This window comes from Manis pentadactyla, chromosome 13 (genome assembly GCF_030020395.1).
Source record: "Manis pentadactyla isolate mManPen7 chromosome 13, mManPen7.hap1, whole genome shotgun sequence".
Classification (NCBI taxonomy): domain Eukaryota; kingdom Metazoa; phylum Chordata; class Mammalia; order Pholidota; family Manidae; genus Manis; species Manis pentadactyla.
In genome coordinates this window covers 46,415,712-46,487,800 of record NC_080031.1, presented here as the reverse complement: position 1 = coordinate 46,487,800, position 72,089 = coordinate 46,415,712, and the positions used below count along the sequence as shown (strand labels likewise).

General features: G+C 41.8%; 1 protein-coding gene and 1 long non-coding RNA gene across 2 annotated transcripts; one reads left to right on the top strand and one right to left on the bottom strand.

The window, feature by feature from the left end:
• Positions 1-26,102: 26,102 nt before the first annotated feature.
• LOC118926143 (olfactory receptor 2T27-like) lies at positions 26,103-27,023 on the bottom strand. Its single transcript, XM_036912692.1, has one exon. It carries the CDS (start codon positions 27,021-27,023, stop codon positions 26,103-26,105), a length of 921 nt encoding a protein of 306 aa, XP_036768587.1.
• Positions 27,024-44,310: 17,287 nt separating this feature from the next.
• On the top strand, positions 44,311-58,874 carry LOC130680169 (uncharacterized). The gene is made up of 3 exons (XR_008993225.1): positions 44,311-44,450; positions 45,286-45,391; positions 58,101-58,874. It is a non-coding gene; the product is annotated as an uncharacterized LOC130680169 (long non-coding RNA).
• Positions 58,875-72,089: the final 13,215 nt, after the last annotated feature.

Genomic DNA, 72,089 nt, shown 5'->3' with positions numbered 1-72,089 from the left:
TTCTCATTGATTTGTAGGAATTCTTTATATAGTTTATATATGAATCTTTTGTAGACTATGTACTGCAAATATTTCCTTCCCTTCTATGGGTTTCCTGTTTTTACCTTTTGAAGAATTTCAGTTTTAATGAAGTCCAATTTATTATGTTTTCCTTTATAGTTAACACTTTTGTGTCCTGATTAAGAAATACTTGCTTACCTATCATAAAAGTACTTTCCTATATATTTTTTCTAAATTCTTGTTTTATCTTTAATATTTTAATCTACAAGTCTGGAATGGATTTTTTTGTATATAGCGTTTGTTATTATATTATATATATGAGTTTTTCTCATATGGACATGCAGGAGAGTCAGAGCCATTTATTGAAAAGACACTCCCTTTACTCACTCTTCACAAATTGTTCTTATCACAAATCAAATGTCCATATAAGTATTGATCTTGGTTTGGGGCCATATATCAATAAAAGTGGGTTTGCAAAGGAATCAATCAACAGAGTGAAAAGGCAAACTACAGAATGGGAAAAAATATTTGCAGCCATATATCTAATATGAATTTGTTCCCAAAATGTATAAAAACTTAAACAACTCAATGGCAAATAATAATAATAATAACAATAGTCTAATTAAAAAATGCACCAAGACCTGAATAGATTATTTCTCAATGTAAGACATAAAAACGGCCAACAGATATATGGAAAGGTGTTTAGCATCAATAATCATCAGGGAAATACAAACCAAAGCAATATTAAGATATCATCAAACATCTGTTAGAATGGCTATTATCAAAAAGACCAAAGATAACTCTTAGCAAGGATATGGAGAAAAGGGAACCCTGGTACACTGTTGCTGGGAATGTAAAGTGGTGCAGCCATTTGGGGAACAGTATTACGGTACCTGAAAACATTAACAGATAGCTACTGTATTTCAGTTTGCTAATATTTTGTTTAGGAGTTTTATATCTATGTTCATGAGGGATATTAGTCTACAGTTGTTTGGTTTTGTTTCTTTGTAGTGCCTTTGTCTGGTTTTGGTATTAGAGTGATGCTGGCCTCATGGAATGAGTTTGGAAGTATTCTCTCCTCTTCTACTTTTTGGAATACTTTAAGGATGGCTATTAGCTCTTTAAATGTTTGGTAGAATTCAGCTGTGAAGCCATCTGGTATTGGAATTTTGTTTGCTGGGAGTTTTTTTATTACCAATTCATTTTTGTTACTGGTAATTGGTCTGTTCAGATTTTTTTCCTGCGTCAGTCTTAGAAGGTTGTGTGTTTCTAGGAATTTGTTATTTCTTCTAGGTTGTACAATTTATTGTCATATAATTTTTCATAGAATTCTCTAATAATCTTTCTATTTCTGAAATACTGTTGTGATTATTTCTTTGTCATTTTTGACTTTTGTGTCTTTTTTCTTGAAAAGTCAAGCTAGAGGTTTGTCTATTTTGTTTATTTTCACAAAGAAACAGATCTTGATTTCATTGTTTTTTTCTATTGTTTTCTTCTTCTCTGTTTATTTCTGTTCTAATCTTTATTATGTTCTTCCTTCATATAACTTTGGATTTCATTTGTTCTTCTTTTGCTAGTTTCCTTAATTGTGAGTTTAGACTGTTTGGGCTTGTTCTTGTTTCTTGAGGTAAGTCTACATTGCTAGGTACTTCTCTCTTAGAACCATTTTGTGGCAAACAACAAATTTTGGGCTGTTTTATTTTTGTTTTAATTTGCCTTCTTTTATTGCTTTATTTGTTTTGATTTGCTCATTGATCCATTGATTATTTATAAGCATGTTGTTTAGCCTCCACGTGTTTGCAGGGGGTTTTGTTTTCTTCATGTAATTTATTTCTAGTTTCACACCTTTGTGGTCTGAGAAGTTGCTTGATACAATTTCAATTTTTTTTAATTCATTAAATCTCTTTTTGTGGCCTAGTATGTGATCTAGGATAATGTTCCATGTGCACTTCAGAAAAATGTGTATCCTGCTGCTTATGGGTGGAATGTTCTGTAGATGTCTGTTAAGTCCATCTGATCTAATGTTTGTTCAGTGCCGCTGTCTCCTTATTTATTTTCTGTCTGGTTGGTCTTTCCTTTGACGTTAGAGGCATGTTAAAGTCCCCTAATATGAATCAGTTGCAGTCTATTTGCCCTATTAATTCTGTTAGTATTTGTTTGATATATGTAGGTGCTCCTGTGTTGGGTGCAAAGATATTTATAATGGCTATATCCTCTTGTTAGACTGACCCCTTTGTTATTATGTAATGTCTTCATCTTTTGTTACTTTCTTTGTTTGGAAGTCTATTTTGTCTGATATAAGTACTGCTAATACTGCTTTTTTCTCCCTGTTATTTGCATGAAATATCATTTTTCCATCCCTTCACTTTCAGTCAGTGTATGCTTTAGGTCTGAAATGAGGCTCTTGTAGGCAACATACAGATGGGTCTTATTTCTTTACCCACTCTGCCACTCCATGTCTTTTGATTGGTGCATTCAGCCCATTTACATTTAAGGTAGTTTTGATAGGTATGTACTTATTACCATTTTATCAATTGTTTTCTCATTATTTTTGTAGTTCTTTAGTTTCTTTCTCCCTCTCTTATACTCTTCTCTTGCTACTTGATTTTTTTTTAAACATTGTGATTGGATTTCTCTTTTTTAATTTTTGGTGCATCTATTATAGGCTTTAGGTTTGTGACTGACATAAAGATCAAGGATGGCTTCCTAACTATACAACAGTCTATACTAGATTGATGATTGCTCTATTTCAAACTCAATCTAAAAGTACTCCTTTTTTATTTTCCTTCATTCTCCACTTTTTATGTATTAGATGTCATAATCTACATTTTTTTCTGTATCCCTGGGCTGATTTTGTGTAGAGCTGGTTTTATTATATTTGTTTTGTTTTAATTCTTGCTTTGTAAGTAATTGATCTACTACCTTTACTGTGGGTTTTTCACTGGTGAAAACGATTTAGGCTTAGGAATATTTCCACCTACAGAAGTCCCTTTAACATATCCTGTAATGCTGGTTTAGTGGTTATAAATTCCTTCAGCCTTCATCTCATTAATTGTTTCCTCTACTTACAGCAATCTTTTATTCATTCCCTCCATTGTATATTTGATTGCAGTAACTGTAGTCCTCAGCTCTGACTGGCTCTTTTTCAGCTCCTCTACCTCCCTGTTGACGTCCTCCCTGAGAACTCCAGTACTTTTCTGCAGATCAACAAGCATATTTGTGACGTTACTTTGAAATCTTTATCAAGAAGAGTGGTGATCTCTGCTTCATTTAGCTCTTTCTTGTGTCTCATCCTGTAATTTCATTGGGATCATATTCCTCTGCTCCTCATTTTGTCAGGGTTTCTGCATTTCTTAATTTTTATTAGATGGAGCTGTGATTCCTGCTCTAGGGAGTAATGATTTTATGACTAAAGCATCCTGTGGTTCCCAGAGCTGGAGACCTTTCATTCCCCAGTGCCTGGATCTCATCTGTGGGTGGACCCCCAGTCATTGTTGGTGCTCAGTGGGCAGGGCTGCCCTCCTGCCTGCCTGCAGTCTGATTTGTCTGGCAGTTGGCCTCAGCCAGGCCCTTTGTGATCAGAGAAGTGGCTTCTGCTCAGATTGTCATGGTTGGGGCCACTCCCTGCCTGCCCTGCAGTGATGACAGGGCTGCCAGGTTAACAGCCTGTCACATAGCAAGTCACATAGCAAGACCCATGGTGACAGGGCATGCTGGCACATGGTTCCAGCAAGTCACAAACAGAAGGACATGAGGGTGCATGGTAATGGTGAGTTGTGGGTCAGCAGGGTGCATGGGCACATGGAGGTGGAAAGCTGCAGTACAGTCTCATGGTGGCAGGGAGTTGTTCAGCAGGGATGAGTCTCATGGCGTAGCAGGTTGCCCAGCAGCAGGATGGGCCACCCACTAGGAGGAAGAAGTGCTCGGAGCTGGCTCCTACAGCTATCTCTCTAATTGATCTGAGACAGGATGAAGAAAGGTTAGAAATCCTCCTCTGCCTGTCAGGCAACAAAGTCTGACAGTGCTGGGCTGAATGGACCAGAGCACAAGCAGTGCACAGGGAAGTGCCTTGGGGCTGAGTCACCAGGGAGGGGGGTGAAGTGTCTGGGGCACTTGAGTGCCAGACCTATTGGGCTGAGAGAGGGCTGGGGAAGTGTCATCCACCTGACCTTCTTCCTGAAGAGAGAGTTCTGTCCAACCCTCACCCCTCTGACACCCCCTCAACTGCTGGAAAATCTTTCAAACCACCACCTCGGCTTTGGGTCTCGGTGGGACTGGTGGAGCATGCCTGCCCTCCACACTTGCTGGAGTCTCAGCCACCCAGAGGCTCCAGCTCTCCTTGGCATCCAGCCCCACTCGTCACCAGAGCCCGAAGCAATGTGGACTGGTGTTCCCAGAGCAGATCTCCTGGGCCGGTCGTGCAGAGCTCCTGAGTGCTTATAACCTCTCTACTCTGTTCCTCTTCCTCCAGCCTCTGTGCTGTGGTGGGGAAAGGGCCTGGGTCCCACTTCATCATTTCTCTGCCACTTCACACTTCCCTGTGTGCTCTTCTCTTCTTCACTAGGAGTAGGTGGTCTGTTCTGTAGTCTTCAAGTTATTTTCAGGTTAGTTGTATTTGCTGTAGTTTCTTTTATTTTGGTTTGTGGGGAAAGAGGTTTCCACCTTGCCTTCCTACTACACCATATTTTTTCACCCTCTTTATCACCCCTTCTTTATCCCTTCATATATTGATGGACACTTTGTTTGCTTCCATACCTTTGCTATTGTAAATAATGCAGCAGTAAACATAGGGGCGCATATATCTTTTTGAATCAGAGATTTTGCTGTCCCTGGGTAAATTCTTAGAGGTGGAATTACTGGGTCATGCGATATTTTTATTTGCAGTTTTTGAGGGACTTCCATACTGCTTTCCATGTGGCTGCCAAGACAGATATTCACATGAAAAGTGTGGCAGTTCCTTTCTACATCCTTTCTAACACTCGTTATTTCTTATCTTTTGATACTGGCCATTCACACTGGTGAGTAGTGATATCTCATTGTGATTTTGATTTGTATGTCCCTGGTGATTAATAATGTGGAGCTTTTCATGTGCCTGTTGACCACCTATATTTCATCCTTGGAAAAATGTCTATTCACATCCTCTGTATTTAAACAAGTTACTTCTTTTTAATTGGAGGTGTACAAGTTCTTTTTTTTTTTATTTTTTTATTTTGGTATCATTAATCTACAATTACATGAAGAATATTATGTTTACTAGGCTCCCCCCTTCACCAAGTCCCCCCCACAGACCCTTTCACAGTCACTGTCCATCAGCATAGTAAGATGCTGTAAAATCACTACTTGTCTGCTCTGTGTTGTACAGCCCTCCCCGTGCCCCCCCACACACTATACATGATAATCATAATACCCCCTTCCTTTTTCCCCACCCTTGTCCCTCCCTTCCCACCCATCTTCCCCAGTCCCTTTCCCTTTGGTAACTATTAGTTCATTCGTGGGTTCTGTGATTCTGCTGCTGTTTCATTCCTTCAGTTTTCCTTTGTTCTTATATTCCACATACGAGTGAAATCATTTGGTACTTGTCTTTCTCTGCCTGGCTTATTTCACTGAGCATAATACCCTCTAGCTCCATCCATGTTGTTGCAAATGGTAGGATTTGTTTTCTGCTTATGGATGAATAATATTCCATTGTATGTATGTACCACATATTTTTTATCCATTCATCTACTGATGGACACTTAGGTTGATTCCATTTCTTGGCTATTGTAAATAGTGCTGCAATAAACATAGGGGTGCATATGTCTTTTTCAAACAGGGCTCCTGCATTCTTAGGGTAAATTCCTAGCAGTGGAATTCCTGGGCCAAACGGTATTTCTATTTTTAGTTTTTTGAGGAACCTCCTTACTACTTTCCACAATGGTTGAACTAATTTACATTCCCACCAGCAGTGTAGGAGGGTTCCCCTTTCTCCACATCCTCACCAACATTTGTTGTTGTTTGTCTTTTGGATGGTGGCCATCCTTACTGGTGTGAGGTGATATCTTACTGTGGTTATAATTTGTATTTCTCTGATGATTAGTGATGTGGAGCATCTTTCCATGTGCCTGTTGTTAGTATATAAGAGTCTCCATTAGATTACAAACAAGTTTATCAGCACGAACATTGCAGGATAGAAGAGAGTGGCAAGTTTTACTCAAAGTGTTGAAGGAAAAAACTTCCTAACAGGAATACTCTACCTGACAAAATTAATATTCTGAATTGAACACAAAAAAAAGGGTTTTCCACACAATACAAAATAAAAGTGGTCATTCATCACTAAGCCAGCCTTACAGGAAATGCTAAAGGGAACTTTTTTTAGATGAAAAGAAAGGAAGTTAATTAATATGAAGGTTTAAATATCACTGGTAAATCCAAAGAAAAAATTCAGATAGCCAACAGACACATGAAAAGATGCTCCACATCACTAGTCATCATAGAAATGCAAATTAAAACCACAATGAGATATCACCTCACACCAGTAAGGATCGCCACCATACAAAAGACAAACAACAACAAATGTTGGTGAGGTTGTAGAGAAAGAGGAAACCTCCTACACTGCTGGTGGGAATGTAAATGTTAAACCATTGTGGAAAGCAGTATGGAGGTTCCTCAAAAAGCTCAAAATAGAAATACCATTGGACCCAGGAATTCCACTTCTAGGAATTTACCCTAGAATGCAGCAGCCCAGTTTGAAAAAGATATATGCACCCCTATGTTTATTGCAGCACTATTTACAATAGCCAAGAAATGGAAGCAACCTAAGTGTCCATCAGTAGATGAATGGACAAAGAAGATGTGGTACATATAGACAATGGAATATTATTCAGCCATAAGAAGAAAACAAATCCTACCATTTGCAACAACATGAATGGAGCTAGAGGGTATTATGCTCAGTGAAATAAGTTAGGCAGAAAAAGACAAGTACCAAATTATTTCACTCATATGTGGAGTATAAGAACAAAGCAAAAACTGAAGGAACAAAACAGCAGCAGAATCACAGAACCCAAGAATGGACTAACAGTTACCAAAGGGAAAGGGACTGCGGAGGATGGGTGGGAAGGGAGGGATAAGGGGGAGGGGAAGGGAGCATTATGATTAGATTGTATAATGGGGGGGGTACAGGGAGAGCTATGCAACACAAAGAAGACAATTAGTGATTCTACAGCATCTTACTACACTGATGGACAATAACTGTAATGGGGTTTGTGGGGGGGACTTGGTCATGGGGGGAGTCTAGTAAACATAATGTTCCTCATGTAATTGTATATTAATGATACCAAAATAAAATAATAAAAATAAATAAGTATCACTGATAAAGGTAAATGTATAAAAATAGTAGGTTACTTACAGTATGGGAGAATATATTCATAAATGACAGATCCAATAAAAGGTTGACATCCAAAATATATAAGGAGCTCACATACCTCAACAAACAACAAGTAAATAATCCAATTAAAAAATTGGCAGAGGAGCTGAACAGAAAGTTATCCAAAGAAGAAATTCACATGGCCAACAGACACATGAAAAGATGCTCCACATCGCTAGATATCAGAGAAATGCAAATTAAATCCACAATGAGATATCACCTCACACCAGTAAGGATGGCTACCATCCAAAAGACAAACAACAATAAATGTTGGTGAGGTTGGCGAGAAAGGGGAATTCTCCTATACTGCTGGTGGGAATGTAAATTAGTTCAACCACTATGGAAAGCAGTATGGAGGTTCCTCAAAAAGCTCAAAATAGAAATACCATTGGACCCAGGAATTCCACTTCTAGGAATTTACCCTAGACTGCAGCAGCCCAGTTTGAAAAAGACAGATGCACCCCTATGTTTATTGCAGCACTATTTACAATAGCCAAGATATGGAAGCAACCTAAGCGTCCATCAGTAGATGAATGGATAAAGAAGATGTGGTACATATATACAATGGAATATTATTCAGCCATAAGAAGAAAACAAATCCTACCATTTGCAACAACATGGATGGAGCTAGAGGGTATTATGCTCAGTGAAATAAGCCAGGTGGAGAAAGACAAATACCAAATTATTTCACTCATATGTGGAGTATAAGAACAAAGAAAAACTCAAGGAACGAAACAGCAGCAGAATCACAGAACCCAAGAATGAACTAACAGTTACCAAAGGGAAATGGACTGGGTGAGTAGGAGGGAAGGAAGGGATAAGGGTGGGGAAATAGGAAGGGGGTATTATGATTAGCATGTATAATGTGGGGGAGGGGCATGGGGAGGGCTGTGAAACACAGAGAAGACAAGTAGTGATTCTACAGCATCTTACTACGCTGATGGACAGTGACTGCAATGGGGTTTGTGGAAGGGACTTGGTGAAGTGGGGAGCCTAGTAAACATAATGTTCTTCATGTAAATGTACATTAAAGATAACAACATAAAAAAAGAAATAGTAGGTTACTTATAAAGCTAGGAAAAAGTTAAAAGACAAAAGTAGTAAAAATAAATATAACTATAATAAATAATTGAGAGATGGACAAGATAACCAACTGTAAAATGTGGCATCAAAACATAACATAAGAGGACAGGGAGCCAACATGGCGGCGTGAGTAGGACAGTGGGAATCTCCTCCCAAAAACATATATACTTTTGAAAATACAACAAACACAACTAGCCCTAAAAGAGAGACCAGAAGACGCAGGACAGTGGCCAGACTGCAGCTACACCAGCAAGAACCCAGCGACTGGTGAAAGGGGTAAGATACAAGCCCCGGCCCTGCGGGACCCGAGCGCCCATCCCCCAAGCTCCCGGCGGGAGAAGAATAGGCCGAGCGGGAGGGAGACGGAGCCCAGGACTGCTGAACACCCAGCCCCAGCCAACCCCACCAGAGCACAGACAGAGTGCGTGGGCGGAGGGCCCTGGATACTGGGGGAACAGGGAGTAAGACCTCTGAGCGGGTGCCGAAGCTGATGCCCCTGTGACAAAGAAAAGCGGGAGCATTTTGAAAGTCTTAAAGGGACAGCGACTTAACAGCTTGATGGAAACAACCCAGGTCACAGTACAGCAGCTGGAAATTACAGGGAAAACCGGGTGCACTAACCCCCTGGGCAACAGCTCTGAGACCCCTCACGGAGGTAAACAGTCAAGCAGCCCCCCCATCCATTACCCCACCGGGCACTGCGAAAGCAGAGAAGCAGCCTGAGACAAATTCCGCCCACAGAAAGGGAAATTTCTCCCTTCCGGCCAGGCAAGACACAAAGACCCAGTCTAAACGCAATTACCCAACACAAGCCACTAGGGGTCGCAGTTGTCCCAGTAAAGAAAGACCAGTAGCAAGTGAAAATTTTGGCCCTCCCAGCTGACAGTCAATAGCACCTGTCAACATGAAAAGGCAAAAAAATATGATCCAGACAAGACTAACCCAGACAGCTTCGGCATCTGCTACATCTTCCCCTGAGAAAGAATCTGGGGAGATAGATTTAGCCAGTCTTCCTGAAAAAGAATTCAAAACAAAAGTCATAACCATGCTGATGGACTTGCAGAGAAATATGCAAGAACTAAGGAGGGAGAATTCAGAAATAAAACAAGCTCTGGAAGGACTTCAAAACAGAATGGATGAGATGCAAGAGACCATTAATGGACTAGAAAACAGAGAACAGGAACGCAGAGAAGCTGATGCAGAGAGAGATAAAAGGATCTCCAGGAATGAAAGAATTTTAAGAGAGCTCAGTGACCAAACGAAAAGGAACAATATAAGAATTATAGGTATTCCAGAAGAAGTAGAGAGAAAAAAGGGGATAGAAAATGTCTTTGAAGAAATAATTGCTGAAAATTTACCCAAACTAGGGGAAGTAATGGCCTCTCAGACCACAGAGGTACACAGAACTCCCATGACAAGGGATCCAAGGAGGGCAACACCAAGACACATAATAATTAAAATGGCAAAGATCAAAGACAAGGACAAAGTATTACAGGCAGCCAGAGAGAAAGAAAAGGTTACCTACAAAGGAAAACCCATCAGGCTATCATCAGACTTCTCAACAGAAACCCTACAGGCCAGAAGAGAATGGCATGATATACTTAATGCAATGAAACAGAAGGGCCTTGAACCAAGACTACTGTATCCAGCACGAATATCATTTAAATACGAAGGAGGGATTAAACAATTCCCAGACAAGCAAAAGTTGAGGGAATTTGCCTCCCACAAACCACCTCTACAGGGCATCCGACAGGGACTGCTCTAGATGGGAGCACTCCTAAAAAGAGCACACAACAAAACACCCAACATATGAAGAAGGGAGGAGGAGGAACAAGAAGGGAGAGAAATAAAGAATCATCAGACTGTGTTTATAATAGCTCAACAAGCGAGTTAAGTTAGACAGTAAGATAGTAAAGAAGCTAACCCTAAACCTTTGGTAACCACAAACTTAAAGCCTGCAATGGCAATAAATTCATACCTTTCAATAATCACCCTAAATGTAAATGGACTGAATGCACCAATCAAAAGACACAGAGTAATAGAATGGATAAAAAAGCAAGATCCATCCATATGCTGCTTACAAGAGACTCACCTCAAACCCAAAGACGCGCACAGACTTAAAGTCAAGGGATGGAAAAAGATATTTCAAGCAAACAACAGAGAGAAGAAAGCAGGTGTTGCAATTCTGGTATCAGACAAAACAGACTTCAAAATAAAGAAAGTAACAAAAGACAAAGAAGGACATTACATAATGATAAAGGGCTCAGTCCTTCAAGAGGATATAACCATTATAAATATATATGCACCCAATACAGGAGCACCAACATACCTGAAACAAATATTAATAGAACTAAAGGAGGAAATAGAATGCAATGCATTCATTCTAGGAGACTTCAACACACCACTCACTCCAAAGGACAGATCCACCAGACAGAAAATAAGTAAGGACACAGAGGCACTGAACAACACACTAGAACAGATGGACCTAATAGACATCTACAGAACTCTACATCCAAAAGCAACAGGATACACATTCTTCTCAAGTGCACATGGAACATTCTCCAGAATAGACCACATACTAGGACACAAAAAGAGCCTCAGTAAATTCCAAAAGATTGAAACCCTACCAACAAACTTTTCAGACCACAAAGGCATTAAACTAGAAATAAACTGTTCAAAGAAAGCAAAAAGGCTCACAAACACATGGAGGCTAAACAACACGCTCCTAAATAATCAATGGATCAATGACCAAATCAAAATGGAGATCCAGCAATATATGGAAACAAATGACAACAACAACACTAAGCCCCAACTTCTGTGGGACACAGCAAAAGCAGTCTTAAGAGGAAAGTATATAGCAATCCAAGCATATTTTTAAAAGGAAGAGCAATCCCAAATGAACGGTCTAATGTCACAACTATCGAAATTGGAAAAAGAAGAACAAATGAGGCCTAAGGTCAGCAGAAGGAGGGACATAATAAAGATCAGAGAAGAAATAAATAAAATTGAGAAGAATAAAACAATAGCAAAAATCAATGAAAACAAGAGCTGGTTCTTCGAGAAAATTAACAAAATAGATAAGCCTCTAGCCAGACTTATTAAGAGGAAAAGAGAGTCACACAAATCAACAGTATCAGAAACGAGAAAGGAAAAATCACGACGGACCCCGCAGAAATACAAAGAATTATTAGAGACTACTATGAAAACCTATATGCTAACAAGCTGGGAAACCTAGGAGAAATGGACAACTTCCTAGAAAAATACAACCTTCCAAGACTGACCCAGAAAGAAACAGAAAATCTAAACAGACCAATTACCAGCAATGAAATTGAAGCAGTAACCAAAAAACTACCAAAGAACAAAACCCCCGGGCCAGATGGATTTACCTCAGAATTTTATCAGACATACAGGGAAGACATAATACCCATTCTCCTTAAAGTTTTCCAAGAAATAGAAGAGGAGGGGAAACTCCCAAACTCATTCTATGAAGCTAACATCACCCTAATACCAAAACCAGGCAAAGACCCCACCAAAAAAGAAAACTACAGACCAATATCCCTGATGAACGTAGACGCAAAAATACTCAACAAAATTTTAGCAAACCGAATTCAAAAATACATCAAAACCATCGTACACCATGACCAAGTGGGATTCATCTCAGGGATGCAAGGATTGCACAACATTCAAAAGTCCATCACTATCATCCACCACATCAACAAAAAGAAAGACAAAAACCACATGATCATCTCCATAGATGCTGAAAAAGCATTTGACAAAGTTCAACATCCATTCATGATAAAAACTCTCAGCAAAATGGGAATAGAGGGCAAGTACCTCAACATAATAAAGGCCATCAATGAAAAACCCACAGCCAACATTATATTGAACAGCGAGAAGCTGAAAGCATTTCCTCTGAGATCGGGAACTAGACAGGGATGCCCACTCTCCCCACTGTTATTTAACATAGTACTGGAGGTCCTTGCCACGGCAATCAGACAAAACAAAGAAATACAAGGAATCCAGATTGGCAAAGAAGAAGTTAAACTGTCACTATTTGCAGATGACATGATACTGTACATAAAAAACCCTAAAGACTCCACCCCAGAACTACTAGAACTGATATCGGAATACAGCAAAGTTGCAGGATACAAAATCAACACACAGAAATATGTGGCTTTCCTATATACCAACAATGAACCAACAGAAAGAGAAATCAGGAAAACAACTCCATTCACAATTGCATCAAAAAAAATAAAATACCTAGGAATAAACCTAACCAAAGAAGTGAAAGACTTATACTCTGAAAACTACAAGTCACTCTTAAAAGAAATTAAAGGGGACACTAACAGATGGAAACGCATCCCATGCTCATGGCTAGGAAGAATTAATATAATCAAAATGGCCATCCTGCCCAAAGCAATATACAGATTTGATGCAATCCCTATGAAACTACCAGCAACATTCTTCAATGAACTGGAACAAATAATTCAAAAATTCATATGGAACCACCAAAGACCCCGAATAGCCAAAGCAATCCTGAGAAAGAAGAATAAAGTAGGGGGGATCTCACTCCCCAACTTCAAGCTCTATTATAAAGCCATAGTAATCAAGACAATTTGGTACTGGCACAAGAACAGAGCCACGGACCAATGGAACAGACTAGAGAATCCAGACATTAATCCAGACATATATGGTCAATTAATATTTGATAAAGGAGCCATGGACATACAATGGCGAAATGACAGTCTCTTCAACAGATGGTGCTGGCAAAACTGGACAGCTACATGTAGGAGAATGAAACTGGACCATTGTCCAACCCCATATACAGAAGTAAACTCAAAATGGATCAAAGACCTGAATGTAAGTCACGAAACCATTAAACTCTTGGAAGAAAACATAGGCAAAAACCTCTTAGACATAAACATGAGTGACCTCTTCTTGAACATATCTCCCCGAGCAAGGAAAACAACAGCAAAAATGAACAAGTGGGACTATATTAAGCTGAAAAGCTTCTGTACAGCAAAAGACACCATCAATAGAACAAAAAGGATCCCTACAGTATGGGAGAATATATTTGAAAATGACACATCCGATAAAGGCTTGACGTCCAGAATATATAAAGAGCTCACATGCCTCAACAAACAAAAAACAAATAACCCAATTAAAAAATGGGCAAAGGAACTGAACAGATGGTTCTCCAAAAAAGAAATACAGATGGCCAACAGACACATGAAAAGATGCTCCGCATCGCTAATTATCAGAGAAATGCAAATTAAAACTACAATGAGATATCACCTCACACCAGTAAGGATGGCTGCCATCCAAAAGACAAACAACAACAAATGTTGGCGAGGCTGTGAAGAAAGGGGAACCCTCCTACACTGCTGGTGGGAATGTAAACTTGTTCAACCATTGTGGAAAGCAGTATGGAGGTACATCAAAATGCTCAAAACAGACTTACCATTTGACCCAGGAATTGCACTCCTAGGAATTTACCCTAAGAATGCAGCAATCAAGTATGAGAAAGACCAATGTACCCCTATGTTTATCACAGCACTATTTACAATAGCCAAGAATTGGAAGCAACCTAAATGTCCATTGATAGATGAATGGATAAAGAAGATGTGGTACATATACACAATGGAATACTACTCAGCCATAAGAAAAGGGCAAATCCAACCATTTGCAGCAACATGGATGGAGCTGGAGGGTATTATGCTCAGTGAAACAAGCCAAGCAGAGAAAGAGAAATACCAAATGATTTCACTCATCTGTGGAATATAAGAACAAAGGAAAAACTGAAGGAACAAAACAGCAACAGAATCACAGAACTCAAGAATGGACTAACAGGTACCAAAGGGAAAGGGACTGGGGAGGATGGGTGGGTAGGGAGGGATAAGGGGGAGCAGAAAAAGAGGGGTATTAAGATTAGCATCCATAGCAGGGTGGGAGAAAGGGGAGGGCTGTACAACACAGAGAAGACAAGTAGTGATTCTACAACAGTTTGCTACGCTGATGGACAGTGACTGTAAAGGAGTATATAAGGGGGACCTGGTATAGGGGAGAGCCTAGTAAACAAAGTATTTGTCATGTAAGTGTAGATTAATGATTAAAAAAAAAAAAAAGCAGTTCCTATGTGGTGACCTCTAATGAGTTCTACACAATGATATAAAGGGCATATAAAACTGTAGGCAAAGGGTCTGTCTGAGTTTATACAGAGGATCAAAGCCTAATTTGGCTACCCCGAAAATGAACTAAGATACGATATGAAAAAGAACTTCCAACATCAGCACTCTTGGGAAGACTCATGACAGAAGATGATCAGCAAAAAAAAAAAAACTCCAACAAAGATCCACGCACTGCCACAGGTGTAGAAGCACTCATCCCACCAGTTCCTGGACTTGCCATGGGAATGATGAAGGAGATATCTAAGCTGGCCTGTGCATACAGTAAAACAAAAAATTGGACTGGATCTATACTGTTGGAACTCAACCAAGAAATAGGAGAAGTGCAAATTGTAGCACTCCAAAATCTTACAACCACAGACTATTTATTGTTAAAAGAACATATGGGATATGAACAGTCCCCAGGAATGGGTTGTTCTAGTTTATCTGAATTCTCTCAGACTGTTTAAGTTCAGTCGGACAATATCCACCATAACATAGATAAGTTTTCACAAATGCCTAAGGTGCCTAACTGGTTTTCTTGGTTTCACTGGAGATGGCTGGTAATTACAGGTATGCTTTGGTTAGGTAACTATATTCCTATTATGTTAATGTGTGTGCACAATTTAATTAGTAGTTTAAAACCTATGCATGCTGAATTTACTCTACAAGAAGATATGTCAAAGAAATAATCAATCTTCCCAGGTTTTCTTCTGCCTGCTACTTCTATAGCTTTTCTTCTTCCTACCTAATCACAACCTTTAAATAGAACTCGTGCCACATGTCGAATTTACCTAGTATCATAATTCTTCCAAGTGGTAAAGATACCTCAAGACAAATGCTGGGCATAGAAGCCACAGGGCATAAATATGCAAAGAAGTAAAAAGCTAACCTTTTCAAACAATAAGGCTTCTCTCTCACTTACCAACTTTACATTCCCCTGTATGGCCCCGGAAGATGACTGGTTAGCCAGAGACGGGTAGGATTCCTCAAGGGAGGAACAACCTAAGACAGGCACAGTCGCAGGGGGCCATCTGGTGAGAAAATGGGGAGCAGCAGAGGTGAGGCTTAGAACCTCCCCCCTCATGTTCTGAGAGAAATCTTCTGCATACATGGATGTTTATTGCCCTCGTCTAGCTCGGATTAACACATAGTCTACAGGCACACACCTGATCATCTACATTTGCTCTCTTACAACACTAAACTCTGTTTTCTACCTTTATCTCGTATCTACCTACCACTTCAGCATTTTATTAAAAATAATAAAAGAGAAATGTGGTATCCACATATAAATCAAGTTTAAAAATCAAATGAATATTCATATTTGAACTGACTGTGTATAGTTCATAATGCATGAACAAAACCAAAAGCTTCTGTGAGGACTGCCCTTGCACTGTTCACCATGTAACTTATTCACTATGTAAGAATTTGTACTCCATGTAAGAATTTGTTCGTTATGCATCAGAAGATTGGAGACTGACGAAAATTAGGCTTGGGGTGGATTAATGATTGTGCATTGAGTATTGACCCCCCTATACAGAATTTTATTGTTGTTAACAACCATTTGATCAATAAATATGAGAGATGCCCTCACACACACAAAAAAATGTATATATATATATATATATATATATATAAACACACTTCCAATTGTAAAATAAATAAGTAAGCGGGATGTAATGTATAGCATAAGGAATATAGTCAAAATATTGTAACAACTTGGTATGGTGATAGCTGGTACCTAGAATTATCATGTATATAAATGTTGAATCACTGTGTTGTACACCTGAAACTAATGTAATGTAATACTGTTGTCAACTACCCTTCAATAAAAAAAAAAAAAAAAAAAACATAACATAAGAGGATAATAAAATTCAGAGTTCTAATACACTCAAACTGAAGTTGCTATTTACTTAAAATAGAATGGTATAAATACAAGTTATATGTAAGCTTCATGATAAATCACAAAGCAAAAACTTATGGGAGATTCACAAAATATCCATAAAATAATGTAAGAATATCCCTAAAGAAAGTTGTCAAACAATAAAGAAGAGCTAGAGAAAATCAGAGGAACAACAAAACATCCAGAAAACCATCAACAAATTGCCAATAAGTACATACATCAACAGTTACCTTATATGTGAATAGAGTAAATTTTAAAATCAAAAGATATAAAATGGCTGAATGGATTCAAATAACAATAATGCCCTTCTGTATGCTTCCTACAAAAGATTCAATTCCAGGGTAAAGAAGATGGCAAGGCAAGGTGGAAACCTCCTCCCACACACACCAAGGAAGAAAGTACAGCAAATACAACTAACACTGATAATGCAGACTTACACTGATACCGTAGCCAGACAAGGACACCACAAGAAACCAAAGTTGTGCACCAATAAATTTCATGCAAAAGTCATTAACAAAATACTAGTGAGCCACATTCAACAGCACATGAAAAGGATCATGCACCATTATCAAGTGGGATTTATACATGGATGCAAATTTCATTCAAAATATGCAAATTAATGTGATACATCACATTATCAGAATGAAGGATAAACACCATATGATTATCTCAACAGATACTGAAAATATATTTGATGAAATTTAACATCCTTTCATGATAGACACTCAACAAATTAGGTGTAAAAGGAATGTACATCAACATAATAAAAGCCCTAAATAAGAAGCCCATAGCTAGCATCATAATTGATGGCAAAAAAAAAAAAGCTTTTCCTCTAAGATAAGAAACAAGTATACGCATTCTCACCACTTCTATTACACATAAATGGAGAATCCCAGAGACAGCAATTAGCAAGAAAGATAAGGAAAATATATCTAAATAGGAAAGGATAAAATAAAATTGTCTTTGCTGATGATAAGGTCTCAGATACACAAAATTTTAAGGATTCCTCCAAAAAGCTTTTAAGCTAATAAACAAAATCAGCATAGCTGCAGGATACAAAATCAACATACAAAATCATTTGTGTTTCTATACCTTAACAGTGAACAACATGGTAGAGAATTTTTTTTAATTCATAAAGCATCAAAATCAGTATTTAGGAATAAATTAAACCAAGGGGGTGATAGTACACCATAAAATAAGGTATTAATTAAGTTAAAAAATGAAAAAATATACCACATTCTGGTTTAGAAGAATTAATATTGTTAAAAAATGTCCATACTACCCAAAACAATCTACCAATCCTGCCCAATCCCTATCCAAATCCAGTGGCATTTTTCACAGAAATAGAACAAGCAATTCTTAAACTCATATGGTACCACAGAAGAGCCCAAATAGCCAAAGCCATCTTGAGAAAAAATAATAAAGCTGGGCAATATCGCCTGCTGATATCAATGGAACAAAATGAAGAGCCCAGCAATAAACCAAAGCATATATACCCTCTGATATTCACCAGGGCCACCAAAGCCATACAATAGGAATAGATGGTCTCTTCATTATCAGTGTTTGAATATTGGATATTCACATGTAAAAGAGTGAAACTGGACCCCTATCTTATACCACTCACAAAAGTTAACTTGAATTAGTTGGAGGATTTAAATGTAAGACCTAATACTATAAAATTTCTAAAAAGATACTTCGGGAAAAAGTTCCTTGACATTGGTCTTGGCCGTTATTTTTCGGATATGACACCAAAAGCACAGACACCAACAACGTGTGGGGTAAATGGAGCTTCCTGACCGGGATTCCCACCCCGCCTTGATAATACCCATTCTACGTAAATGTAAGAACCTGTTGCACATCAGTGTGATCTGGGCGCCAATCAAAGGATTGCCAGGCTGGGGCAAGAGGTGGAGAGCAGCAGCCATTCTATCCTCCCCTCTGCTCCTGCTACGTAATTAGTCAGGTGCCCACCTGTCACCAGGGACCCGCCCACAGAGTTCCTCCCAGGGCAAGGAGTGGGGGGAACTGAAGCATGCCACACGGCCAGAGACTGGGGCTCGGGAGCAGAGTCCAGCAAGAGGGGCAGTGTGTGCCAGGAGAGAGGGCTGAGCACACAGGGTCTGGAGCCAGAGAGATTGAACCATGGGAATTAAAAACCCCTTAGCCCCCAACCTCTCACCCTTGTTTTCCTTTGGTCTCGCCAGATTCATAGAGGACTTGCCCAGAGCAGGGAACCTCTTCTTCCTGGAGCCATAAACAAAAATAAACAAGGGAATGACATCAAACAAAAACCTTCTGCTTATCAAAGGAAACCATCAAAAAATAAAAAGCCATCTTCTAAAATGGGAGAAAATATTTGCAAAGTATGTATCTGACCAGGGCTTAATATAAAACATACAGGAATTCATAAAATTCAACAGCAAACAATCCAACATAAATATGGGCAAAGGACCTGAATAGACATTTTCCAAAGAATATCTACCCAGAACATACATGAAAAGGTGCTCCATGTCAGTGATCACGGGGGAAACAGAACAAACCCACACGAGATACCATCTCAAATTCTGGGGATGGCTATTATCAAAAAGACAAGAGGTAAGAAGAACGTGGAGAAAAGGGATCCTTTGCACACTGCTGGTGGGAGTGCATTTTGGTACAGCTGTATGGAAAACAGTATGGTGGTTCCTAGATATAAACAAATAAATAAATACCAGCAATCAAATTTCTTGGTAATAAAATTTGGAGGAAATGGGGTCATTATCTCAAAGAGACATCTGAACTCCCACATTTATTGCAGTATTATTCACAATAGAGAAACTGTAGAAATAATCTAAGTGTCAATCAGTGGAGGAATTGACACACATAAAGAAGATTTCACACATATACATAATATATATTATTATTTAGACATAAAACAAATAGAAATACTGCTATTTGCAATTCACAACGAAATGGATGAAACTATAGGATATACTAAGGAAAAATAGCTGGAAAGGAAAAGACAAATACTGTATGATCTCACTTATATGCAGAATCTAAAACAAGCTAATTCATAAAAACAGAGAATAAAGTGGTATATGCCAGGGACTGGATAACAGGGAAAATGAGGAGATGGCCAGAGTACAAAAAATTAATGGGAATATTTGAAATCTTGATCTAAGTGATGGTTGCGTGAGTGTATGCACATATCAACAATTCATCAAATATCACTAAAACAACCTCTTGTTTTTATCTCCTAAGAGCTAGAAAAATTTAGAATATCAGTGCTTTTGACAGCTCTGAACTAAATACAAATCAGGCTTTTGTCCATACTTTGACATTTGTAAGCAGGACAATGAAAATTTAAGAAAGAATGAAATGGTTCACTCGTAAAATATACTAGCAAAAGTTAAAATGTCTGAGACTTGAGTTGTAGACAAGAGTATGGGGAAATGCTAATTCCTATGTTGCAAATAAAAGTAGAAATTGGTAAAGCATGTTAGAGAGAAATTTGACAATAAGTAGATTTTGTGAAAGAGTGAGACACTGACTTTAAAGCACACTGAAGTTTTCTCCTATGAGAGGGAAACCAACCCACAGATTTTCACGAAGCAAAAGCAGTATGAGTTTATTAAAAAATAATAATCTAAATGTAGCAATGGAGTGAGGGAAAAACAAAATTATCATTAAGCTTTTTTTCAAGGGTTTGAGGCTTTTAGCAAAGGGAAGCATTAATCTAACCAGAAATGTTAGAAATTTATAAAATATGTTAAAGATTTATGATTTGGACAAAGTAAATATTAGTAAAAACTTAAATGGAGAAGCTTTTCCAGAGCCTTCACATTTACCTTGATGTTGTTTCTAAATATATGATGTTTACTGATAAGGCAAAATAGTTATCATCAAGCATCACAGGCAAAACTTCTGCATCAACAGGTTTTCAACTTGAACAGATGCCACTGCAGCCACTGTCAGGAGAAGGACTTGGGCGCCATCCAGAGGCTATATGTAGAATGCCAAGGCTCGTCGTGCGAGCGAGTGACAGCGTTGCAACAACTGGTATATAGTCGGTTGCATTTGATTAAGCACTTCTGGATTCACCAAATCAAAATGGTCAACTGTTGTTATGAAATCAGTTGTGGTAAAAACAAACGAAGGATGTTGGTTTTGAATAGTCAGCTGAGAGACATTATTCTTCGTTTCCAAGTGATCTTAAGAATGGACTTCAATCTTCATGGAGTTTTTTGGGCATTGTATAATTTTCCCCATTGAGTCATTACTTCTTTTCTATTTGTAATTGATATGTCTGAAGAAGTCAAGAATCCATTTACTTCCATGGTACACCTATACCACAAATAATCTCAAAGGCATCTCTGTCAAAGTTGACACTATCACTACATAAACTATGGCCTTTTGGACAAACTTTGGATGTATTTAACCACCCACATACTATTTAGTTATACACATAGAATGAATTCACATTCATTCATTCATTCATTCAAAAAATACACATAGATTCTTTACAAAGATACACAAACAACAGAGTATTCAGAAATCATGACATATCTTGTTAATAATTCATTTTCTCTTCATTATTCTTTAAATGTCAGTCTTCAAAATTAAAAGTCTAAGGAGCCATGCAGCATTTGGACAGCTATTAATCATGAGATTCACCTTCATCAAGAAAAGAAAACTAAGGTACTTGTATTTAGAGTTAGAGCATATTGACAATTATTTGGAAAACAGAATCAATGGAATTTTAAAGGTGATAATGTGTCCAGATAATAACTTGTGGGTATTAAATAGAAAGTCTTCTAGCCCAGGTAGAGGGATCCTGGGAAGATGACAAAACAAGAGACTATTGTAATGACCTTCTCCCGCATACACACCAAAGAAGCAACTACATCTAATGAAACTAAATCTGAAAAGGACCTAAAGACTGGTAGAACAGACCTCCCCCACCTTACAAATAAGATCACAATGAGGAAGGTAAAGGGACAGAGCATAATCAACTGGGATCTAAGGCCTTTGCCTACCCCAAAGGAGACAGTGATGAAAGGAGAGGGGCAGAAATAAAATCCAGGACCCCGACCCACATAGCCTTGGGGATCATCTCCAGGAACATGAGACCTCACAGCATTTGGCTTTGAAAATCAGTGGAAATAAATGCAAGGGAGAAGCAGAGGGCTGTTGAGAGACGGTCTGGAGGACCAGTGAGCTCTGTTGTTCAGTCTGAGATGAAACACAGAAGCAGCAGCTTGAAAGGATGTTTATTAATTTTAGAAAGTGTATAGAGGAGTGGGGTTCTGAGGGGAGGGAGCTCTCTGGTGGAGAGCAGGAAGCTGCAGACAGCACGCACAGGAGGCACCCCTGGGGCACCTGGTTCTGGTGAGCCATGTGCTTTGGGATGCCACAGGATGCCTACTACATAAAGCCACGACTTCCAAGGCCAGTAGAGATACTTGAGCTACCTAATACATCGAAACAAACACAGAGAGCAAGACAAAATTAAGAGGCAGAGGAATATGTTCCAAACAAAGTAACAAGATAAACAAAACACCAGAACAAGTGTTAAATGAAACAGAAGTAAGTAATCGACCTGATAAAGAATTCATAGTTGTAATAAAGGTGCTCATTAAGCTGGGGAGAAGCACAGTAAACCACAGGGAGGACTTAAACAACAAGCAGAAGAAAACAGTAACTGAAAGAAAAAATACAATAGAGGGAATGAATAGCAGAAAAGATGGGGAAGAATAGGTCAGCAGTCTGGAAGACAGAGTGTCTTGCCAATGAGTTTCAGCCCAGGGCAAGTTCACTATGGATTCAATGCGACCAAAGAAATTGACAGCAAAACATTCTTGGGGTGAAAGGGTTATACCCAACTTTATTTCCAGGTGGCAGGTCACTCACTAAAATCCCGTTCACTCAGAGTGAGTCTGCATGCAGCAAGCCTGCCTCTGCCTCTGGGCCCCTCTGTCTGCACAGCCATCCTCTGGGCCTCTCTGCACAGTCGTCCCACACAGCCGTCCTCTGGGCCTCTGTCCTCGGCGCTGCCACCACTCCAACCTCTGTTCTGCTCTCCTGCAGCCTTGCAGCCATGCCACCGTGTCGCGCGCAGAGCACTGGGCGGAGCTCTTTTTATAGAGTCAGCAGCCATGTATTGCCAATAGGTGTGTAGTGAGCTAGTCAACCAGGGCCAGGTGAGAATCCCAGCCACAAGAACTCTCATTTTATCCACACAGAGTAGTGAAAAGTGACCAAGCTAAGCAACAGAAAGGAAGAAAACTTTTAAATGAAAAGATGCTAAGATCTTTGTGACAACATCAAACTAAGTTTTTACATAATATGGATCCAAGAAGTGGAATAGAGAGAGAAGGAGCAGAAAGCCTATTAAATAAATAATAGCTGGAAACTTCCCCAACTTCAGAAAGAAACAGATACCCAAGAGGTAGAAGTACACAGAGTTGCCAAGAACATGAATACAAGGTAGTCCACTCCAAGACAGAACCTAACTAAAATGGCAGATTAAAGATAAAATAGAGAATCTTAAAAGCAGCAAAGGAAAGGCAGGCAGTGTCCAACAAAGGGAAAAAGTAGTAAAATCAATTATACAAAAATTAGTCAAGGTAAACATAAAATAAAAAGATGTGTATATGATATTATACACATAAAATGTCAGGGAATAATAATCAAAAAGTAGTGCTCTTAAAATGTGTTCAAACTTACAATCAACCTAATATAGACCGTCATGTCTATGGGAGGCTGTATAAGAACATTATGGTAACCACAAACCAAAAGCCTACAATAAAGAAATGAATCCAAATGTAACACTAACAAAAGTCATCAAATCACAAGGGAAGTGAGCAAGAGAAAAAAGAACAGAGAACTACAAAAACAACCAGAAAACAAGTAATGAAATGTCAATATGGCATAACTATCAGTAATTACTTGATTGCAAATTGACAAGATGCCCCAACTAAGACAGGGTGGCTGAAAGCATAAAGAGACAAGATCCATCTATATGCTGCCTACCAGAGATGAAAAAAGATAATTCATGCAAATAATAGGGAGTAAAAGGCAAGACTAGCAGTACTTATACCAGGAAAATTAGACTTCAAAACAAAGAAAATGAAAGAAGACAAAGAAGGACATTCCATAATGATAACGGAATCAGTCCATCAAGAGGATATAATTGTAAATATGTATGCACCCAACGTAGCACATAAATATATAATCAAATTATTTTATTCAGAACTAAAGGGAGAAATTGAGAACAACATAATAATAGTAGGAGGATTTAATACTCCACTTACATGAAATACTAGATTGTTCAGACAGAAAATCAGTAAGGAAACAGTGGAATTGAATGACACATTAGACCAAATGGACTTAACAGATGTATACAGAACATTCCACACACAAAAAAGCAGAATACACATTCTTCTCAAGTGCACATGGAATGTTCTCCAGGATAGTCCACATATTTGGACACAAAACAAATTTCATTAAATTTAAGAAAACTGAAATAGTATCTATCAAGCATCTTTCTGAACCGCAATGGAATGAAACTAGAAATGGATTGCAAGAAAAGAAACTGGCAAAAAAAATTACATGATGTAAACCACATGATGCTAAATAATCAATGGATCAAAAAGGAAATCAAGAAAATTAATGGAGACAAAAGAAAACAAAAACAACAGAAACAACTTCAGAGTGCGCTGCGCCGTGCTCCCTGCCAACCGCTCTCCCACCCCATCACCCCAGCAGTGCTTCCGTCACCGCAGGGCGGGCAGAGGGGGGCCCCGCCCACAAGATGCCAGCAAAGTGCCGCCACCTGTGGGGGACACAGCCCGACCACTGCGGGCAGACGGGCAGAAAGGCAGCCCCGCCCACAGCCCGCGGGCAGCCTTGGGGCTCAGCCACAGGAGAAGCAGGCACGGGTGAGCAGGGGCTTGAGCTTCTGGGCACCGCGGGACGCCTTCTTCCTATAGCTGTTACTCTGTAGTCCAGGAAGCATAGCAGATCCGTTTCACACAAAGGAAGAAATACAGAAATGCTGACAAAATAAGAAGGCAGAGGAATACAACCCAAACAAAACGTCAGAAAGAGGGCAAAAGGAAATGGAGATCACCAATTTTCTTGACAAAGATTTCAAAGTAAACTTCATAGTATCTGTCTAATACTTTTATAACCAGCTGTGAAATTTTACTCACCTCCATCGATCACATCAGCCTTATTCATGGCTGTCTCCGCTCTTTTCCCTTCTATGGTGAACCTTATGACTCCTTTACATGCACTGTTAACCCCAAAATACTTACATTCACTGTTAACCCTCAATTTTATCTCTGTATATCCATAGTGCCCTACTTGCATCTTCGTGAAGACGACTTTCAGTCTCTAAGAACTTGAACTATCCCGTGAGGATTCACACTTAGCTCGAAGTGTGGGTATTGGTCTCCGCCAGAGGGCGCGGTCTGCACAGTCGGCGGGTGGGCGAGGCTCTCACGGCCCTATGGCTGCCCTCTGCCCCCTGAGTCCCACCCGCCTGCACCAGAGGAGAGGTCTGAACCGCAGCTGGGGAACTAGATGGCCACCCCTCAGCCACCCACAGCAGACGTATTATTACTCCAGAGAGTGTTTACTGCAGGAGGAAGAGCCGTCTTGCCCTGTACATGAGCTGAGGATTTGCCGACCCGAGAATGAAGGAAAAGTTTATTTCTACCCAAGGCAGGAAGGGAGCATAGAACCAACATGCTGAGATTGCAGAGCGAGAGGGACAACACGTGTCATCACTGCCTCCTACAGGACACCCTCTTTTACATGCCCCCGCGTGGCCTTTCCCAAGAAGTTGGTGCTTCCAGTGATGGAAATTAACAAGACCTAAATAACCCATGACACTGAACTGAGCTGAGCTTCAGACAGAGAAGTGCCTAACTCAGGTGTCTTAGTCCATCAGGCTGCCATGAGAGACTACTGCAGACTAGGTAGCTCATAAACATAAATTCATTTCTCACAGTTCTGGGGCACAGGCAGTCCAAGCTCAGGAGCTGGTAGTCTCAGGGTCGGGCGAGGATGCCTCCTGGTTCACAGCCGGCAGCCTGTTGCTTGCCCTCGTGTGCACAGAGGGACAGGGAGCACCCTGAGGTCTCTTTTATGGAGGTACTGTTCCATTAGTGAGGGCTCCACCATGGCCTAATCATCAGTAAAAGGCCCCCATCTCCTAACAACACCTCAAGGGGGGGTAAAATCTGAACATATGAACTTGGGGAGGGCACATACATTTAATCCCCAACAACAGGTGTAAAGAAAATCGAAACTCTATCCATGATTACCAACGGATTTCAAAACAGTAGTTACGTTTAGCCACTTGGAAACAACTGATGGGAAACTAATTAAGTAAAAAGTTCTGAAGCGTTTTTATTGAGTGTTATATTACAAGGTGAATCTGACCATACGATTTTCCTACAGGATGGAACAAAGTGCGTCATGCTGGAAAATGCGAGTGTGGGTGCTGCTGGGGTCTTCGCCTCTTGACCAGTTTCATAGTTGTTTCCCACTCTATTTCTGTGTTTTATTTAGAGACTGAATGTTTCCCCAGGAGCACATCCTTGTTTCTCAAGCTGTAGATGAGGGGATTTAGCATGGGTGTGAGGACAGTGCAAAATACAGACACAGCCTGCTGCTGCTCAGGGGTGTAGGAGGAGCCAGGTGTCATGTACATATAAACACATGGTCCTAGATAAAGACTCACCACTGTAATATGGGAGGAGCAGGTGGCCAAGGCTTTGTTCCTGCCTTGGGGGGATTTCATACGAAGGACAGTAAGGAAAATGAGGGTGTAGGAAGCCATGATAAGTCCAAAGGGGATGATTATAAATGCAATACCCATGACAAAGACCACTAGGTCATAGGTGGAAGTGTCTTTGCATGAGATCTTCATGATCCCTGGCATCTCACAATAGAAATGGTGGATTTCTCTGGAGCCACAGATTGGCAGACCCATGGTATAGGATGTGTGAGCCATGGAAGCAAAAACACCCCCAATCCAGGACACCATGGCCATTTGCAGACACACTCTGTGGCTCATGATGACTGCATACCTCAAGGGGTTACAGACAGCCACATAACGGTCATAGGCCATGAGCATCAAGAAAATGTATTCAGCACCTCCTAGAGTAAAGAAGAAAAATATCTGAGTTCCACAAGCTAGACGTGTGATGCTCTTCCTTCCAGAGAAAAAGTTGATTGCCATCTTTGGAACACTGCTGCTGATAAGGGCCAGGTCTACAAGAGAAAGCTGGCTGAGTAGAAAGTACATTGGGATGTGGAGTCTTAAGTCCATCCACATCAGGAGGAGCAGGACTAAATTCCCAGTGACTGCAGTCAGATAGATCAGGATGATAGTGGAGACAAGGACACTGACATACTTCATATTGGGGAAGAGTCCCAGGAGAATAAAATCTGTTGTCAATGTTTCATTTCCTCCCTCCATGGCTGTGACTGAACTGGTTGAACTAAAGAAAGTAAAGAAAGCTAAAGTTAAATGAGATGTCACAAGGCTTTGTCAAATGTTTTTATTGATCAGTTATTGCTTCATTAATGTGACATAACAATTCCCCAAATCTCAGTGATGTATGACAATAAACACTTATTCTTCTTACTCCCAGGGCTGTGGGGAAGCCGAGCATTTTTCTCAGGGCTGCAAGTCAGGTAAGGGTGGAATCCATGTATCTGTAAGATCTGAGGCTACCTGGGGCTGCTCTTCCCGTGGAGCATGCAGAAGCAAAAGGGGAGCAAGCAGAGCTATGCACCTCCTCTTAAGGCCGGAGCTCAGAATCGCCCTATCAGCTTCAGCTACATCCAGGTGACTAAAGCACATCATATATGAAGCCCAATATCAATATGATCTGAAAGTAAGCCCACCCACCTGAACCATAAAAAGGCTGGGGACTGAAGGAGGAACTGAAAGTAGCTAAAATGTAAATTACACTGTGACAAATTCAGGAGCACCTGTATTTTTTGGGATTAATGGTTTTGTTTCATTTTACAATAGCCAAAATTTGGCAACAACCTAAATGACTATTAATAGATGAACAGATAGAAGACATATATGCAATGGAATATTACTCAGGCATAAAAAATAATGAAATCTTGCCATCTGTGACAACATGGATGGACCCAGAGAGTTTTATGTTCAGTGAAATAAGTCAAAGAAAGACAAGCACCATATGATTGCACTTATATGTAGAATTTTTTTAAAAAGACAAATGAACAAACAAACAAAACTTAAATAGACTCCTTAACACAGAACATAGAATGTTGGTTAGCATAGGGGAAAAGAACAGGGGGATAAGTGAAAGGGGGAAAAATTAGAATGTTTGATATCTTGATCTGGGCGATGGTTACATGAGTGTACACACATGTCAATACTCAAGCTTTGCATTAAGATGTGTGCATTGTATTGTATATACCTCAAAAAATTAAAAATAATTCAAAAATGAAACTAAAATGACCTATGACCATGCCTCTTAAAACTTCTACCACCAACCTCCTCCATTCATGCCAAGTTTTCAGATATTTTATGATTTGACTTCTTTATCTTGTATTTAATGTAATCTGTTAAATTCTAGTAATGGAATCTATGGGCTTTCTGTGACAACAAATTTCACGATGGCCAGTGACTGGAGGTCATGTGTAGCCACTGAACACATCCGTGGCTAGACACATTAGGTAAACACATGTATTCTTTGTACATATGGACTATTGTCTTTAGATCAGGTTATGTATATCCAATGGAAGGAGCCATAAATGAGTGTAAAATAGAGTGCAGTTGAGTGACTCCATGATCTTTGCATAGGAATGGAAACTAGGAGAACATTTTATTTAGCGAGACGAGTGGCCAAAGAGTTAATGGAAATTCTGAGTTGTGTACTCTTTTTGAGATATTCATAGAAACCAAATGATGACTCACATCTAGAAAAACTCATTAACATTAAATTCGCTTCCACAAGATGTGAAAAAGAAATTATATTGTGCCTGTATCCAAGTGGGACAATATTCCCCTGTCCCCATCCTCCATATTATAGTCATAGAAATAGGGGATTGTATATTCTAAGCAGTTTGAGGTACACGATACAGAATGAAGCCTGGATTATAACTGTCTTCATGAGCATATGACTATTACTCAGATGATACCAAGCCATTTAGAAAACACACCAACTCTCAAACATGAAGGGCCAGAAAATGCAGTTTAGATATTGGGTAACTTCAGTGGTTTATATATATGAAAGAGTGGCACAAGTCTCTTCAATTATCACTGAAATAAGAATAGTGAAAATTCTTCTCTGTGAACAAATTTGAAACCTCAAGCAATTTGCAAAGATATTTTCTTCAAAGTAAGGGTGAATAACATTCCATAGTAATTCCTTCAAGCACAATATCTTTTCAGACACTAAAGCAAACAAGAAGAAAACTGAAAACAAGTGGGACTACATCAAAATATAATGCTTCTATACAGCAAAGGACAGCATTAGCAGAACAAAAAGGCATCCAAAGCATGGGAGAATTTATTCATAAGTGACTTATTGGATAGAGAGCTAATATCCAAAATATATAAAGAACTTATATGCCTCAACACCAAAAAAGCAAATAATGAGATTAAAAAATGGGCAGAGGACCTGAATATATATTTTTCCAAGAAGAAATACAGATGACCAACAGGCACATGAAGAGATGCTCCATATGACTCATAATCAGGGAAATGCAAATCAAAACCACAATGAGATATCACCTCACACAAGTCAGAATGGCCACTGCCCAAAAGACAAGAAATAACAAGTGCTGGTAAGGATGTGGAGAAATGGGAACCCTCCTACACTGTTGGTGGGAATGTAATTGGTGCATTCACTTTGGAAAGCAGTATGGAAGTTGCTCAATAAAATAAAAATAGAAATATGACCCAGGAACTCCACATCTAAGAGTTTATCTGAAGAAAACAAATCTCTGATTCAAAGACATATGCTCCCCTATGTTTATTACCACATTATTTACAATAGCCAAGATATGGAAGCAACCAAAGTGTCTGTCAGTAGATGAATGTATAAAGAAGAGGCAGTACATATTCACAGTGGAATATTAATTCAGCCATAAAATAGAAAGAAATCCTGCCATTTGTGACAACATGGCATATTGCATGTGACAACATGACAAAAGGAGCATATTACACTAAATGAAATAAGCCAAGCAAGGAAAGACAAATACCATATGATTTCAGTTATTTGTGAAATCTAAAAACAAAATGAACAAGATAGCAACAGATTCATAGACACTGAGTGGTTACCATGGGGGAGGGGGAGGGGATAGAGAGGCACAAAATCTCCATCAATCAAGTTGGTCATGGGGATGGAAATGCAGCATGGAGAATATAGCCAATTGTTCTGTAACATCTTTCCATGTCGACAGACAGTAACTACACCAATGGGAGTAAGGATTCAATAATGTATATAACAATTGAATCACTATGTTGTATTCTTGAAACCAATATAAGTTTGCATATCAACTATAGTTCAATAAAAGTAAATAAATAAATGAAGACATACAGATGGCCAAAAGGTACATGGAAAGATGCTCCACATTGCTGATCATCAGGGAAATGCAAATCAAAACCACATGAGGTATCACCTCGCACCAGTCAGAATGGCCACCATACAAAAGACAAGAAATAAAAAACACTGGTGAGTTCATGGAGAAAAGGGAACCCTCCTACACTGTTGATGGGAATATGAATTGGTCCAACCACTGTGGAAAACAATGGAGAGGTTTCTCAAAAAACTAAAAAGAGAAATACCACACAACCAACCCAGCAATTCTACTTCTGGAAATTTACCCAAAGAAATAAAAATCACTAATTTGAATCACTAATATGCACACCTATGTTAATTGCAACATTATTTACAATTCCAAAGATATGGAAGCAACCCAAATGCCCATCAATAGATGAGTAAAGATGTGGCACATATACACAATGGAATATCACTCAACCATAAAAAATAAGGAAATCTTGCTATTTGCAACAACATGGATGAACTTAGAGGGCATTACGTTCAGTGAAATAAGCCAGGCAGAGAAAGACAAATATCATATGACTTCACTTATATGTGGAATCTACAAAACAAATAAACAAATAGACCCATAAATCTGGACAGCTGACTGTTGGTTACCATAGGAAGGAGAGTAGGGGGATGGTGAGATAGGTGAAGCAGACAAAGAGGCACAAATTGCAAACAGTTATTTTACTGGATATAGGATGGAAGTGCAACATAGAAAGCATGACCAATAATACTGTAACATCTTGGTGTGGTAATGGGGAGCTACGCTTACCTCAGCAACCATTTAGTAATGAACACAATCCCTGAGTCACTGTGCTGCACAGCTGGAACCAATATGATATTGTGTATCAACTTTATCCCAATAAAAAATGTTAAAAAATGAAATGCTATTTCCATCTTCATAAACTCATATAACATAATAAAAAAAAAGAAAACACTGAGTTCTCTAATCACAAGTACTATTTCGAATTCAAATAATTCAAAAATTCAAGCTCACAGGAGATCCAAGTTCCAAATTTGCATACTTATATGCTGATATGCCAGAACATTATAAAATGTAATTTAACCAACTTCAGGAAGTTCTTTACTCTCCCATTCACTGCAGCCTCCATGCCTACTGCTCCCTGCTGGCCATGCTACTTTGTTTTTCTTTATTCTGTCTGGTCCGCGGAGATATGCGGATTTGACTAACGTACACGCCACTTTGACACACTCAGACGAGGAAGCACCGTGTGAGGTTGGTGGGCCTGGGTCCGATCTGGTCCGCAGGGTCCCTGTCACGGGGATTCGGAGCCCTTCCGGCCCAGCGTCCCCATGCCCCCCAGACGCCCGTTGTAGTCACGAGCCCTCTGCACCGACGTGAGACCAGCGGGACATCCGCCTTTCGGCCTCCCCCCACGCCTGGAACGGCGAGGTGGGGGTGCGTGGCGCTGGCCTCCAGCCCTCCCCCTCCTCTCACGGGGCCCGCACGGAGCCCTCCGGCCGGCGGGCGACCCCGGGTGCCTACCGCCCGTCCCCGCCCAGGGCTGCTCCCCGGAGAGCCCCGCTCTGGCTCTGCCCTCTGGCCTCCGGAGCCTAGGCGGGACGCCGCCCCCTGTAGAGAGCGACGCCGCGAGGCCGTGGCCTGAAAGCCGGGTCCTCTTCCAAAGCACACCAAGACCCTTGAGGTGTCTCCCACAGGGGACGTTTTTGAAAGAAACTTTAAATAGAACTCATTTTCACCTTAAATACTGACTGGCATACTCACAGGTGGGCGGGAAGCCCAGGAGAACAGGGCAGAGTCCTGGCCACGTGAGCGGAGCCCCCGCGTGGGCCACTGCGGGTCCCGGGCACCCGTGCGCAGCCGCTCCCATCCCCGCTCCCCCGCCCCAGCCTGACGGAGGTGGGACCAATTTACCCACAGCTCTATCTCGGTGCTGACGCAGTGACTGAGACACTGGGTTGTCCCGCATGGTGACAAGAAGAAGAGAGAAGCGGGGGCAGAGGGAACAAAAGATGGGCGAGGAAGCCCCCTAGGACTGCCCCTTGCGCGAACCCGTCTTAGGCGCCCACATGTAGACACGCCGTCTTAGGCGCCCACATGTAGACACGACAGCTGCAGGCCGTCCCTCTTGAGTCCGGTTAAATGCAGAAGGACACCCGTGGGGAAAACTACTCTTGACTTTTTCAGGATGTCACCATAAAATGGTCTTGAATGAGCCAGGATCAAGAGATGCTGGGGTGTCGGAGGAGGTCTGTTACCCGCTCTTCCTTGGAGGCTGATTTTCATTTGACTTGAATGATTAGGTTTGATTCTGCCTGGTTCTCTTACTGAACAAGATACTACCAGAATTATACCATTTTTTACCAAAACTGCAAGGTCAAAAAGTAAGTAATTTTTAAATTTCATATAAATTTTTGGACAGGAAACAAAAGTCAACTTACAGGACAGGTAGTGAGAATGGAAATAGTGATATTTAACACTACTTAAATCCTAAAAGGAGGTCACTCTGTAAATACCCTCCACTTACTAATCACTCTCCTAAGCTGCGTGCTAGGTGTTATTTTGCAGAGGGGAGCTCAGAGGAGCCTCATGTACCTCAGGATCAAACAGGTAACAAGCACAGAGCCCTGACTGGGACAGGAACTTCCAGAGTCCGTGTGCCATGTCTTGTGGACAACCACTACAGGCACAATGTCCCCTCCTGTCCCTTCCAGTCGGGCTTCCCATCCCCTTCAGCTTCTACCGCACCCAGGGCCCCCCACCCAAAACCCAGCTTCCCTCTCTCGCCTTAACTGAGAACCAACAGGAACTCGGTGCTGGGGAAGACGCTGGAGGAGGCAGGTGGAGTGAGAACGGAATGACAGGGCCCAGCGGCCTTTCCTTCAGCCCCAGAGCCTGTCCCTCCCTAGGCCCGGCCTCCAGCCCCAAAGCACCTCCTCACTGCCTCCATCCAGACCCGGTGATCCTATTCAGATTGTATGTCTGGGATCTCCTAATTACAGATTTCCAGGTCTGAGGAAATGAAACCCTCCTAAACTGCTAAGGGGGTACAATTAACCCTTTTAAGGACTGACCTGGACATGAGCTTCACTTCACGCTGGGCAAGCACTGGACTACTGTCCCAGCAAAACCTCCCGTTCATAAACCTGCTTATGCCCAGTCAGTGTGGTCTTCAGAATGTGATAACCAGCCCTATTTTATTTTTTATTGTTTTGAAAAATCTGCCCCGATGGTTGTCATGATACTCATGGAGAGAAAACACGGCCCAGCCAATGGATTCCACACCGCAGTGGGGCTGTGACTCTCCAGGAAATGAAGCATCAGGCATGGGGACACCCAATGAGATTGATGCCTGCAGTCACAGAGCTGCTCTGGGGGCTCCCGTGGCACTTGTCCATTGGGAGCTCTGCCCCCAGACACTAATTAATTCTGTTTACTGTTAGCTGCTTGAGTTTGTCCCAGCTTCCAGAGAAATCATCTAAACAAGTGGGAGGGACTTTAGAGAACAGTAACCAAGCCCCTTAGTGCTGCACCCAAGGAGACAGGTCAGGAACAAGCCAGCAAAGGATCCACAGAAATTCTCAGTATTACATCTGCTACTTTTCTTATATCTAAAATTATCCCAAAATCAAAAACTTATTTTTAAAAGATTCACCAGAATAAAATATTAAAAATGTATCATGCCTATGTATTTTTAATAGAAAAACTTTGGAAAGATACATATAGATTTGTTGCCTCTGAGAAGAGAGGTGAAAATAGGTATGATAGTTAAGTAGGGCTCTCACATGTTAGTCTTTATAATTGTGTGTCTTAAAATGTTTTTCCATTGACACTATATTAATATTTACTTATTGGAAACCACAAAAAAAGAAGTTACTGAAAAACCAAGGTGACCAGGCTGCATGGTGGCACAGCTGTCCTAGGAACATTGCCTTTTGAACCTACAAGAGAGAAACAGCCCTTCCAGATGCTGCTGCCGTGAGGAAGGGAAACTTCCCATCTTCACATAAATTCAGAAACGGCTTGGTGGGTCAGAAAATCAACCCCCAGAAAATGGACCCCAAAAGAGGCCAAAATATGGGGCGTCTTCATTAACTAAGGACAATAAAGTTCTACATGAATGGTCTTGTTTTGAGCAAAACCCAGTGCAACAGGGGCGAACGAGCTGACTGATGGGTGTCTAGAGATTCGCCGTCTCTGTGGTCCTGCTGGCCTTAGGGGCCCTGTGGGGGCACTTAGTGTTGAAATGAACACTTCTAATTGTCTCTATGATCTCAGAAATACTGCCTGCAGGTGGAGAACAAAACCCTTGAGGTTCCCAGCAGTCTGTCTCCTTCAGGAAATGGCTTGGAGCATCTCCACTTGTAGAAAATATCAAGAACCATTTAACAGACACATTAAACTTTTCTGAAGAACCAAATTTATGAATTTAAATATGTGTATCTGCTTATAGTTAAAAACAACCAATGAGGAAGTAATATGGGGTGTCCACAAGATGACAGATGAGGATGCTCCAAGCCTTCATACTCTCATGGAAACTCTAAATAAACATTAGCACCAAAGTAGCTTTGTGGGAATTTGGGGAGCCAGTTAAGTAGCTGTAACAACTAATCAAATGCCTAATCAAGAAACATCACATTCAAAATGGTAGGAAATTTTATAGTGCTTTTGCTCACCCTCACCCCATTCTACCCAGGTGTGGCACAACCTAGTCAGGAAGGAGCCACTGATTCCCAGTTCCTCTTTTTGGATAGAAGGAAAAGAATGGGACTTGATTGCAATTTCCTCACCTGTTTGAAGGCTGCCTAAGGGACTGATTCCTGTTTTGTCTGACTAGGAAAGCTGACAGGTGGGAGGGCATAGTTCAGAGGTCAGGTTGCAGGGGACTGCAGACATCTGGGGCAAGACATTATGGACAGAGTATACAAATTACTTATTATGACACCTAAGGTCATATATAAGCAATTTGTGACATCAATAATATAAAGTGACCTCAAGACAAATGCTGGGCATAGAAGCCACAGGGCATAAATATGCAAAGAAGTAAAAAGCTAACTTTTTCAAACAATAAGGCTTCTCTCTCACTTACCAACTTCACATTTCCCTGTATGGCCCCGGAAGATGACTGGTTAGCCAGAGACGGGTAAGATTCCTCAAGGGAGGAACAACCTAAGACAGGCACAGTCGCAGGGGGGCCATCAGGTGAGAAATTGGGGATCAACAGAGGTGAGGCTTAGAACCTCACCCCCCCGTTCTGAGAGAAATCTTCTGCATACGTGGATGTTTTATTGCCCTGGTCTAGCTTGGATTAACACATAGTCTACAGGCACACACCTGATCATCTACATTTGCTCTCTTACAACACTAAACTATGTTTTCTACCTTTATCTTGTATCTACCTACCACTTCAGCATTTTATTAAAAATAATAATAATAAAGAGAGAAATGTGGTATCCACATATAAATCAAGTATAAAAACCAAATGAGTATTCATATTTGAACTGACTGTTTATAGTTCATAATGCATGAGCAAAACCGAAAGTTTCTGTGATGACTGCCCTTGTACTGTTCACTATGTAACTTATTCATTATGTAAGAATTTGTTCTACATGTAAAAACTTGTTTGTTATGCCTCAGAAGATTGGAGACTGACAAAAATTAGGCTTGGGGTGGAATAATGATTGTGCATTGAGCATTGACTCCCCTATACAGAATTTTATTGTCGTTAACAACCATTTGATCAATAAATATGAGAGATGCCCTCACAAAAAAAAAAAAAAAAAAAAAGGACAGACTTCCAATGGTAAAATAAATTAGTAACCGGGATGTAATGTATAGCATAAGGAATATAGTCAAGATATTGTAACAGCCTGGTAGGGTGATAGCTGGAACCTAGAATTATGTATATAAATGTTCTACCACTGTGTTGTACACTTGAAACTCATGTAATGTAATACTGTGTGTCAACTACCCTTCAATAAAAAATAATTATTAAAAAAATAATAATAATAATAATATAAAGTGATGGAGAGAGTTTAAAGGGGCAGGCATCTTCTATGCAACTAAAGTTATCAATTCATAATAGTATATAATAATGCTAGGGTATGATATGTAGTTCCCACCAAAACTACATACAATATCCACCAAATACCTATATAATACACCAAATATCTATATAAACCACCAAATATCTATATAATACACAAAAAAAGAGAAGGAAATTAAGACATGTCACTATTGAAAATCAACTAAAACAAAGGAAGATAGTAAGGGAGGAAACAAGGACCATAAAAAGGAGCTATAAGACACATGGAAGGCAAGCCACAGAACGGCAACAGTAAGGCCTTCTGTGTAATTAATTTCATTGAAAGTAAATATATTAAAATCCATAATTAAAAGAAGTAGACAGAGTATATCTTTTTTAAACTATTCCAACTACCTGCTGCCTACAAAACACTCTAGATCTGAGGACAGGCATAAATTGAAAAGATAGAAAAAGATAGTCTATGCAAAGTCTAACGGAAAGTGAGCAAGTATGGCTCTACTAATATCAGACAAAATAGACTTTAAGTCAAGATCTGTTAAGAGACAAAGAAGGCATTATATTTGATTTAAAAGATCAATTCACCAAGAAGAAATAACTATTCTGAACATATGTGCTCCAAATATCAGAGCTCTGAAATATATGAACCAAAAATTGACAATTTGAAGGGAGAGTAGACAGTTCTACAACAATAGTTGGAAACTTTAATACCCTACTTTCAAAAAGGAGAGAACAATTAGACAAATTTAAAAAGGAATAGACGACATGACCAACATCATGGACCAATTGCACCTACTGACATATACAGAAAAATACCAGAGAACACATTTTTTTCAAATGCACAAGGAACATCTTCCAAAATGGAACATCTATTAGGCCACAAACTAAGTCCAAATAAAGTTAAAAGATTGAAGTCATAGAGATTGCCATTTCTAATCAAACATAATGAAACTAGAAATCAATAGCAAATGGAAAACAAAAATCCACAAATGTGTGGAAATTAAACAACCCACTCTTAAGCAACAAATAGGATAAGGAAGAAATCACAAGGAAAATTAGAAAATACCCTGAGATAAATAAAAATTAAAACACAAAATACCAAACTATGGAAGGCAGGGAATTTTATAGCTGTAAACACTTACATTTAAAAAGAAGACAAATCTTAAATCAGCAATGTAAATAGACAGCTTAAGGAACTAGAGAAGAAAGAACAAATTAAGCCCAAACCTATCAGAAGGAAGGAACAATAAAGGCTAAAGCCTACATAAACAAAACAGAGAACAGAAGAACAATAGAGAAAAATCAGTGAATCCAAGATACGGCTCTTTGCACAGTTCAACAATTGACAAACCTTTAGCTAAACTGACTAAGAGAAAAAAAGATTAAAATAAAATCATAAATAAAAGAGGAGAGAGGATATTGTCACTAATTTTACAAAAATTAAAAAGATTATGACTATTAATGAGCAATTATACACCAACAAATTGGATAACTTGATGAAAGGGACAAATAATAGAGTCACAAATACCAATACTGAATCATGAAGAAACTGAAGATCTGAACAGACCTGTAACTAGTAAGATTCAATCAGTAATCAAAACACTCCCAACAACAAATTTTAAAAGACCCAAGATCAGATGTCTTCGTTGGTGAATTCTAACAATTTTAAAGAAATAACACCAATCTTTCTCACACTTGCAGAAAAACTGAAGAGGATGGAATACTTCTAAACTCATTGCATCAAGCCAGCACTAAACTGATATCAAAACCCAACAAACACACTATAAAAAGAAAACTACAGCTAATATCTTTGATGACTACTGATGGAAAAATCCTCAACAAAAATCTAGTAAACAGAATTTAGCAACACACAAACAGAACTGTACACCATCCCCAACTGAGAGTTATTCCTGCACTGCAAGGATGGTTCAACATACAAAATAAATCAATGTATACATCACACTAACAGAACAAGGGAGACACTAACATGGTGATATCATCAATGCAGAAAACACATTTGACGAAATCCAAAACTCTTTCATAATAAAAGCATGTAAAAGCTAGAAATAGGTGAGGAGGCCCAAGATGACAGTGTAGAAAAAGCCCAAACCCACCTCCTCCCATGTACACACCAAATTTACATCAAAATACACAGAAATTCTTCCTGAAGAAGAACTGAGAACTGCATGAACAACTTCTGCACAGAAAAGAGTAGAGAGACAACATAAAAAATGGCAGGAGAAATAGAAACATGATAATGGTGGTAGCTTTGACCCTAATGCAGCAACCTGAAATATGAAGGGATATCGCTGAGGACTCCATAAACAGATTTTCCTGACCTGGGGTTTAAAGGTCAGCTAGACAATGAGTGAGTGACACTGATTTACTAAACTAGAGCACCAGCAGACTGTGGGGGAGGTACTGGAACTCTCTGTGGGAACAAAAGTGCTTACCAGCCCCACTGTTTATGCAACCCCTACATTGATAATATAAAAGGAAGCAGGGTGCAGGCACGTGACTCAGTAAGCCCTGGGCCCCCAAAAACATCAGTGCTACATGTCCACCAAGGCAGCCTCCCTGTCCATGCCCAAATAAGCCTGCCCACAATCCCCAGTCCCACTGAGGCAGCCCCAGCAGAGCATACCCTGGCACACCTGCAGCTAACACCCTCCTAAGGTCCAACAATCCCACCAAGGCAGCATCAGTGTAGTGCATGCAAGGACACTGTTGGCCTGTGCCCACTTGGAGTCTGGCTCTGGTGTCTGCGGCTCACACTGGGACCACCAGACTAATACCCAGAAAGTCCGGGACGCCTGGCCCATACCCATCCAAGCTCCAGCCAGCAAAAGCCACCAGGCACATGCATTCTAACCAGGGAATGCTCCTATACAAAGCCACTCCTTTGGATAGGAAACCCTCTCACTTCATTCATAGGAAAAAATTTCAGAAAGTAATAAAGATAGAGAGACAGCAGAGGAACTTGCTCCAAATGAAAGAGCAACAAAAACCTTCAGAAAAAGAACTAAAAGGCAAGAAGTTTATCAATTTGCCAGATAGATAGCTCAAAGGTATGGCTATAAACATATAAAGAAGAGGGAATAGACTAAGAGAGGATTTCAGCAATGAGATAAAAATATGAAAAAAATTAGAGTTGAAGAATACAACAAAGTGAAAAATACATTAGAGGGAAACAACAGGAGATTAGAGGATCAGTGATTGGAAAGAGAGAGTAATGAAAAGAAGTGCAAAGGAAAAAAGGAAAAAAAAAAACTAAAAAATGAAGATAGGCTGAAGGACCTTTGGAACAACATCAGATCATACTAACACTCACATTGTAGGAGTCCCAAGAGAGGAGAGAGGGAAAGGGGTGGAAAATTTGTTTGAAGATATAATATCTGAAAACTTCATCAAGTAGTGTAGGGTTAGGTAAGGATCCTGGCCATGGGAACTCCCATTTTCCCAACAACATATAAGAGAAACCACAAAAGGCTATCAGCTAATTTTTCATCAAGAACTTTACAGGTCAGGAGGGGGTGAGATGATACATTCAAAGTCCTGAAAGGAGATAGGTGGTGGAAAAGATGCCAGATTAGGAAGGTGAGGTGAAACCTCCTCCCACATACACCCCAAGGAGGCAACTACAGAAAATACAGCTAACTCTGAAAAAGGCCTGCAGACTGCAGAACAGGCCATCTACACCTGGGGAAGAAGACCACACAGAGAAGGGTAACATGGCAGAACCCTGACTAGGACCCAAGCCCTTCACCAATCATAGCCCACAAGTGGAAGGGAGCAGAATGGGGCAGGGAGGAGGATAAGCAATCAAGAACCATGCTCACCTTGTTGTGCAGATATGCTCTCGGAACAGCAGTCCACATTACATTACATTTGGCTTTGGTGACTAATGGGGCTGGACACCACGGACAGTCAGAGCCTCTGGGAAACTGAGCCTCCAGTTACTTGTGGAGGACAGGAGGCACCCTCCCTCAGTCCTCCTGAGACCCAGCACAGAAGCAGCAGTTTGAAAGATCTACAAGCAGTGGGAAGTGTGCCAGAGGGGTGCGGGTTGGAGCGAGCTTTGTCTGGAGGAGAGAGAGCAGGTAGATGATACTCCACCCAGCATCCCAAATGACTGGGCTCCCACAGGAGCCAGCTACAAAACTGCATCTCCTTTGCTGGTGGCTCAGACCTTGGCATGCCTCCCTGCCCATCTTCCAGCCACCACCACCCCACCTGCTCACTGCAGCAGTGGTCAGACTACTGCCTAGCAGACAGAGGGAGGCTTTCCCAGCTTTCCAGGCCCTCTCTCAGGCCAGCTGGTGAGGTGTTTGTGGGAGCCAGCTGCAAATGCTCCATCTCCCTTGCCAGTAGTTCATCCCCACAATGGCATTCCCCTGCATTCCTGCCACACCCACACTGTGGGCCCAGAGTTCACCACCATTGCAGCAGACAGCGGGAGGCCTTCCCCACAATAGTCCCAGCAGAAGCTCTGCATAATACAAACAGGGTCCTCAGAGGTGAGCTGCCAGCCTCACCAGAGATCAACCATGGCCAGCAGACAAGCACAAAGGTGGCCCTGTCCACAGCCAACCAACTACTCCATTGCAAGGAGAACCAGGCTCTGCTGAGCAGGGTCCTGAGCTTCTGGGCACCACAGGATGCCTGCTTCCTGTAGCTGTTACTCTACAGGCCAGGAAGCATAGCAGATCCATCTAATACAAATGAAGAAACACAGAAATGCTGACTAAATGAGGAGGCAGAGGAATGTGGTACAAACAAAACTACAGGATAAGACACCGGAAAAGGGCTGAATGAAATGGAGATCACCAATCTTTTTGATAAAGATTTTGAAGTAACCATCCTAAAGATGCTCACTGACGCTGTGAATGTACTTCATTCCATTAAATTGTACACATAAAAATGGTTAAAAGGGTAAAATTCATCATAATTTTTAAAAACTTTTAAAAACCTGAGAGCTTTTGTGATAATTTGATGGAGGCAGGTCTGTAATCTATACATCTGAAATCTACAAACTTATCTGGGATACTTTAAATCTCTTTTTTCAATTCTGAATGATAAGCTCGTTCGGTAGAGGATTCCTGGTTCTTCCCTTCCAATACATTCAATGTTTCATACCACTCCCTTCTGGCCTGTAACGCTTCTTCTGAGGAATCTGCTGAGAGCTTGATGGAGTTTTCCTTACAGGTAACTGTCTGCCTTTCTCTTGCACTGTTAAGATTCGCTTTTTATCTTTCATCTTTGCCACTTAATTATTGCATGCCTTTGGTGCTGTCTTCCTGGGGTTCCTTTTGTTAGGGGCTTTCTGTACTTCTAGGACCTGGATGCCTATTTCTGTCTCCAGGTTGGGGAAGTTTTCAGCTATTGTTTCTCCAAAGAGACTTTCCACTCTTTTGTCTCTCTCTTCTCTTTCTGGTACCCCTATTATGCGAACATTGTTTCATTTTGAGTTGTCACACAGCTCTTTATCGTATTTGCATTTTTAGAAATTCTTTTTTCTCTCTGTCATGAGACTCGTTGTTTTCCTGTTCTCTAATTTCCATCTCACTGATTCTCTGTTTCCAGCCTTCTACCCTTCATTCCCTCCATTGTATTTTTCATTTCAGTTACTGTATTCTTCAGCTCTTAATGGCTCTTTTTCAATTTTTTTTTCTCAAAGATCTCACTGAGATCATCAATTCTCTTCCCCAGGTCAGTGAGCATCTTTAGGATGGTTATTTCAAAATCTCTACCCATGAAGCAACACCTTGTGATTCTTGCTTCCCCCAGCCCCTGACGATCACCATTTTGCTGTCCGTATCCATAAATTTGACTGTTGTAGATAGTTCACAAAAGTGGAATCATACAATATTTGTCCTTTTGTGTCTGGCTTATGTCACTTAACATAGGGTTTTCAACATTTCTCCATGTTCTATTATGTATCAGAATTTCATTTTTTAAGGATATAAAATTTCCCACTGTATGTATTTTTAATCATATAGGGTTAAATAAAATATAATTATTTGTGCGGTGGTGGGAGCTGTCCTGTGCATTGTTTAGTATGTCTTGCTGCATCCCTAACCTCTACTCACTAGATGCCAGCAGTATCTCCTGTTGTGACAAACAGAAATGTCTCCATACATTGCCAAGTGTCCTTTGGGGCATAAAATCATCCCCAGCTGAAAATCACTCAGCTAGCACATACTGTCTCAATGGTGGCAATATCACCAGGAAGAAGGTAATTTTTAAATGTACAAGGTTTTTTTAAACTGGAGGGGTTCATTTGTTTTTGGAGGAGGAGAATCTTAGAATTTACAATGGTGTATGGTCCTCCAAAGGACCAAAGCATATAAACAGGATATCAGTGGCTCTAAAATTTTGTTAAGGGAGGAGGGAATTTGGAAGAAAGCAGGTCTAAAAAGGCTCCCCAGAGGAACCATAATGAAAAAGGTTGAGAGCAATGGGCTAGGATGGGCCACAGTGGAAACAGGGCTAAGAATGCTGGAGCGACCAGATGTAGGTGTCAGGGTGTGAGCAAGGCAGAGGCCAGTCGGGTACAGTTGTCAAGGAGTTAGGAGTTCCGGAATCTTACTGTGTGGGAGTGGAGGTCATTCAAGGGCAGAGAGGACCTCAATTCGATAGCACCAGGGTCTGGGCTATTTAAGTTTACATTAAGATTAAATGAAATTAAAACTCAGTTTCGCCTTCTAACTAGCCACATTCCAAGTGTGCAACTGCCTCAAGAGCCAAGTGGACTACTTGTATTTGTTTCCTAAGGTTGCCCTAATGGAAATGCATTCTATCACGGTTCCAGAGGCCAGAAGCCTAAAATCAGAGGGTGGCAGGGCCATCCAGCCTCCAGAGGCTCTGGTGGGGACGCCGCTCCCCATGTCTCCTAGCCGCCAGTGGTTATCAGTGTTCCAGGCTGGTGGCCGCCTCACTCCCACCTCTGCCCACGTGGTCTCAAGCCCCACCCCCTTCTCTGTATCTTCTGTGTCTGCCTCAAAACTCCGTCTGTCTCTTTCTTATAGAAATACACAAGATTGCATTTAGAGCCCACTGTGACAATACAGCAAAAATTCTTAAGATTTTTAAGTTAATTGCACCTTTTGCCAAATAAAGATATTTTACATGTTCTGGTGATTACGATGTGAATCTAACTTTGAGGCTGCCATTCCACTCCCTCAAGTGCTCTGTTAGCACAGATAGAACACGTTTTTATTATTAAATACAATTCTTTTGACAATGCTGTAGAAGGTTATGAGCCAAAGGACAAAATGAATAGTCAGAAGTGACCTAGGAGCTGGTGAACCTGTCACAAAGAATGAAGGCAGCACATGCAAATGTCAAGGTAGGTGTTTTCTTCCTATTTTTGTTGTTTTACTGTTTTATTTTATATATTACTAACATAAAAGTTCCGTCATATTCATCTTTGAGTGTTCAATACGGTAGTGTTAACTACATGTACACCATTGTGCACAGACCCCTAGAAGCTTTCACTTTCAGACTGAAGCTCTATACCCGCTGGACACCACACCTTTCTCGCACCCCCAGTCATGCCATTTTCTGTCTCTATGAACTTCAGACACTCAGGGAAGTGGGGTCACACAGCCTGTCTCTGGGAACGCCGCGCCTCGCTGCCCGGAGGGTGCGAATAGGACTGTGCACACGTGCGCCACGCTTCACGGACCCGCTCTCCCCTCAGAGACGTCAGCCCACGGCCAGCGAGGGAGGCAGGGCAGGACCCTTCGCTCCGGCCCGAACAGATGCAGCCCTGTCCGGGCTTCCGTGCGGAGGCGGCCCCAGCGCAAGGGAAAACGCTGAGGGGCCAGGACCACGCTCAGGGTGGGCGGGGCGCCAGCAGGGGCTGGCTGCCCAGGGGCCTTCTCCACGCATGCCGGGGCAGGGAGCAAGGAGAAGAGCCATAGGACTGCCCCAGCATGGACGGGGTCGCCTTGGACACCAGCGGCAGGGCCACAGCGGCCCCTCCCAGGCCACTCCCCCACAGCTCTCCCATCACGTGAGCCCCCAGGCCCCAGCTCCTCATTGGCCAGGTGCCCAAGGGGTGGGAACCGCAGAGAAGGGACCAATGGGAGCGTCCGACGGAAGCACAACCCCTCCCCCACGCATGCACAGTGTCCAGCGGCCAGCCCCCGAGAGCTGCGTGCAGGTCCCAGCCCAGCGCAGGTTTCCGGTTTCCGGGCACCTGCAGCCACACCCGGCACCCCGGACCAGGCACCCCTGCCGGGGTGGAACCGACAGGCTGGAAGCCACCCCAGGCCTTTGAAGGTAGGTGCGTCTCCCAATCAGCACGTGCGGCTGCCCACCGGGCGCTGAGGGCGGGAAGGCTGCAAGGGTGGGCGGTGCGGGTTGGGCGTGGGCGGGAGCCCGTTCCGGTCCCGGCCAACCGAGCCTCTTGCCTGGAGAAAGCCAGGCGCGGCCATGCGAGTGCCGGCCGCCAGCCGCCTCATGTGGGCCTGCAGCCTGGCCCTCGCATCCTTCCTCTCAGATGAGCACCGGGGCCTGCCCTTCCTGCCTTCCCGCCTCCCCACACCACCTTCCCGCCTCCTACCTCCCACCTCCCCGCCTCCCCGCCTCTCACCTCCCCACCTTCCTGCCTCCCGCCTCTTGCCTCCCTGCCCCCTGCTGGTTCCTACCCTCCTGCCTGGGTTGCCCCCGTTGTAAGAATATAGTAATTTATGCTCCATTTGCCCCATGGTCCCAAGCACAGAAGCCGGTGAGAATTATGCCTGGGCTTGCCTGGGGCTTGCTGGGTTTACCCTGCCTTATCTCTAAACATCCTGACCCTCCCCCAAAGCAGCAGGCTGAGTGGATCCACAATAAAAGTCACCACGCTGCTGCCCTCTCTCTCTCTCTCTGTGTCTCTGCTGCTCTCTGTCGCTGCCTCTCTGTCCTTCTGCTCTCCCTGCTTCCTCTCCCTCTCTCTCTCTCTCCCCACCCCCCCCCCCCCCGGGGCAGCCACTCTCTCCTTCAGATAATAAAGTCTCTTGCGTGGGCCCGTGTCTCCTGAGTCATTCTGGTTAAGGAGGGTCACGGCAAGATACCCTTTCATAGGTGCTGTGACTCAGATGAGGTTCTCCCATTGACTTTGCTCTTCCTCCAGGAACCTGAGCTGCTTTGAGAACCCTCACTGCCCGATCCTCCTCCACGGGCTCCCCGTCCACTTCCCTGGTTGCTCATCTTCTCGCCCAACACCATCCTTCGATTTGGTGAGTCTCCCCTTCATTGTCGACTTAAATGTCCCTTTAGAACCTGGGAAGTGACCGTTGAGTGTCCGGCACCCCCAAGGGCTCCTCTGAGACAGGGGCACCCCCAACCGCGACTTTCAGAGTCACGGTTGATCCCCATAGTCGACCCTTCTATGCCTCGCCGTGGTGAGAATCCTCATCCACTGAGGCCCAGTCTCCCTTTTTCTACGTATCTACTCAACTCAAAAACTCCTGGTACCAGGTACCAAGCCTCCCCGGCGTTTTCACCTCCAACCCCACAGTTAGAGGTGGTGACGACCCCCTAACTGTGCCTGGTCTTCTCCGCGACCTTCTCAATCGCTGAGGGATGCCTCAGTGACTTCTGAACGGTCTCATTCTCACCATGGGATCTGGCCCCTCCATTCCTGCAGATTCACTGCTAGGGTGCTTACTCAATAATCTAAAGCCCCTCAACCTCACTCCAGACCTCAAACCTGTTCGCTACTGTAATGAAATCTGGCCACAATATCCCTTAGACAATCAGTCTAAATGGCCTCCAAATGGCTCTTTAGATCCTAAAATTCTCCACAACTTATACAACTTCTGTGAGCATACAGGCAAATAGAAAGAGATCCCATATAGCCAGGCTTTCTCCTACCTCCGAACCAATCTCTCTCTCTGTCTCCCCTGCAATCCTAAACAACTACTACTTGCCTTAAAGTCCACACCCCTAAGCTTTTTTCACGTTCCCAAACATTCTCAACTGCCTATAAAACTCCTAGACAATGCACCACCACGGGCTCTCTTGTCCCCTCCTGGCTCACGCCAGGAGCTCTGTCTGTCCTCTCACTGTATCATTACATCTCAATCTGTATGTTTGTGTCTAAATGTGTAAATGAAAAATATTTTCCTACCTCTGGATGGTATTAATAAAAATTAATTTAAAGACAAGCGCTTGTAAAAATTGGGCATTCTAAAACTTCCAAAAAATTTAATAGAAGATATTAAGCATTAATGTTAATTTAAGTTGAACTGAATAGACATGTCGTTATGGTTATCAGCTGCCTAAGTTTATCTGAAGTCATTTAAGTTGATGCTATCTGTTAAATCTTTCAAAGAAAAATGCTTAAAGTGAAGTGTAGCTTTGTCTAATGTGAGTAACTATTTAAGCAAGTGCCTTAAAACTTTTAACAGCGTCCCAGAATCAAATTCAAAAAGGTGCTTTTTACTTCTAGTTCACTCTGATATTTTCCAGAGGGCCCCTGGAACATGTCAAAGGAATTTTTTCTCATTGGAGAAAGTATTTGGCTAATTTGGCTTATTTACCTGCTTAATTACCTAGAAGGCACTGTCACAGGGAATGATGCTAAACTTTGTTACTGAATGTTTTGTGTTACAGAAATATCCAAATTTCCTTATGACAACTGTCTTACAGTAAGCTCTCCTTCAGATCTTTAACCATTGCCATTTGTAAGTCTTTTGTCATCTATAGTCACTGTTTTATTACTCCTGAACTAGTAAAATAGATTTCAGCAGAACAGGTATTAGTTACATAAGATTAAGTAAACTAAGGAAGATGATTTTGTAGCTTTTTGTTTCAAATGTTGATAAAGTGTTTCAGGCTTTTTCTCTTAAGCTGACAACAGTTTAGTAAATGACTGCCTTTATAAGCAGAATTGAAACTTTCATCTTTCTCTCTACCTTGTAGAACCTGAAGAATCAAAAGTTAGCATAAGCACAGCCATCTTAAAGGCTCAAACACCATTTTCTAACCTAGAAGGAGAAAAATTACTAGAACTTTGAAAAACAAGTTAGTCAGCCAGTGTTAATTGTAGTGACCTTTAGTTAGCTAACCTCAATCAGTTAAGCTTATCTTGCTAGAACCACCCTAAACATTCCGAAAGTGATTTTATCTAACCAGACCCCCAGGATGTGGCGTCAGCCGAAAATTTATGTGTCTATGGAAAAACACTGTATTGTGACTGTAGAAAATACTGCCCCTTTGAAAATGCTATAAAAACTTCTGGCTTTGTGTGTTCGGGGTCCATGTTGAGACCCGCTGCGTCGGGCTAACGCATGGACCCCAGCTAGCTGGCCTCTGAATAAATTCCTCTTGTTTGTTGCATCAAGAGACGCCTTCTGTGAGTGATTTAGGGCAGCGTCCTCCTCTGGGAGAATCCAACAACCTGATCCCTCCAGAATTTAAAAACTCTCAGTGACTATTTTTATATTTCATGGCAGTGTGTTTATTTGCACAAGTTCAATAAGAATCTGTTTTCCTTATAAGAGGACCAATTAAAAACACTGGTTATATTGCCATGGCTTTGACTGGAACGTCATACCTGAGAGACACGTGTGTAAACTCAGATATGAACAGACAGCTTTAAGGAACTAAGATTGACTTTATAAAGCCAACAAAGCCCCTTAGAAGAACTGGCCTAGTACCTTGCTTACAGGGTTCCCAGCAGCCTTACCAGGTGAGTAAGGAAGGTCACTTCCTGGCAGGTGCAGGAACCTCAGAGAAGAGAGGAATTCACCCAAATCTATAGGTACTGCAGGCACAAGCTGATGGCAAGTCTGGCTTGGCTTTCTGGCCTCAAGAAGCCCTTAAAAGTTCAATCTGAAATTCCTTGCAAAAAGTTCCAGCAAAGCACATTTAAAAGATCCCATGTAATCAATTATTGTTCTTGCTGCACTTATACAAACAATCAAGCCAACTGTTAATTATTTTCTTAATCTGGATACTTCTAATAAAAATGAGGGTGATTTTAGAGAAAAGTATTGCTTCAATAATGCAGTCTTATCTATACTAAATCCTAATACTAGTCATTGAGATTTTTTTTTTTTTTGGCTGTCATTATTTTTTTTTTTTAATAATTATTTTTTATTGAAGGGTAGTTGACGCACAGTATTACATTACATTAGTTTCAAGTGTACAACACAGTAGTAGAACATTTATATACATAATTCGAGGTTCCAGCTATCACCCTACCAAGCTGTTATAATATCTTGACTATATTCCTTATGCTATACATTACATCCTGGTTACTTATTTATTTTACCATTGGAAGTCTGTCCTTTTTTTTTTTTTTTTTTTTTGGTGAGGGCATCTCTCATATTTATTGATCAAATGGTTGTTAACGACAATAAAATTCTGTATAGGGGAGTCAATGCTCAATGCACAATCATTAATCCACCCCAAGCCTAATTTTCTTCAGTCTCCAATCTTCTGAGGCATAACAAACAATTTCTTACATGGAGAACAAATTCTTAAATAATGAATAAGTTACATAGTGAACAGTACAAGGGCAGTCATCACAGAAGCTTTCGGTTTTGCTCATGCATTATGAACTCTAAACAGTCAGTTCAAATATGAATACTCATTTGGTTTTTATACTTGATTTATATGTGGATACCACATTTCTCTCTTTATTATTATTATTTTTAATAAAATGCTGAAGTGGTAGGTAGATACAAGATAAAGGTAGAAAACATAGTTTAGTGTTGTAAGAGAGCAAATGTAGATGATCAGGTGTGTGCCTGTAGACTATGTGTTAATCCAAGCTAGACCAGGGCAATAAAACATCCACGTATGCAGAAGATTTCTCTCAGAACAGGGGGGGTGAGGTTCTAAGCCTCACCTCTGTTGATCCCCAATTTCTCACCTGATGGCCCCCCTGCGACTGTGCCTGTCTTAGGTTGTTCCTCCCTTGAGGAATCTTACCCGTCTCTGGCTAACCAGTCATCTTCCGGGGCCATACAGGGAAATGTGAAGTTGGTAAGTGAGAGGGAAGCCTTATTGTTTGAAAAGGTTAGCTTTTTACTTCTTTGCATATTTATGCCCTGTGGCTTCTATGCCCAGCATTTGTCTTGAGGTATCTTTACCACTTGGAAGAATCATGATACTCGGTAAATTTGATACGAGGCACGAATTCTATTTAAGGGTTGTAATTAGGAAGGAAGAAGAAAAGCTATAGAAGTAGCAGGCGGAAGAGAACATGGGAAGATTGATTATTTCTTTGGCATATCTTCTTGTAGAGTACTTCAGCATGAATAGGTTTTAAGCTACTACTTAAATTGCGCACACACATTAACATAATAGGAGTATAGTTACATAACCAAAGCATATCTGTAATTACCAGCCATCTCCAGTGAAACCAAGTAAACCAGTTAGGCACCTTAGGCATTTGTGAAAACTTATCTATGACATGGTGGATATTGTCCAACTGAACTTGAACAGTCTGAGAGAAATCAGACAAATTAAAACAGCCCATTCCTGGGGACTGTTCACATGCCATATGTTCTTTTAACAGTAAATAGTCTGTAGTTGTAAGACTTTAGAGCGCTACAATTTGCACTTCCCCAAATTCTTGGTTGAGTTCCAACAGTATAGATCCAGTCAAATTTGTTGTTTTACTGTATGCACAGGCCAGCTTAGATATCTCCTTCCTCATTCCCATGGCAAGTCCAGGAACTGGTGGGATGAGTGCATCTACAGCTGTAGCAGTGCGTGGATCTTTGTTGGGGTTTTTTGATGATCATCTTCTGGCATGAGTCTTCCAGAGAGTGCTGATGTTGGAAGTTCTTTTTCATATCGTATCTTAGTTCATTTTCGGGGTAGCCCAATTAGGCTTTGATCCTCTGTATAAACACAAACAGACCCTTTGCCTACACTTTTATATGCCCTTTATACCCTTGTGTAGAACTCGTTGGAGGTTACCACACAGGAACTGCCCTTTTTTTTTTTTTCTTTGTTTTTGGTATCACTAATCTACACTTACATGACAAATATTATGTTTACTAGGCTCTCCCCTATACCAGGTCTCCCCTATAAACCCCTTTACAGTCACTGTCCATCAGCATAGCAAAATGTTGTAGAATCACTACTTGCCTTCTCTCTGTTGTACAGCCCTCCCTTTTCTCCTACCCCCCCATGCATGTTAATCTTAATACCTCCCTACTTCTCCCCCCCTTATCCCTCCCTACCCACCCATCCTCCCCAGTCCCTTTCCCTTTGGTACCTATTAGTCCATTCTTGAGTTCTGTGATTCTGCTGCTGTTTTGTTCCTTCAGTTTTTCCTTTGTTCTTATATTCCACAGATAAGTGAAATCATTTGGTATTTCTCTTTCTCTGCTTGGCTTGTTTCACTGAGCATAATGCCCTCCAGCTCCATCCATGTTGCTGCAAATGATTGGATTTGCCCTTTTCTTATGGCTGAGTAGTATTCCATTGTGTATATGTACCACATCTTCTTTATCCATTCATCTATTGATGGACATTTAGGTTGCTTCCAATTCTTGGCTATTGTAAATAGTGCTGCAATAAACATAGGGGTGCATCTGTCTTTCCCAAACTTGATTGCTGCGTTCTTAGGGTAAATTCCTAGGAGTGGAATTCCTGGGTCAAATGGTAAGTCTGTTTTGAGCATTTTGATGTACCTCCATACTGCTTTCCACAATGGTTGAACTAACTTAAATTCCCACCAGCAGTGTAGGAGGGTTCCCCTTTCTCCACAGCCTCGCCAACATTTGTTGTTGTTTGTCTTTTGGATGGCAGCCATCCTTACTGGTGTGAGGTGATACCTCATTGTAGTTTTAATTTGCATTTCTCTGATAATTAGCGATGTGGAGCATCTTTTCATGTGTCTGTTGGCCATCTGTATTTCTTTTTTGGAGAACTGTCTGTTCAGTTCCTCTGCCCATTTTTTAATTGGGTTATTTGTTTTTTGTTTGTTGAGGCGTGTGAGCTCCTTATATATTCTGGACGTCAAGCCTTTTATCAGATGTGTCATTTTCAAATATATTCTCCCATACTGTAGGGATCCTTCTTGTTCTATTGATGGTGTCTTTTGCTGTACAGAAGCTTTTCAGCTTAATATAGTCCCACTTACTCATTTTTGCTGTTGTTTTCCTTGCCCGGGGAGATATGTTCAAGAAGAGGTCACTCATGTTTATGTCTAAGAGGTTTTTGCCTATGTTTTCTTCCAAGAGTTTAATGGTTTCATGGCTTACATTCAGGTCTTTGATCCATTTTGAGTTTACTTTTGTATATGGGGTTAGACAATGGTCCAGTTTCATTCTCCTACATGTAGCTGTCCAATTTTCCCAGCACCACCTGTTGAAGAGACTGTCATTTCGCCATTGTATGTCCATGGCTCCTTTATCAAATATTAATTGACCATATATGTCTGGGTTAATGTCTGGATTCTCTAGTCTGTTCCATTGGTCTGTGGCTCTGCTCTTGTGCCAGTACCAAATTGTCTTGATTACTATGGCTTTATAGTAGAGCTTGAAGTTGGGGAGTGATATCCCCCCTACTTTATTCTTCTTTCTCAGGATTGCTTTGGCTATTCGGGGTCTTTTGTGTTTCCAAATGAATTTTTGAATTATTTGTTCCAGTTCATTGAAGAATGTTGCTGGTAGTTTCATAGGGATTGCATCAAATCTGTATATTGCTTTGGGCAGGATGGCCATTTTGACGATATTAATTCTTCCTAGCCACGAGCATGGGATGAGTTTCCATCTGTTAGTGTCCCCTTTAATTTCTCTTAAGAGTGACTTGTAGTTTTCAGAGTATAAGTCTTTCACTTCTTTGGTTAGGTTTATTCCTAGGTATTTTATTTTTTTTGATGCAATTGTGAATGGAGTTGTTTTCCTGATTTCTCTTTCTGTTGGTTCATTGTTAGTATACAGGAAAGCCACAGATTTCTGTGTGTTGATTTTGTATCCTGCAACTTTGCTGTATTCCGATATCAGTTCTAGTAGTTTTGGGGTGGAGTCTTTAGGGTTTTTTATGTACAGTATCATGTCATCTACAAATAGTGACAGTTTAACTTCTTCTTTACCAATCTGGATTCCTTGTATTTCTTTATTTTGTCTGATTGCCGTGGCTAGGACCTCCAGTACTATGTTAAATAACAGTGGAGAGAGTGGGCATCCCTGTCTAGTTCCCGATCTCAGAGGAAATGCTTTCAGCTTCTCGCTGTTCAATATAATGTTGGCTGTGGGTTTATCATAGATGGCCTTTATTATGTTGAGGTACTTGCCCTCTATTCCCATTTTGCTGAGAGTTTTTAACATGAATGGATGTTGAACTTTGTCAAATGCTTTGTCAGCATCTATGGAGATGATCATGTGGTTTTTGTCTTTCTTTTTGTTGATGTGGTGGATGATGTTGATGGACTTTCGAATGTTGTACCATCCTTGCATCCCTGGGATGAATCCCACTTGGTCATGGTGTATGATCCTTTTGATGTATTTTTGAATTCGGTTTGCTAATATTTTGTTGAGTATTTTTGCATCTACGTTCATCAGGGATATTGGTCTGTAGTTTTCTTTTTTGGTGGGGTCCTTGCCTGGTTTTGGTATTAGGGTGATGTTAGCTTCATAGAATCAGTTTGGGAGTATCCCCTCCTCCTCTATTTTTTGGAAAACTCTAAGGAGAATGGGTATTATGTCTTCCCTGTATGTCTGATAAAATTCCGAGGTAAATCCATCTGGCCCGGGGGTTTTGTTCTTTGGTAGTTTTTTGATTACCGCTTCAATTTCGTTGCTTGTAATTGGTCTGTTTAGATTTTCTGTTTCTTCCTGGGTCAATCTTGGAAGGTTATATTTTCCTAGGAAGTTGTCCATTTCTCCTAGGTTTCCCAGCTTGTTAGCATATAGGTTTTCATAGTATTCTCCAATAATTCTTTGCATTTCCGTGGGGTCCGTCGTGATTTTTCCTTTCTCGTTTCTGATACTGTTGATTTGTGTTGACTCTCTTTTCTTCTTAATAAGTCTGGCTAGAGGCTTATCTATTTTGTTTATTTTCTCGAAGAACCAGCTCTTGTTTTCATTGATTTTTGCTATTGTTTTATTCTTCTCAATTTTATTTATTTCTTCTCTGATCTTTATTATGTCCCTCCTTCTGCTGACCTTAGGCCTCATCTGTTCTTCTTTTTCCAATTTCGATAATTATGACATTAGACCATTCATTTGGGATTGCTCTTCCTTTTTTAAATATGCTTGGATTGCTATATACTTTCCTCTTAAGACTGCTTTTGCTGCGTCCCACAGAAGTTGGGGCTTAGTGTTGTTGTTGTCATTTGTTTCCATATATTGCTGGATCTCCATTTTGATTTGGTCATTGATCCATTGATTATTTAGGAGCGTGTTGTTAAGCCTCCATGTGTTTGTGAGCCTCTTTGCTTTCTTTGTACAGTTTATTTCTAGTTTTATGCCTTTGTGGTCTGAAAAGTTGGTTGGTAGGATTTCAATCTTTTGGAATTTTCTGAGGCTCTTTTTGTGGCCTAGTATGTGGTCTATTCTGGAGAATGTTCCATGTGCACTTGAGAAGAATGTGTATCCCGCTGCTTTTGGATGTAGAGTTCTATAGATGTCTATTAGGTCCATCTGCTCTACTGTGTTGTTCAGTGCTTCCGTGTCCTTACTTATTTTCTGCCCAGTGGATCTCTCCTTTGGGGTGAGTGGTGTGTTGAAGTCTCCTAGAATGAATGCATTGCAGTCTATATCCCCCTTTAGTTCTGTTAGTATTTGTTTCACATATGCTGATGCTCCTGTGTTGGGTGCATATATATTTAGCATGGTTATATCCTCTTGTTTGACTGAGCCCTTTATCATTATGTAGTGTCCTTCTTTATCTCTTGTTACTTTCTTTGTTTTGAAGTCTATTTTGTCTGATATTAGTACTGCAACCCCTGCTTTCTTCTCACTGTTGTTTGCTTGAAGTATGTTTTTCCATCCCTTGACTTTTAGTCTGTACATGTCTTTGGGTTTGAGGTGAGTTTCTTGTAAGCAGCATATAGATGGGTCTTGCTTTTTTATCCATTCTATTACTCTGTGTCTTTTGATTGGTGCATTCAACCCATTAACATTTAGGGTGACTATTGAAAGATATGTACTTATTGCCATTGCAGGCTTTAAATTCGTGGTTACCAAAGGTTCAAGGTTAGCCTCTTTAGTATCTTACTGCCTAACTTAGCTCGCTTATTGAGCTGTTATATACACTGTCTGGAGATTCTTTTCTTCTCTCCCTTCTTGTTCCTCCTCCTCGATTCTTCATATGTTGGGTGTTTTGTGCTGTGCTCTTTCTAGGAGTGCTCCCATCTAGAGCAGTCCCTGTAAGATGTTCTGTAGAGGTGGTTTGTGGAAAGCAAATTCCCTCAGCTTTTGTTTGTCTGGGAATTGTTTAATCCCACTGTCATATTTGAATGATAGTCATGCTGGATACAGTATCCTTGGTTCAAGGCCCTTCTGTTTCATTGTATTAAATATATCATGCCATTCTCTTCTGGCCTGTAGGGTTTCTGTTGAGAAATCTGACGTTAGCCTGATGGGTTTCCCTTTTTAGGTGACCTTTTTCTCTCTAGCTGCCTTTAACACTCTTTCCTTGTCCTTAATCTTTGCCATTTTAATTATTATGTGTCTTGGTGTTGCCCTTCTTGGATCCTTTCTGTTGGGGGTTCTGTGTATTTCCGTGGTCTGTTCGATTACTTCCTCCCCCAGTGTGGGGAAGTTTTCAGCAATTATTTCTTCTAAGATACTTTCCATCTCTTTTCCTCTCTCTTCTTCTTCTGGGACCCCTATAATACGGATATTGTTCCTTTTGGATTGGTCACACAGTTCTCTTAATATTGTTTCATTCCTGGAGATCCTTTTGTCTCTCTCTATGTCAGCTTCTATGCGTTCCTGTTCTCTGATTTCAATTCCATCAATGGCCTCTTGCATTCTATCCATTCTGCTTATAAACCCTTCCAGAGTTTGTTTCATTTCTGCGATCTCCTTTCTGGCATCTGTGATCTCCTTCCGGACTTCATCCCATCTCTCTTGCGTATTTCTCTGCATCTCTGTCAGCATGTTTATGATTCTTATTTTGAATTCTTTGTCAGGAAGACTGGTTAGGTCTGTCTCCTTCTCTGGTGTTGTCTCTGTGATCTTTGTCTGCCTGTAGCTTTGCCTTTTCATGGTGATAGGAATAGTCTGCAGAACTGGGACGAGTGACGGCTGGAAGGACTTCCTTTCTTGTTGGTTTGTGGCCCTCCTCTCCTGGGAGAACAGCGACCTCTAGTGGCTTGTGCTGGGCAGCTGCGCGCAGACAGGGCTTCTGCTTCCTGCCCGGCTGCTATGGAGTTAATCTCCGCTGTTGCTGTGGGCGTGGCCTGGCTCGGGCAGCTACTCCAAAATGGTGGAGTCGCATTGGAGCAGGAGCTGCTGGGAGGCTATTTATCTCCGTAAGGGGCCTCCCTGCTCCCTGCAGCCCAGGGGTTAGGGTGCCCAGAGATCCCGGATTCCCTACCTCTGGATTAAGTGACCCGCCCTGCCCCTTTAAGACTTCCAAAAAGCACCCGCCAAAACAAAACAACGACCACCAAAGAAAAAAAAAGAGAAAAAAAAATTTTTTTTAATATAAAAAAAAAAAAGGTGGTCGTTCGTTTTTCTTTATTCTCCGGTGCCAGCCTCAGGCCTCTGCTCACCGGTCTTGCTGCCCTGTTTCCCTAGTATTGGGGTCCCTATCCCTTTAAGACTTCCAAAAAGCGCTCGCCAAAACAAAACAGCAAAAAAGCAAAAAAAAAAAAATGGTCGCGCACTTTTCTTATGTCCTCTGTCGCCCAGCCTCCAGTGCCTGCTCACTGTTCTTGCTGCCCTGTTTTCCTAGTATCGAGCGCCCTGCACTCTGGCCCGGATGGCTGGGCTGGGTGCTCGGCAGTCCTGGGCTCCGTCTCCCTCCCGCTCTGCCTGCTCTTCTCCCGCCGGGAGCTGGGGGGAGGGGCGCTCGGCTCCCGCGGGGCCGGGGCTTGTATCTTACCCCCTTCGTGAGGCGCTGGGTTCTCTCAGGTGCGGATGTGGTCTGGATATTGTCCTGTGTCCTCTGGTCTTTATTCTAGGAAGGGTTGTCTTTGTTATATTTTCATAGGTATATGTTGTTTTGGGAGGAGATTTCCGCTGCTCTACTCACGCCGCCATCTTTCGCCCCTCTAGTCATTGAGATTTAAACTCAATCCAGACTTCTAGTTTCCCCATGATACCTGGCTATGATTCTCAATTAGACTCTTCATATTTCTAGTTCTCACATTCAGCCATGCATTCTTAATCTCAAGTTTGTCCTTCCAGAATGGAAAATCCAACTTCAGATGTTGCTACTTAACCGAATAACAATTTGTTCTATCTTGCCTAGAAGCCACAAAACTGCAAATAAGTAATATAAATAAAATCCAGAATAGAAACACCAGCCTTCCGAGGCCCTCTCAACTGACCAGTGATGGAGACCTAGCTGCACCCTTTACTGCGCCCCCTCTCAGCATGAAGCAGCCAGAGCGGTTGTCGCCCCCTTTCCCTAACAGCAGCTAGGGTCTCCATCTGTAGAGGGGGAATGAGACAGAGACCATAAGCTTAGGCAGAATAAGGTGAGAGCCTCTGGAGAAAGCAAGGCAGGATACTTGCAGTCAGAGCAATGTAACTACATGCTAGGAAATCCCCACCCCTACTAAAACTGTTGAACATTCTTCAGTGAGATCAGCTAATGTTCCCCAGATAAAGAAGAGTAGAACATGTTTTATTATGCTAATCATTTGTAATCGTGTGTAAGATTCACTTTAGCATACTAAAAAGCCCAGGCCTATGTGCTGTCTTTCCTTCTTCACATCTGAGGAGGTAATTTTGCAAACTGAGCAACTAACTTAGCAAGCGGACCCAGCTGTAGACAGCATGGTAAAAGGCAGGATTCTTTAGCAAATAGACCTCAGCCCACCTTGGGAGCTGGGCAGGCAGCCTTTTGATATGCTCGCAGACGAAGATGCCGGTATCCCAGAGAGAAATCAAGGCAGGAAATTCCTTATGTTAAGTTAATTTTTAATATTCAGAGAACACTTAACAAGTCCTTCCCAAGGCTTTAGGGATAGTCCCCACCTTTTTGGACAGGCTCTAGCACAAGACCCCAAATCCCTTACTCTCGAGCTCCACCCTCCTTCAATATGTAGATGATCTCCTCCCGTGCAGTCCCTCCCTACAAACCTCTCAACAGGATATTATTTTCCTTTTAAACTTTCTCTCAGAACACAGCTATCAGGTCTCACCCTCCAAAGTTCAGCTGTCTGCCACTCAGGTCACATACCTGGGAGTTCAGCTCTCCCCGCGCTACAAGGCCATTACCATAGACAGGAAAAAACTTTTCCAAACCATCCCCATTCCAAACACCAAGCAACACCATCCCTAACTCCCAAATGGCAAGGACCATACACAGTAATCCTTTCCATGCCAACTGCAGTTAAACTCCAGGGTCTTCCCCATTGGATACACAACTCCCACCTTAAGCTGTTTCTCTCCCCTTATTCCCCTCCCACCAAATCTCCCATGGGTTCCTACTCCTCCACCCTGATGGGACCTCTTACTCTCTGCATTTTGTGCTGCTCATCTCCACTTCCACTCATCACTGAAGAAGTTTCTGCCAGCACAGAGTCCTAAGACCTCCCTTAGAACCACCATGCTTCATGCCTCAGGATTGTTAACCCTGGTCTCAACACTTACTCTCTCACCAGACCTATCTTCCCAACACCAGCCCCTTCTTCTCTTTCAGACTGTCCAAAAGATTACACCATCAAAGATTCCCTTTGCCCTACAGGTTGCTTTGCTGCCTACACATAGGTCCCCATCAATGCTATAATTCAGCCATCCTATGTAAACATAGCAATCAGCCCATATACAAAAAATTTCTAACCAAACCTTTAACCAGCTTATATTACAGGATTACCAACCTTTCTCCAAAGACGATCATCCTTACTGAACCTGGAACACGCCATCGCCACTGCAGACCAAGGATTCATCTGAGGACCACCCCCATCAATACAAAAATAAACTTCATCACCCCTAATCAGCAGGAAGCAGTTCTGAAGACTAACCTTCACCCCTTCCCAAATCCTCTACCACTTATAAAACAGAAAAGGGACGAATGTAAGAATACAGTAATTTATCCTCCATTTGCCCCATGGTCCCAAGCACAGAAGCCAGTGCGAATTATGCCTGGGCTTGCCTGGGGCTTGCTGGGCTTACCCCGCCTTATCGCTAAACATCCCGACCCTCCCCGAAGGCAACAGGCCAAGCGGATCCACAATAAAAGGCACCACGCTGCTGCCCTCTCTCTCTCTGTCTGTCTGTCTTTCTGTTGCGCTCTCTCTGCCTCTCTCTGTCTCTGTGTGTCTGTCTTGCTGCTCTCTCTGTCTCTGTCCCTCTGTCTGTCTCTCTGCTGCCCTCTCTTTGTCTTTGTCTCTCTGTCCCCCTGCTCTCTCTCCCTCTCTCTGCTCTCTCTCTCCCTCTCTCTCTCTGTCTCTCTCTGCCTCTCTCTCGGTCTCTCTGCTGCTGTCTCTCTCTTTGTCTCTGTTTCTCTGTCCCCCTGCTCTCCCTGCCCTCACGCCCTCTCTCTCTCTCTCTCACTCTCTCCTCTCTCACTCTCCCCACCCCCTCTGGGGCAGCCTCTCTCTCCTTCAGATAATAAAGTCTCTTGCGTGGGCCCGTGTCTCCTGAGTCATTCTGGATAAGGAGGGTCGCGGTGAGATACCCTTTCACCCGTGCCCCCACTCCCCTGGGCTCCCTCATCCTGCACCCTGTGGCCCATGAGGGATGCATCCCTCCCAGGGGCGGGACTCGGCCCAGCCCACTGGGCGCCTGCAAACGTGCTCCACCTGCAGAGACCCCTGTCTACCACCGTGCTGGGAAGATGCCCCTGAGCACCCCTCCACTTGGCCCCCTTACCGCTTGGCTGCAGCAGACATCTGGGCCCACAGCGGCAATGGGGGACACTGGCCTGCCTCTTACCCTGTGAGGCTTACGGGAGATGATGAAGGTATGGGGCTCAGCAAGCTGTCATTCAAGGGTAACCATGTGTATGTGTGTTTCTCCAGAGAGCATGTCATACCCAAGGCAGGAAGGCAGAGAGAAAATTTCACTCCTGAACGTGAATCATGGGCCTTTGTCCAAACACTTCTGCATCTCCCTGATTGCCCTGCAGGGTCTGGGGTCCTGTGTGAGCAGCCTCTAACTACCCTGGTGGTTCCCCAGAGACACAGTATTCTGGATCTGGTGATGGGCAGGGGTCCTTCAGTGATGGCCACACACACTTTTTTTTTTTTGCCATTGTTTATTGAAGTATCATTGATATACAATATCATATTGGTTTCAGGTGTACAACATAGTGATTCAACAATTATGTACATTACAAATTGCTCAGTATGATCAGGGTAACATCTGTAACATGTTGACAGATAACTGCACCACTGGGGGTGAGGATTTAATAACATAGGTAACTCTTGAACCACTGTGTTATGCACTTGAAATGAATAAAAGGTTGTATATCAATGATACTTCAATAAAATACATCATTATCACCAAATATATTCTGATATTATCAATTACATTCCCTATGCTGTACTTGTCATCCAGGTAACTTTTTTGTATAATTGGAAGTTTTTCTCTCTATCTCTACCTATTTTGCACTTCCCCCGCCCCCCTTTCACATGGCAACTACCAGTTATTTTCCATGTTTATGAGTCTGTACTTTTTTGTTTGTTCATTTATTTTGTATTTTAAGTTGCATATAATAGTGAAATCATTTGGTATATGTCTTGGATTTATTCACTTAGTGTAATATCATCTAGGTCCATCTGTGTTGCTGCAAATAGCAAAATTCATCCTTTTTTATAGCTAATATTCCATTGTACACATGTAGCACTTTTTCTTTAATCCATTCATCTATCAATGGACAGCAGTCTACCAGGGCGCCGTAGATCAGTCAGGCTGAGAAGTCAGACTTGTTAATCAAGGTGATACGTCTGGGGGAGGTCCCAGTGAGTGTGGCCAGAAGCATGCCATCAGGGCCAGGAGTGCGGATCTGAGGAACGTCTGGACACCAAATAGGGGATTAAGGGGCACAGTCTGGGGGATTCCCAGTAAGCACTTGGAGCCGTGCTGACAGGCGAAGTGGGCGTGGAAGTGCTGTGGGCTCAGGAATTCCAGGTGTGCACAGCCCTGGGGCCAGGTCACCCTGATGGGCACTGTCAGGTGCAGGCAGGGGTGGTGTTATCTGCCTTGAGGGGTGTCTAGAGCTGGTGTGGCCTCCAGACCCTGCTTTCACCTGTGCTGTCAGTACAGGGGGGCGTAAGCCATGGAGATCCCTGGCACCTTCCATCCCAGAGAAAGTTCCAGCAGTTCCCTCACCGTGCGGAAACCAGCTTCCTTCACCCAAAGGCTAATTGTCCTTTGAACCGTGGTTTTTCTGTTCCCCAGAGCAGGCCCCTCAGTGATGCCCCCCCCGACTGCAGGTCTATATTGGGGTGGGGGCCTCTGTGGCTGTCCTTGTCTCTCCTGCAGTATCCTGTGTGGTCACTCTGTGCTCAGTGCTTCCTCACAGAATGTGCTGTGTGTCCGTGTAGATCTGGGTGCATGTGGAAGAAGGTGGCCCTTTCTATACTGTCATCTTGGACCTCTCTCTCCCCCATTTGGTCACTTTTAAATTTCTCTGGGTGTTGCCAGGACATTCTGAGGTGACCTCCCAAGCTGGCCTCCTCTATCATCAGGATAGTCCACTAATCAGTGGCCAAGTGCTTTACCTGCTCATACTCACCCTCTTCCCCCATCTTACTCCCTCAGCCTCTCATTTCCCCATCTTTTTATATGAACAGGAAAGGCCAACTTAAAATAGACTGTACAACACCTACTTCCTCTTTTTCCCCCTGCTCCATGGTGTGGTCCAGCCATCCCAATAAAAAGTTATCACTCATCAAGAATTCATTAGAAGTCACCTTAGGGTCATTGATAAAATGAGAAAGGTCACCATAATTTTACATGAAATTCCAGGTCTGTCGTAATTTCTTTCTTCCTCTTCTGCTTTCCACACCTAATAAAAGAAACCACTCATTTTATTTGTTGTTAGGACAGGCCTTAGGTAAAATGTAGAGGTTGATTCGAGTTCTCAGCCTCCCAAGTTCTTTACTCCTTCCCCAGCTCCTGTCTTCCCAGCCCTCCTACCGTTCCCCCTCCAGGGCTCAAAGCCACCTTCGCTGGGTTTTCCCTTCAAAGTTCATTTTCAAGAAGAAGAGAAAATAGTCATTCCTCACCCTGTGAGGAACAGTGCTATTAACCTGGCCCAGGTGCTCTGCATTTTAATAGAAACCAGAGCTCAAAACTTTAAAAAGCCTTTTCTGCCTTAGCAGACATAAGAGTTTGTGAGATGTGTGTGTGGGTAAGAGATGTGGACGTCTGTCTTCTGTGAAGGACACACACTCTAACTGACCTCCCAGCTCTAACTGACCTCTTGCTGCCCTGAGCGCCAACTCAGAGGGCTGGCGAGGAGGTGACAGCCCCACGTGTTCCTCAGAAACGCCCTGCTTCGCTCTGCTGGTCAGAGCTTGCTTTGTGGTTGTGACTTGTAGTGAAATTTGCTTGAATATTCCCTATAATAAGTTTTTTTTTCCCAGTTTTACTGAATACAATTGACATATATCACAGTATAAATTTGAGGTATACAGTATAATGGTTTGACTTATATGTATTGTGAAATGATTATTGCAGTTACTTAGTACCCATCATCTCATATAGATACAATAAAAAGAGCAAAAAAATTTTTTCCTTGTGGTAAGAACTCTTAGGATTTACTGTCTTGACAACTTTTATATGTCATACAGCAATGTGAACCCTAGTCATCATGCATATTACATCCCCAGTTCTTATTTATCTTCTAACTGGAATTTTATAACTTTTGACTGCCTTCCTCCAGTTCCCCCTCCCACCACCCCTGGTAGCCACAAATCTGATATTTTTTACTGTTTCTTTTTTAAGTTTTCACATATGTGGGAGATCATACAGTATTTATCTTGTCGTAGTAGTAGAAATGTTTCCCTTCTTCCTTTTATATTTTGGCTAGTCTAATAATTAAATTGACAGGAGAAAAGCAAAGATTTGGTAACATGGACACGTGTAAAATTCGGAAAACCTGAGTAATTCTGAAGTGGCCACAGCTATCACCTTAAGTACCATCTTTAGCCAAAACAAAGGAGGAGGATGGGGGTGAGGAGTCAGTTAAGGAAGGTCATCTGCAATAGCACAGTAAACAGTGGGAAGGTGTTATACAGACTGAAGTTGTTGAGTTTCTAGAGATGCAGAGTCACACCTCTTCACTAACAGTTCACTGAGCATGAAGGACTCAAGGTCCATCCATGTCACAAATGGCAGGATTCCCTCATTTCCATGGCTGATAATATCCCACTGTGGCTATCATATAACTTCTTTATCAATTCGTCCATCAATGGACACTTAGGTTGTTTCCAAATCTTGGCTATTGTAAAGAATGCTGCTGTGAACATGGTGGTATAGAGTTGTAGGTATCTTTTTGAATTTGTGGTTTTACTTCCTTTGGATACATTCCCAGAGGGGGATTGCTGAATCATATCATGGTTCTATTCTTAATTGATGGTCCTTCATACTGCTTTCCACAGCAGCCATCCCAATTTGCAATCCCACCAGCAGTGAGCAAGGACCCCCTTTTCCCCACATCCATGTCAGCATTTGTTAACTTTTTTTTTTTTTTGGCCATTTTAACAGGTGTGAGGTGATATCTCATTGTGGTTTTGATTTGCATTTCCCTGATGACTAGAGATGTGGAGCATCTTTTCATGTGCCTGTTGGCCATTTGTATATCTTCTTTGGAATAAGTCTATTCAGGTTTTTTGCCCATTTTAATTAGATTATTTGTGGGAGTTTTTTGCAGTCTTTTTCTCAGTGACAAAAGTACATTTTAAAATCTATCTTTTCCTATCCTTTCTTATGTCTGTTTACTTATATTTACTTATTTAAAGGTATATAGCTTTTTCAATAAATGTGTCCATGGTGTAAAATGCAAAAATATAGAGCAGAGAGTATGTATTTATCCTCTTCTCCTACTTAGGCCCCCAGATCAGCTCCTTAGGGGCAACCACAATTATCCCTTTCTTAAGTATCTTTCCAGAAATAGCCTGTGTATTTCCAAACATATTCAAATGTATCTTTTTCTTCCTGTGGCATCATTTTATACCTGGTGTTGTACATCTTGCCTTTTTCCCTTAAAGTACATCTTAGAGAGATTTTTGTATCAGTGCATGTGTACCTGCATATTCTATATACATGTGCTTCATGGATATGCCAGATTCTGTCATTTCCAACCATTTATTATCACAAAGAATGCTGCAGTGAATGACCAAGTATAAGAAGAATTGTACACATAGGAAAATAAGTGAGAATTGCTGGATCAAAGAGATTGTACAGTCTAATTTTTTATTCTGTATTACATTGCCCTCTAAGGAAGTTATACTACTTTATGCACCAGAAATAGATGAGAATGCCTGTTGCCCACACTCCTACCCACACACTTAAGCTTTAATTTTCACCCATCTTGCCATGAAAGCCAAGGGTAATTTAAAAAACAAATAAACACAAAAAAGAGTTCCAACTACTAATGTTAAGAGACTTTCCCATTCATAATTTCTTAGCAATATGTCTCATATCCTCTTCTCTCTTTCCAAACTCTTTCCCACTTTGCTTGAAGCTACTCTGTCCAATGTGTCTATTTAAATTTCATTAAAATTTAAAAATCAAAAGTTGAGTTTCTGAGTTGCACCACCTTCATTCAAAGTCTCAGTAGGGAGGGGCACATGGCCAGTGGCCACGTGTCCTGGGTGGCATAGATCCAGATATTTTGCTTATCACAGTACATTCTACTGGACAGCACCTCTCTGGAATTCTTGTTTGTGTTAGTTTGTTTGTTTTTTTAATTACCCTTGGCTTTCTGTCCTGTGGTCTGCTGAATGAGACTTGAGCAGGCAGCCAGGTCAGCCATTTGTCTGAGGAACTCCAACCATCGCTGAACTCCACTGACTCCTCTTCTCATATCAGCATACGGCTCTGAGTCCTCAAAAACCAACCCCCTCATGCCTAGGGCAGGGGTCCTGCTGTCCTCAGATTTGCAGGGCCCATGGCAATATGGCTCAACATTTAAGCTAAAAAAGGTTAAAATAGGTTCCTCCTCTTACCTGGGTACACTTTCAGAATGACTGCAGAGGCCTAGGATTGTCACACACTCAGAGTTCTGTGCCTCCGAATGCCCCGTCCTGGTCCTTAGCCCGCCTCCCCAACCTGCCCCACCTGCCTCTTCACTGTGAAGGCAAGCATGAGCGTGGACACGGACGTGCCAGGCCTCAGGTCCAAGCTGCCACTTCTGCCCCCTCTCCTTGGTCTGTGTGAGCAAGAAATTGTAGGATTCCTGGCATCCAGGAAAGATGGGGGAACAGCATACAGGCTCTAAGTGGCGTGTCCTCTTGGTGTCACAAACTATTCACCCTGGGAGGGTTGGCAGAGCCAGAGGAGGGTGAAGAGGAGGAAGGCAAACAGTTTTAACCACCTTGTAGTAGCCTGAGAAAAATTATGCAGATAGATACCATGACCTTTGCTCCCATCTTCCCCTCTCCCTTTCTGCAGGTTTCCACCTCTTCATTACAGTTCCCTCCGCTCTCTGCCCCAGGTCATCTCACTGGGGCAGCTGAATCCAGTCTTGTCCCCAGCAGCTGGTGGTAGTGGGGACGTTTGGAGAAAGAAGGTGTCCATGGACTTCGATTCACTGAGACATAATGCAACCGGAGCCACGTCCCAGTCCTTGTCCACTGGAACCCCTTCTTTGAGAGTCCTGTGCTCTTTTATCTGTAAGACTGAATTATTCTGTGCAAGTAGATCTCTTTCAAGCCTTCTTTCAAAATGGGCCCCCTCAGGAGGGAGCAAAGATGGCAGCGTGAGTAGAGCTGCGGAAATCTCCTCCCAAAACCACATACATCTATGAAAATATAACAAAGACAACTCTTCCTAGAATAAAGACCAGAGGACACAGGACAACATCCAGACCACATCCACACCTGCAAGAACCCAGTGCCTCGCGAAGGGGGTAAGATACAAGCCCCGGCCCTGCGGGACCCGAGCGCCCCTCCCCCCAGCTCCCAGCGGGAGAAGAGTAGGCAGAGTGGGAGGGAGACGGAGCCCAGGACTGCTGAACACCCAGCCCCAGCCATCCAGGCCAGACTGCAGACACAGTGCGTGCGCGGGGCCCTGGATACTAGGGAAGTAGGGCAGCAAGAACAGTGAGCGGGTAGCGGAGGCCTGGTGCCGGAGGACATAAGAAAGCGAGCTGCCATTTTTTTTTTTTTTCTGTTTTGTTTTGCCGAGCGCTTTTTGGAAGTCTTAAAGGGATAGGAACCGCAATACTAGGGAAACAGGGCAGCAAGACTGGTGAGCAGATGGCTGAGGCTGGCACCAGAGAATAAAGAAAAACAAGCGGCCATTATTTATTTATTTATTTATTTATTTAATTTTTTAAATTTAATTTTATTTTTTTCTGTTCATTTTGTTTTGGCGGGTGCTTTTTGGAAGTCTTTAAGGGGCAGGGTGGAAAACTTAACCCAGAGGTAGGGAATCCGGTGATCTCTGGGCACCCTAATCCCCTGGGCTGCAGGGAGCACGGAGGCCCCTTACAGAGATAAATAGCCTCCCGGCTGCTCCCCCTCGAACGCGAGGAGCAGCCCGAGCCAGGCCACGCCCACAGCAACAGCGGAGATAAACTCCATAGCAGCCGGGCAGGAAGCAGAAGCCCTGTCTGCGCGCAGCTACCCAGCACAACCCACTAGAGGTCGCTGTTCTTCCAGGAGAAGAGGGCCACAAACCAGCAAGAAGGGAAGTTCTTCCAGCCGTCACTTGTCCCAGCTCTGCAAACTATTCCTATCACCATGAAAAGGCAAAACTACAGGCAGACAAAGATCACAGAGACAACACCAGAGAAGGAGACAGACCTAACCAGTCTTCCTGATAAAGAATTCAAAATAAAAATCATAAACATGCTGACAGAGCTGCAGAGAAATACGCAAGAGATATGGGATGAAGTCCGGAGGGAGATCACAGATGCCAGAAAGGAGATTACAGAAATGAAAAAAACTCTGGGAGGGTTTATAAGCAGAATGGATAGGATGCAAGAGGCCATTGATGGAATTGAAACCAGAGAACAGGAACGCATAGAAGCTGACATAGAGAGAGATAAAAGAATCTCCAGGAATGAAACAATATTAAGAGAACTGTGTGACCAATCCAAAAGGAACAATATCCATATTATAGAGGTACCAGAAGAAGAAGAGAGAGGAAAATGGATGGAAAGTATCTTGGAAGAAATAATTGCTGAAAACTTCCCCAAACTGTGGGAGGAAATAATCGAACAGACCATGGAAATACACAGAACCCCCAACAGAAAGGATCCAAGGAGGTCAACACCAAGACACATAATAATTAAAATGGCAAAGATCAAGGACAAGGAAAGAGTTTTAAAGGCAGCTAGAGAGAAAAAGGTTACCTATAAAGGAAAACCCATCAGGCTAACATCAGACTGCTCAACAGAAACCCTAAAGGCCATAAGAGAATGGCATGATATATTTAATGCAATGAAACAGAAGGGCCTTGAACCAAGGATACTGTATCCAGCACGACTATCATTTAAATATGATGTGTAGGGGCCGGCCTACGGCCGAGGCTGAGTCCCACTATGGCTGAACACCGCCCTTCCACTGTAGCTGACCAATGCCCTAAGATGGTGCCCGCTTCCTGGGTACCACCCTTCCTGGTTTGGTGGCATTAGCATAAGGAAGTTGCTCCTATAGGCTTGCCCCATGCTTCCGCGCTCGTGCTCAACTCATGCAGAAGGCATGCTAACAATCATCTTAAAGGTCACGCATGATCTTAATCACCATAGGCCAGCTTCCTTTATATAAGGCATAAGCAGGAAAGAGAAGCACTCTCACTCGCTCTCGCTCTCGCTCTCTCTCTCCTCTCATTCTTCCTCTCACTCGCTCCCTCCGGCTGTTGCTTCTTCTCACTCACCTTCTCCCGACCTTCTGAGCAACAATAAAGAACTGAAGTGAACCAGGTCTGTGTACGTATCGCTATCGTCACCGCCACAAGGAGCGAACGAGATAATGATGGTGGGATTAAACAATTCCCAGACAAGCAAAAGCTGAGGGAATTTGCTTCCCACAAACAAACTCTACAGGTCATCTTACAGGGACTGCTCTAGATGGGAGCACTCCTAGAAAGAGCACAGAACAAAACACCCAACATATGAAGAATCGAGGAGGAGGAACAAGAAGGGAGAGAAGAAAAGAATCTCCAGACAGTGTATATAACAGCTCAATAAGCAAGCTAAGTTAGGCAGTAAGATACTAAAGAGGCTAACATTGAACCTTTGGTAACCACGAATTTAAAGCCTGCAATGGCAATAAGTACATATCTTTCAATAGTCACCCTAAATGTATATGGAATGAATGCACCAATCAAAAGACACAGAGTAATAGAATGGATAAAAAAGCAAGACCCATCTATATGCTGCTTACAAGAAACTCAACTCAAACCCAAAGACATGTACAGACTAAAAGTCAAGGGATGGAAAAACATTTCAAGCAAATAACAGCAAGAAGAAAGCAGGGGTTGCAGTACTAATATCAGACAAAATAGACTTCAAAACAAAGAAAGTAACAAGAGATAAAGAAGGACACTACATAATGATAAAGGGCTCAGTCAAACAAGAGGATATAACCATTCTAAATATATATGCACCCAACACAGGAGCACCAGCATATGTGAAACAAATACTAACAGAACGAAAGGGGGAAATAGACTGCAATGCATTCATTCTAGGAGACTTCAACACACCACTCACCCCAAAGGATAGATCCACTGGGCAGAAAATAAGTAAGGACACGGAAGCACTGAACAACACAGTAGAGCAGATGGACCTAATAGACATCTATAGAACTCTACATCCAAAAGCAACAGGATACACATTCTTCTCAAGTGCACATGGAACATTCTCCAGAATAGACCACATACTAGTCCACAAAAAGAGCCTCAGTAAATTCCAAAAGACTGAAATCCTAACAAACAACTTTTCAGACCACAAAGGCATAAAACTAGAAATAAACTGTACAAAGAAAGCAAAAAGGCTCACAAACACATGGAGGCTTAACAACACACTCCTAAATAATCAATAGATCAATGAACAAATGAAAATGGAGATCCAGCAATATATGGAAACAAATGACAACAACAACACTAAGCCCCAACTTCTGTGGGACACAGAAAAAGCAGTCTTAAGAGGAAAGTATATAGCAATCCAAGCATATTTAAAAAAGGAAGAAGAATCTCAAATGAATGGTCTAATGTCACAATTATCAAAATTGGAAAAAGAAGAACAAATGAGGCCTAAGGTCAGCAGAAGGAGGGACATAATAAAGATCAGAGAAGAAATAAATAAAATTGAGAAGAATAAAACAATAGCAAAAATCAATGAAACCAAGAGCTGGTTCTTCGAGAAAATAAACAAAATAGATAAGCCTCCAGCCAGACTTATTACGAGGAAAAGAGAGTCAACACAAATCAACAGTATCAGAAACGAGAAAGGAAAAATCATGACGGACCCCACAGAAATACAAAGAATTATTAGAGAATACTATGAAAACCTATATGCTAACAAGCTGGGAAACCTAGGAGAAATGGACAACTTCCTAGAAAAATACAACCTTCCAAGACTGGCCCAGAAAGAAACAGAAAATCTAAACAGACCAATTACCAGCAACGAAATTGAAGTGGTAATCAAAAAACTACCAAAGAACAAAACCCCCGGGCCAGATGGATTTACCTCGGAATTTTATCAGACATACAGGGAAGACATAATACCCATTCTCCATAAAGTTTTCCAAAAAATAGAGGAGAAGGGGATACTCCAATACTCATTCTATGAAGCTAACATCACCCTAATACCAAAACCAGGCAAAGACCCCACCAAAAAAGAAAACTACAGACCAATATCCCTGATGAACATAGATGCAAAAAATACTCAACAAAATATTAGCAAACAGAATTCAAAAATACATCAAAAGGATCATACACCATGACCAAGAGGGATTCATCCCAGGGATGCAAGGATGGTACAACATTTGAAAGTCCATCAACATCATCCACCACATCAATAAAAAGAAAGACAAAAACCACATGATCATCTCCATAGATGCTGAAAAAGCATTTGACAAAGTTCAACATCCATTCATGATAAAAACTCTCAGCAAAATGGGAATAGAGGGCAAGTACCTCAACATAATAAAGGCCATCTATGATAAACCCACAGCCAACATTATATTGAACAGCGAGAAGCTGAAAGCATTTCCTCTGAGATCGGGTACTAGACAGGGATGCCCACTCTCCCCACTGTTATTTAACATAGTACAGGAGGTCCTAGCCTTGGCAATCAGACAAAACAAAAAAATACAAGGAATCCAGATTGGTAAAGAAGAAGTTAAACTGTCACTATTTTCAGATGACATGATATTGTACATAAAAAAACCCTAAAGTCTCCACCGCAAAACTACCAGAACTGATACCGGAATACAGCAAAGTTGCAGGATACAAAATCAACACACAGAAATATGTGGCTTTCCTATATACGAACAATGAACCAACAGAAAGAGAAATCAGGAAAACAATTCCATTCACAATTGCATCAAAAAAAAATACCTAGGAATAAACCTAACCAAAGAAGTGAAAGACTTATATTCTGAAAACTACAAGTCACTCTTAAAAGAAATTAAAGGGGACACTAACAGATGGAAACTCATCCCATGCTTGTGGCTAGGAAGAATTAATATCGTTAAAATGGCCATCCTGCCCAAAGCAATATACAGATTTGATGCAATCCCTATGAAACTACCAGCAACATTCTTCAATGAACTGGAACAAATAATTAAAAAATTCATATGGAAACACCAAAGACCCCGAATAGCCAAAGCAATCCTGAGAAAGAAGAATAAAGTAGGGGGGATCTCACTCCCCAACTTCAAGCTCTATTATAAAGCCATAGTAATCAAGACAATTTGGTACTGGCACAAGAACAGAGCCACGGACCAATGGAACAGACTAGAGAATTCAGACATTAACCCAGACATATATGGTCAATTAATATTTGATAAAGGAGCCATGGACATACAATGGCGAAATGACAGTCTCTTCAACAGATGGTGCTGGCAAAACTGGACAGCTACATGTAGGAGAATGAAACTGGACCATTGTCTAACCCCATATACAAAAGTAAACTGAAAATGGATCAAAGACCTGAATGTAAGTCATGAAACCATTAAACTCTTGGAAGAAAACATAGGCAAAAACCTCTTAGACATAAACATGAGTGACCTCTTCTTGAACATATCTCCCCGGGCAAGGAAAACAACAGCAAAAATGAACAAGTGGGATTATATTAAGCTGAAAAGCTTCGGTACAGCAAAAGACACCATCAATAGAACAAAAAGGAACCCTACAGTATGGGAAAATATATTTGAAAATGACACATCCGATAAAGGCTTGACGTCCAGAATATATAAAGAGCTCACACGCCTCAACAAACAAAAAACAAATAACCCAATTAAAAAATGGGCAGAGGTACTGAACAGACAGTTCTCCAAAAAAGAAATACAGATGGCCAACAGACACATGAAAAGATGCTCCACATCGCTAATTATCAGAGAAATGCAAATTAAAACTACAATGAGGTATCACCTCACACCAGTAAGGATGGCTGCCATCCAAAAGACAAACAACAACAAATGTTGGCGAGGCTGTGGAGAAAGGGGAACCCTCCTACACTGCTGGTGGGAATGTAATTTCAACCATTGTGGAAACAAGTATGGTGGTACATCAAAATGCTCAAAACAGACTTTCCATTTGACCCAGGAATTCCACTCCTAGGAATTTACCCTAAGAATGCAGCAATCAAGTTTGAGAAAGACAGATGCACCCCTATGTTTATCGCAGCACTATTTACAATAGCCAAGAATTGGAAGCAACCTAAATGTCCGTCGATACATGAATGGAAAAAGAAGATGTGGTACATATACACAATGGAATACTACTCAGCCATAAGAAAAGGGCAAATCCTACCATTTGCAGCAACATGGATGGAGCTGGAGGGTATTATGCTCAGTGAAACAAGCCAAGCGGAGAAAGAGAAATACCAAATGATTTCACTCATCTGTGGAATATAAGAACAAAGGAAAAACTGAAGGAACAAAACAGCAGCAGAATCACAGAACTCAAGAATGGACTAACAGGTACCAAAAGGAAAGGGACTGGGGAGGATGGATGGGTAGGGAGGAATAAGGGGGGGGAGAAGTAGGGGGGTATTAAGATTAGCATGCATGGGGGGGTAGGAGAAAAGGGAGGGCTGTACAACACAGAGAAGGCAAGTAGTGATTCTACAACATTTTGCTATGCTGATGGACAGTGACTGTAAAGGGGTTTATAGGGGGTCCTGGTATAGGGGAGAGCCTAGTAAACATAATATTCGTCATGTAAGTGTAGATTAGTGATACCAAAAAAAAAAAAAAGGGCAGTTCCTGTGTGGTAACCTCCAATGAGTTCTACACAAGAGTAAAAAGGGCATATAAAAGTGTAGGCAAAGGGTCTGTTTGTGTTTATACAGAGGATCAAAGCCTAATTGGGCTACCCCGAAAATGAACTAAGATACGATATGAAAAAGAACTTCCAACATCAGCACTCTCTGGAAGACTCATGCCAGAAGATGATCATCAAAAAACCCCATCAAAGATCCACGCACTGCTACAGGTGTACA

Excerpts from the sequence above, each read along its gene's own strand:
- LOC118926143 (XM_036912692.1), bottom strand. The coding sequence starts at position 27,023 with ATGGAGGGAGGAAATGAAACATTGACAACAGATTTTATTCTCCTGGGA.